Source organism: Phyllobates terribilis, unplaced genomic scaffold (genome assembly GCF_046119375.1).
Source record: "Phyllobates terribilis strain yellow unplaced genomic scaffold, ASM4611937v1 Scaffold_31__1_contigs__length_13893835, whole genome shotgun sequence".
In the NCBI taxonomy this organism is placed as follows: domain Eukaryota; kingdom Metazoa; phylum Chordata; class Amphibia; order Anura; family Dendrobatidae; genus Phyllobates; species Phyllobates terribilis.
Genome location: NW_027362791.1, coordinates 12756823 through 12828911, shown reverse-complemented (window position 1 = coordinate 12828911; position 72089 = coordinate 12756823).

The following is a 72089-nucleotide window of genomic DNA, read 5'->3' as shown; positions in this document are numbered from 1 at the left end:
CTAAATGAGAGAATAATATGTGTGAAGGTACCCCAGGAGATTTCCAAATGTGTGTGGGTAGAATATATATCCCACGGGGGTAAAATTGAAAAAAGTTGAAAAAAATTTTTTTTGGACTTAGTTATTTTTCCGGCGTTTATCAGACTTTCAGATAGGGGAAATGTCATTGAGCGTTCCGATTTCAGTTCCTGAGAGATTCGCCCAATGAGTCCTTGTAATTTAGTCGTTTTCAGCCAATTTTCTGGATTTTTGAAAATTTCACTTTTTTGTGAAAATATCCACTAAATGAGGGAATAATATGTGTGAGTGTACCCAAGGAGAGTTCCAAATGTGTGTGGGTAGAATATATATCCCACGGGGGTAAAATTGAAAAAAGTTGAAACAATTTTTTTTTTGGACTTAGTCATTTTTCCGGCGTTTATCAGACTTTCAGATAGGGGAAATGTCAGTGAGCATTCCGATTTCAGTTCCAGAGCGCTTCGCCCAATGATTCCTTGATATTTAGTCGTTTTCAGCCAATTTTCTGGATTTTTGAAAATTTCACTTTTTTGTGAAAATATCCACTAAATGAGAGAGTAATATGTGTGAGGGTACCACAGGAGAGTTCCAAATGTGTGTGGGTAGAATATATATCCCACGGGGGTAAAATTGAAAAAAGTTGAAACAATTTTTTTTTGGACTTAGTCATTTTTCCTTCGTTTATCAGACTTTCAGATAGGGGAAATGTCAGTGAGCATTCCGATTTCAGTTCCAGAGCGATTTGCCCAATGAGTCCTTGATATTTACTCGTTTTCAGCCAATATTTTGGATTTTTGAAAATTTCACTTTTTTGTGAAAATATCCACTAAATGAGGGAATAATATGTGTGAGGGTACCCCAGGAGAGTTCCAAATGTGTGTGGGTAGAATATATATCCCACGGGGGTAAAATTGAAAAAATTTGAAAAAAAAATTTTTTTTGGACTTATTCATTTTTCCGGCGTTTATCAGACTTTCAGAGAGGGGAAATGTCAGTAAGCATTCCGATTTCAGTTCCAGAGCGATTCCCCCAATGAGTCCTTGTAATTTATTCGTTTTCAGCCAATTTTCTGGATTTTTGAAAAATTCCCTTTTTTGTGAAAATATCCACTAAATGAGAGAATAATATGTGTGAAGGTACCCCTGGAGATTTCCAAATGTGAGTGGGTAGAATATATATCCCACGGGGGTAAAATTGAAAAAAGTTGAAACAACTTTTTTTTTTGGACTTAGTCATTTTTCCGGCTTTTATCAGACTTTCAGATAGGGGAAATGTCATTGAGCGTTCCGATTTCAGTTCCTGAGAGATTCGCCCAATGAGTCCTTGTAATTTAGTCGTTTTCAGCCAATTTTCTGGATTTTTGAAAATTTCACTTTTTTGTGAAAATATCCACTAAATGAGGGAATAATATGTGTGAGGGTACCCAGGAGAGTTCCAAATGTGTGTGGGTAGAATATATATCCCACGGGGGTAAAATTGAAAAAAGTTGAAACAATTTTTTTTTTGGACTTAGTCATTTTTCCGGCGTTTATCAGACTTTCAGATAGGGGAAATGTCAGTGAGCATTCCGATTTCAGTTCCAGAGCGATTCGCCCAATGATTCCTTGATATTTAGTCGTTTTCAGCCAATTTTCTGGATTTTTGAAAATTTCACTTTTTTGTGAAAATATCCACTAAATGAGAGAGTAATATGTGTGAGGGTACCACAGGAGAGTTCCAAATGTGTGTGGGTAGAATATATATCCCACGGGGGTAAAATTGAAAAAAGTTGAAACAATTTTTTTTTGGACTTAGTCATTTTTCCTTCGTTTATCAGACTTTCAGATAGGGGAAATGTCAGTGAGCATTCCGATTTCAGTTCCAGAGCGATTTGCCCAATGAGTCCTTGATATTTAGTCGTTTTCAGCCAATATTTTGGATTTTTGAAAATTTCACTTTTTTGTGAAAATATCCACTAAATGAGGGAATAATATGTGTGAGGGTACCCCAGGAGAATTCCAAATGTGTGTGGGTAGAATATATATCCCACGGGGGTAAAATTGAAAAAAGTTGAAACAATTTTTTTTTTGGACTTGGTCATTTTTCCGGCGTTTATCAGACTTTCAGATAGGGGAAATGTCAGTGAGCATTCCGATTTCAGTTCCAGAGTGATTTGCCCAATGAGTCCTTGATATTTACTCGTTTTCAGCCAATTTTTGGATTTTTGAAAATTTCACTTTTTTGTGAAAATATCCACTAAATGAGGGAATAATATGTGTGAGGGTACCCCAGGAGAATTCCAAATGTGTGTGGGTAGAATATATATCCCACGGGGGTAAAATTGAAAAAATTTGAAAAAAAAATTTTTTTTGGACTTATTCATTTTTCCGGCGTTTATCAGACTTTCAGATAGGGCAAATGTCAGTAAGCGTTCCGATTTCAGTTCCAGAGCGATTCGACCAATGAGTCCTTGATATTTAGTAATTTTCAGCCAATCTTCTGGATTTTTGAAAATTTCACTTTTTTGTGAAAATATCCACTAAATGAGAGAACAATATATGTGAAGGTACCCCAGGAGAGTTCCAAATGTGTGTAGGTAGAATATATATCCCACGGGGGTAAAATTGAAAAAAGTTGAAAAAAATTTTTTTTGGACTTAGTTATTTTTCCGGTGTTTATCAAACTTTCAGATAGGGCAAATGTCAGTAAGCGTTCCGATTTCAGTTCCAGAGCGATTCACCCAATGAGTCCTTGATATTTACTCATTTTCAGCCAATATTTTGGATTTTTGAAAATTTCACTTTTTTGTGAAAATATCCACTAAATGAGAGAGTAACATGTGTGAGGGTACCACAGGAGAGTTCCAAATGTGTGTGGGTAGAATATATATCCCACGAGGGTAAAATTGAAAAAAGTTGAAACAATTTTTTTTTGGACTTAGTCATTTTTCCTTCGTTTATCAGACTTTCAGATAGGGGAAATGTCATTGAGCGTTCCGATTTCAGTTCCTGAGAGATTCGCCCAATGATTCCTTGATATTTAGTCGTTTTCAGCCAATTTTCTGGATTTTTGAAAATTTCACTTTTTTGTGAAAATATCCACTAAATGAGAGAGTAATATGTGTGAGGGTACCACAGGAGAGTTCCAAATGTGTGTGGGTAGAATATATATCCCACGGGGGTAAAATTGAAAAAAGTTGAAACAATTTTTTTTTGGACTTAGTCATTTTTCCTTCGTTTATCAGACTTTCAGATAGGGGAAATGTCAGTGAGCATTCCGATTTCAGTTCCAGAGCGATTTGCCCAATGAGTCCTTGATATTTACTCGTTTTCAGCCAATATTTTGGATTTTTGAAAATTTCACTTTTTTGTGAAAATATCCACTAAATGAGGGAATAATATGTGTGAGGGTACCCCAGGAGAGTTCCAAATGTGTGTGGGTAGAATATATATCCCACGGGGGTAAAATTGAAAAAAGTTGAAACAATTTTTTTTTTGGATTTAGTCATTTTTCTGGCGTTTATCAGACTTTCAGATAGGGGAAATGTCAATGAGCATTCCGATTTCAGTTCAGAGCGATTTGCCCAATGAGTCCTTGATATTTAGTCGTTTTCAGCCAATATTTTGGATTTTTGAAAATTTCACTTTTTTGTGAAAATATCCACTAAATGAGAGAATAATATATGTGAAGGTACCCCAGGAGAGTTCCAAATGTGTGTGGGTAGAATATATATCCCACGGGGGTAAAATTGAAAAAAGTTGAAACAATTTTTTTTTTGGACTTGGTCATTTTTCCGGCGTTTATCAGACTTTCAGATAGGGGAAATGTCAGTGAGCATTCCGATTTCAGTTCCAGAGTGATTTGCCCAATGAGTCCTTGATATTTACTCGTTTTCAGCCAATTTTTGGATTTTTGAAAGTTTCACTTTTTTGTGAAAATATCCACTAAATGAGGGAATAATATGTGTGAGGGTACCCCAGGAGAGTTCCAAATGTGTGTGGGTAGAATATATATCCCACGGGGGTAAAATTGTAAAAAGTTGAAACAAATTTTTTTTTGGATTTAGTCATTTTTCTGGCGTTTATCAGACTTTCAGATAGGGGAAATGTCAGTGAGCATTCCGATTTCAGTTCCAGAGCGATTTGCCCAATGAGTCCTTGATATTTACTCGTTTTCAGCCAATATTTTGGTTTTTTGAAAATTTCACTTTTTTGTGAAAATATCCACTAAATGAGGGAATAATATGTGTGAGGGTACCACAGGAGAGTTCCAAATGTGTGTGGGTAGAATATATATCCCACGAGGGTAAAATTGAAAAAAGTTGAAACAATTTTTTTTTGGACTTAGTCATTTTTCCTTCGTTTATCAGACTTTCAGATAGGGGAAATGTCAGTGAGCATTCCGATTTCAGTTCCAGAGCAATTTGCCCAATGAGTCCTTGATATTTACTCGTTTTCAGCCAATATTTTGGATTTTTGAAAATTTCACTTTTTTGTGAAAATATCCACTAAATGAGGGAATAATATGTGTGAGGGTACCCCAGGAGAGTTCCAAATGTGTGTGGGTAGAATATATATCCCACGGGGGTAAAATTGAAAAAAGTTGAAACAATTTTTTTTTTGGATTTAGTCATTTTTCCGGTGTTTATCAGACTTTCAGATAGGGGAAATGTCAGTGAGCATTCCGATTTCAGTTCCAGAGCGATTCGACCAATGAGTCCTTGATATTTAGTCATTTTCAGCCAATCTTCTGGATTTTTGAAAATTTCACTTTTTTGTGAAAATATCCACTAAATGAGAGAATAATATATGTGAAGGTACCCCAGGAGAGTTCCAAATGTGTGTAGGTAGAATATATATCCCACGGGGGTAAAATTGAAAAAAGTTGAAAAAAATATTTTTTGGACTTAGTTATTTTTCCGGTGTTTATCAAACTTTCAGATAGGGCAAATGTCAGTAAGCGTTCCGATTTCAGTTCCAGAGCGATTTGCCCAATGAGTCCTTGATATTTACTCGTTTTCAGCCAATATTTTGGATTTTTGAAAATTTCACTTTTTTGTGAAAATATCCACTAAATGAGAGAGTAATATGTGTGAGGGTACCACAGGAGAGTTCCAAATGTCTGTGGGTAGAATATATATCCCACGAGGGTAAAATTGAAAAAAGTTGAAACTATTTTTTTTTGGACTTAGTCATTTTTCCTTCGTTTATCAGACTTTCAGATAGGGGAAATGTCAGTGAGCATTCCGATTTCAGTTCCAGAGCGATTTGCCCAATGAGTCCTTGATATTTACTCGTTTTCAGCCAATATTTTGGATTTTTGAAAATTTCACTTTTTTGTGAAAATATCCACTAAATGAGGGAATAATATGTGTGAGGGTACCCCAGGAGAGTTCCAAATGTGTGTAGGTAGAATATATATCCCACGGGGGTAAAATTGAAAAAAGTTGAAACAATTTTTTTTTTGGATTTAGTCATTTTTCTGGCGTTTATCAGACTTTCAGATAGGGGAAATGTCAGTGAGCATTCCGATTTCAGTTCAGAGCGATTTGCCCAATGAGACCTTGATATTTAGTCGTTTTCAGCCAATATTTTGGATTTTTGAAAATTTCACTTTTTTGTGAAAATATCAACTAAATGAGAGAATAATATATGTGAAGGTACCCCAGGAGAGTTCCAAATGTGTGTGGGTAGAATATATATCCCACGGGGGTAAAATTGAAAAAAGTTGAAACAATTTTTTTTTTGGACTTGGTCATTTTTCCGGCGTTTATCAGACTTTCAGATAGGGGAAATGTCAGTGAGCGTTCCGATTTCAGTTCCAGCGCGATTCGCCCAATGAGTACTTGATATTTATTCGTTTTCAGACAATTTTCTGGATTTTTGAAAATTTCCCTTTTTTGTGAAAATATCCACTAAATGAGAGAATAATATGTGTGAAGGTACCCCTGGAGTGTTCCAAATGTGAGTGGGTAGAATATATATCCCACGGGGGTAAAATTGAAAAAAGTTGAAAATTTTTTTTTTGGACTTAGTCATTTGTCTGGCTTTTATCAGACTTTCAGATAGGGGAAATGTCAGTGAGCATTCCGATTTCAGTTCCTGAGCGATTCGCCCAATGAGTCCTTGATATTTAGTCGTTTTCAGCCAATTTTCTGGATTTTTGAAAATTTCACTTTTTTGTGAAAATATCCACTAAATGAGGGAATAATATGTGTGAGGGTACCCCAGGAGAGTTCCAAATGTGTGTAGGTAGAATATATATCCCACGGTGGTAAAATTGAAAAAAGTTGAAAAAAATTTTTTTTTGGACTTAGTCATTTTTCCGGCGTTTATCAGACATTCAGAAAGGGGAAATGTCAGTGAGCATTCCGATTTCAGTTCCAGAGCGATTCGACCAATGAGTCCTTGATATTTAGTCGTTTTCAGCCAATTTTCTGGATTTTTGAAAATTTCACTTTTTTGTGAAAATATCCACTAAATGAGGGAATAATATGTGTGAGGGTACCCCAGGAGAGTTCCAAATGTGTGTGGGTAGAATATGTATCCCACGGGGGTAAAATTGAAAAAAGTTAAAAAATATTTTTTTTTGGACTTAGTCATTTTTCCGGCGTTTATCAGACTTTCAGATAGGGGAAATGTCAGTGAGCGTTCCGATTTCTGTTCCAGAGCGATTCGACCAATGAGTCCTTGATATTTAGTCATTTTCAGCCAATCTTCTGGATTTTTGAAAATTTCACTTTTTTGTGAAAATATCCACTAAATGAGGGAATAATATGTGTGAGTGTACCCCAGGAGAGTTCCAAATGTGTGTGGGTAGAATATATATCAAACGGGGTTAAAATTGAAAAAAGTTGAACAAAAAATTTTTTTTGGACTTAGTCATTTTTCCGGCGTTTATCAGACTTTCAGATAGGGGAAATGTCAGTAAGTGTACCGATTTCAGTTCCAGAGCGATTCGCCCAATGAGTCCTTGATATTTAGTCGTTTTCAGCCAATTTTCTGGATTTTTGAAAATTTCACTTTTTTGTGAAAATATCCACTAATTGAGAGAATAATATGTGTGAAGGTACGCCAGGAGATTTCCAAATGTGTGTGGGTAGAATATATATCCCACGGGGGTAAAATTGAAAAAAGTTGAAAAAAATTTTTTTTGGACTTAGTCATTTTTCCGGCGTTTATCAGACTTTCAGATAGGGGAAATGTCAGTGAGCATTCCGATTTCAGTTCCAGAGCGATTCGACCAATGAGTCCTTGATATTTAGTCATTTTCAGCCAATCTTCTGGATTTTTGAAAATTTCACTTTTTTGTGAAAATATCCACTAAATGAGAGAATAATATATGTGAAGGTACCCCAGGAGAGTTCCAAATGTGTGTAGGTAGAATATATATCCCACGGGGGTAAAATTGAAAAAAGTTGAAAATTTTTTTTATTGGACTTAGTTATTTTTCCGGTGTTTATCAAACTTTCAGATAGGGCAAATGTCAGTAAGCGTTCCGATTTCAGTTCCAGAGCGATTCGCCCAATGAGTCCTTGATATTTACTCGTTTTCAGCCAATATTTTGGATTTTTGAAAATTTCACTTTTTTGTGAAAATATCCACTAAATGAGAGAGTAATATGTGTGAGGGTACCACAGGAGAGTTCCAAATGTCTGTGGGTAGAATATATATCCCACGAGGGTAAAATTGAAAAAAGTTGAAACAATTTTTTTTTGGACTTAGTCATTTTTCCTTCGTTTATCAGACTTTCAGATAGGGGAAATGTCAGTGAGCATTCCGATTTCAGTTCAGAGCGATTTGCCCAATGAGACCTTGATATTTAGTCGTTTTCAGCCAATATTTTGGATTTTTGAAATTTTCACTTTTTTGTGAAAATATCCACTAAATGAGAGAATAATATATGTGAAGGTACCCCAGGAGAGTTCCAAATGTGTGTGGGTAGAATATATATCCCACGGGGGTAAAATTGAAAAAAGTTGAAACAATTTTTTTTTTGGACTTGGTCATTTTTCCGGCGTTTATCAGACTTTCAGATAGGGGAAATGTCAGTGAGCGTTCCGATTTCAGTTCCAGCGCGATTCGCCCAATGAGTACTTGATATTTATTCGTTTTCAGCCAATTTTCTGGATTTTTGAAAATTTCCCTTTTTTGTGAAAATATCCACTAAATGAGAGAATAATATGTGTGAAGGTACCCCTGGAGTGTTCCAAATGTGAGTGGGTAGAATATATATCCCACGGGGGTAAAATTGAAAAAAGTTGAAAAATTTTTTTTTTGGACTTAGTCATTTTTCTGGCTTTTCTCAGACTTTCAGATAGGGGAAATGTCAGTGAGCATTCCGATTTCAGTTCCTGAGCGATTCGCCCAATGAGTCCTTGATATTTAGTCGTTTTCAGCCAATTTTCTGGATTTTTGAAAATTTCACTTTTTTTTGAAAATTTCCACTAAATGAGGGAATAATATGTGTGAGGGTACCCCAGGAGAGTTCCAAATGTGTGTAGGTAGAATATATATCCCACGGGGGTAAAATTGAAAAAAGTTAAAAAATATTTTTTTTTGGACTTAGTCATTTTTCCGGCGTTTATCAGACTTTCAGATAGGGGAAATGTCAGTGAGCATTCCGATTTCAGTTCCTGAGCGATTCGCCCAATGAGTCCTTGATATTTAGTCGTTTTCAGCCAATTTTCTGGATTTTTGAAAATTTCACTTTTTTTTGAAAATTTCCACTAAATGAGGGAATAATATGTGTGAGGGTACCCCAGGAGAGTTCCAAATGTGTGTAGGTAGAATATATATCCCACGGGGGTAAAATTGAAAAAAGTTAAAAAATATTTTTTTTTGGACTTAGTCATTTTTCCGGCGTTTATCAGACTTTCAGATAGGGGAAATGTCAGTGAGCGCTCCGATTTCAGTTCCAGAGCGATTCGACCAATGAGTCCTTGATATTTAGTCGTTTTCAGCCAATTTTCTGGATTTTTGAAAATTTCACTTTTTTGTGAAAATATCCACTAAATGAGGGAATAATATGTGTGAGGGTACCCCAGGAGAGTTCCAAATGTGTGTGGGTAGAATATATATCAAACGGGGTTAAAATTGAAAAAAGTTGAACAAAAAATTTTTTTGGGACTTAGTCATTTTTCCGGCGTTTATCAGACTTTCAGATAGGGGAAATGTCAGTAAGTGTACCGATTTCAGTTCCAGAGCGATTCGCCCAATGAGTCCTTGATATTTAGTCGTTTTCAGCCAATTTTCTGGATTTTTGAAAATTTCACTTTTTTGTGAAAATATCCACTAATTGAGAGAATAATATGTGTGAAGGTACGCCAGGAGATTTCCAAATGTGTGTGGGTAGAATATATATCCCACGGGGGTAAAATTGAAAAAAGTTGAAAAAATTTTTTTTTCGACTTAGTCATTTTTCCGGCGTTTATCAGACTTTCAGATAGGGGAAATGTCAGTGAGCATTCCGATTTCAGTTCCAGAGCGATTCGACCAATGAGTCCTTGATATTTAGTCATTTTCAGCCAATCTTCTGGATTTTTGAAAATTTCACTTTTTTGTGAAAATATCCACTAAATGAGAGAATAATATATGTGAAGGTACCCCAGGAGAGTTCCAAATGTGTGTAGGTAGAATATATATCCCACGGGGGTAAAATTGAAAAAAGTTGAAAAAATTTTTTATTGGACTTAGTTATTTTTCCGGTGTTTATCAAACTTTCAGATAGGGCAAATGTCAGTAAGCGTTCCGATTTCAGTTCCAGAGCGATTCGCCCAATGAGTCCTTGATATTTACTCGTTTTCAGCCAATATTTTGGATTTTTGAAAATTTCACTTTTTTGTGAAAATATCCACTAAATGAGAGAGTAATATGTGTGAGGGTACCACAGGAGAGTTCCAAATGTCTGTGGGTAGAATATATATCCCACGAGGGTAAAATTGAAAAAAGTTGAAACAATTTTTTTTTGGACTTAGTCATTTTTCCTTCGTTTATCAGACTTTCAGATAGGGGAAATGTCAGTGAGCATTCCGATTTCAGTTCAGAGCGATTTGCCCAATGAGACCTTGATATTTAGTCGTTTTCAGCCAATATTTTGGATTTTTGAAATTTTCACTTTTTTGTGAAAATATCCACTAAATGAGAGAATAATATATGTGAAGGTACCCCAGGAGAGTTCCAAATGTGTGTGGGTAGAATATATATCCCACGGGGGTAAAATTGAAAAAAGTTGAAACAATTTTTTTTTTGGACTTGGTCATTTTTCCGGCGTTTATCAGACTTTCAGATAGGGGAAATGTCAGTGAGCGTTCCGATTTCAGTTCCAGCGCGATTCGCCCAATGAGTACTTGATATTTATTCGTTTTCAGCCAATTTTCTGGATTTTTGAAAATTTCCCTTTTTTGTGAAAATATCCACTAAATGAGAGAATAATATGTGTGAAGGTACCCCTGGAGTGTTCCAAATGTGAGTGGGTAGAATATATATCCCACGGGGGTAAAATTGAAAAAAGTTGAAAAATTTTTTTTTTGGACTTAGTCATTTTTCTGGCTTTTATCAGACTTTCAGATAGGGGAAATGTCAGTGAGCATTCCGATTTCAGTTCCTGAGCGATTCGCCCAATGAGTCCTTGATATTTAGTCGTTTTCAGCCAATTTTCTGGATTTTTGAAAATTTCACTTTTTTTTGAAAATTTCCACTAAATGAGGGAATAATATGTGTGAGGGTACCCCAGGAGAGTTCCAAATGTGTGTAGGTAGAATATATATCACACGGGGGTAAAATTGAAAAAAGTTAAAAAATATTTTTTTTTGGACTTAGTCATTTTTCCGGCGTTTATCAGACTTTCAGATAGGGGAAATGTCAGTGAGGGCTCCGATTTCAGTTCCAGAGCGATTCGACCAATGAGTCCTTGATATTTAGTCGTTTTCAGCCAATTTTCTGGATTTTTGAAAATTTCACTTTTTTGTGAAAATATCCACTAAATGAGGGAATAATATGTGTGAGGGTACCCCAGGAGAGTTCCAAATGTGTGTGGGTAGAATATATATCAAACGGGGTTAAAATTGAAAAAAGTTGAACAAAAAATTTTTTTGGGACTTAGTCATTTTTCCGGCGTTTATCAGACTTTCAGATAGGGGAAATGTCAGTGAGCATTCCGATTTCAGTTCCAAAGCGATTTGCCCAATGAGTCCTTGATATTTAGTCGTTTTCAGCCAATTTTCTGGATTTTTGAAAATTTCACTTTTTTGTGAAAATATCCACTAAATGAGAGAATAATATGTGTGAAGGTACCCCTGGAGAGTTCCAAATGTGAGTGGGTAGAATATATATCCCACGGGGGTAAAATTGAAAAAAGTTGAAAAAAATTTTTTTTTGGACTTAGTCATTTTTCCTTCGTTTATCAGACTTTCAGATAGGGGAAATGTCAGTGAGCATTCCGATTTCAGTTCCAGAGCGATTTGCCCAATGAGTCCTTGATATTTACTCGTTTTTCAGCCAATATTTTGGATTTTTGAAAATTTCACTTTTTTGTGAAAATATCCACTAAATGAGGGAATAATATGTGTGAGGGTACCCCAGGAGAGTTCCAAATGTGTGTGGGTAGAATATATATCCCACGGGGTAAAATTGAAAAAAGTTGAAACAATTTTTTTTTTGGATTTAGTCATTTTTCCGGTGTTTATCAGACTTTCAGATAGGGGAAATGTCAGTGAGCATTCCAATTTCAGTTCCAGAGCGATTCGACCAATGAGTCCTTGATATTCAGTCATTTTCAGCCAATCTTCTGGATTTTTGAAAATTTCACTTTTTTGTGAAAATATCCACTAAATGAGAGAATAATATATGTGAAGGTACCCCAGGAGGGTTCCAAATGTGTGTAGGTAGAATATATATCCCACGGGGGTAAAATTGAAAAAAGTTGAAAAAAATTTTTTTTGGACTTAGTTATTTTTCCGGTGTTTATCAAACTTTCAGATAGGGCAAATGTCAGTAAGCGTTCCGATTTCAGTTCCAGAGCGATTCGCCCAATGAGTCCTTTATATTTACTCGTTTTCAGCCAATATTTTGGATTTTTGAAAATTTCACTTTTTTGTGAAAATATCCACTAAATGAGAGAGTAATATGTGTGAGGGTACCACAGGAGTGTTCCAAATGTCTGTGGGTAGAATATATATCCCACGAGGGCAAAATTGAAAAAAGTTGAAACAATTTTTTTTTGGACTTAGTCATTTTTCCTTCGTTTATCAGACTTTCAGATAGGGGAAATGTCAGTGAGCATTCCGATTTCAGTTCCAGAGCGTTTTGCCCAATGAGTCCTTGATATTTAGTCGTTTTCAGCCAATTTTCTGGATTTTTGAAAATTTCACTTTTTTGTGAAAATATCCACTAAATGAGGGAATAATATGTGTGAGGGTACCCCAGGAGTGTTCCAAATATGTGTAGGTAGAATATATATCCCACGGTGGTAAAATTGAAAAAAGTTGAAAAAATTTTTTTTTTGGACTTAGTCATTTTTCCGGCGTTTATCAGACTTTCAGATAGGGGAAATGTCAGTGAGCATTCCGATTTCAGTTCCAGAGCGATTCGACCAATGAGTCCTTGATATTTAGTCGTTTTCAGCCAATTTTCTGGATTTTTGAAAATTTCACTTTTTTGTGAAAATATCCACTAAATGAGGGAATAATATGTGTGAGGGTACCCCAGGAGAGTTCCAAATGTGTGTGGGTAGAATATGTATCCCACGGGGGTAAAATTGAAAAAAGTTAAAAAATATATTTTTTTGGACTTAGTCATTTTTCCGGCGTTTATCAGACTTTCAGATAGGGGAAATGTCAGTGAGCGCTCCGATTTCAGTTCCAGAGCGATTCGACCAATGAGTCCTTGATATTTAGTCGTTTTCAGCCAATCTTCTGGATTTTTGAAAATTTCACTTTTTTGTGAAAATATCCACTAAATGAGGGAATAATATGTGTGAGGGTACCCCAGGAGAGTTCCAAATGTGTGTGGGTAGAATATATATCAAACGGGGTTAAAATTGAAAAAAGTTGAACAAAAAATTTTTTTTGGACTTAGTCATTTTTCCGGCGTTTATCAGACTTTCAGATAGGGGAAATGTCAGTAAGTGTACCGATTTCAGTTCCAGAGCGATTCGCCCAATGAGTCCTTGATATTTAGTCGTTTTCAGCCAATTTTCTGGATTTTTGAAAATTTCACTTTTTTGTGAAAATATCCACTAAATGAGAGAATAATATGTGTGAAGGTACGCCAGGAGATTTCCAAATGTGTGTGGGTAGAATATATATCCCACGGGGGTAAAATTGAAAAAAGTTGAAAAAAATTTTTTTGGGACTTAGTCATTTTTCCGGCGTTTATCAGACTTTCAGATAGGGGAAATGCCAGTGAGCATTCCGATTTCAGTTCCAGAGCGATTCGACCAATGAGTCCTTGATATTTAGTCATTTTCAGCCAATCTTCTGGATTTTTGAAAATTTCACTTTTTTGTGAAAACATCCACTAAATGAGGGAATAATATGTGTGAGGGTACCCCAGGAGGGTTCCAAATGTGTGTGGGTAGAATATATATCCCACGGGGGTAAAATTGAAAAAATTTGAAAAAAAAATTTTTTTTGGACTTAGTCATTTTTCCCGCGTTTATCAGACTTTCAGATAGGGGAAATGTCAGTAAGCTTTCCGATTTCAGTTCCAGAGCGATTCGCCCAATGAGTCCTTGATATTTAGTCGTTTTCAGCCAATTTTCTGGATTTTTTTAAAATTTCACTTTTTTGTGAAAATATCCACTAAATGAGAGAATAATATGTGTGAAGGTACCCCAGGAGAGTTCCAAATGTGTGTGGGTAGAATATATATCCCACGGGGGTAAAATTGAAAAAAGTTGAAAGATTTTTTTTTTTGGACTTAGTCATTTTTCCGGCTTTTATCAGACTTTCATATAGGGGAAATGTCAGTGAGCATTCCGATTTCAGTTCCAGAGCGATTTGCCCAATGAGTCCTTTATATTTAGTTGTTTTCAGCCAATTTTCTGGATTTTTGAAAATTTCCCTTTTTTGTGAAAATATCCACTAAATGAGGGAATAATATGTGTGAGGGTACCCCAGGAGAGTTCCAAATGTGTGTGGGTAGAATATATATCCCACGGGGGTAAAATTGAAAAAATTAAAAAAAAAATTTTTTTTTGGACTTAGTCATTTTTCCCGCGTTTATCAGACTTTCATATAGGGGAAATGTCAGTGAGCATTACGATTTCAGTTCCTGAGCGATTCGCCCAATGAGTCCTTGATATTTAGTTGTTTTCAGCCAATTTTCTGGATTTTTGAAAATTTCACTTTTTTGTGAAAATATCCACTAAATGAGGGAATAATATGTGTGAGGGTACCCCAGGAGAGTTCCAAATGTGTGTGGGTAGAATATATATCCCACGGGGGTAAAATTGAAAAAAGTTGAACAAAAAATTTTTTGGGGACTTAGGCATTTTTCCGGCATTTATCAGACTTTCAGATAGGGGAAATGTCAGTGAGCGTTCCGATTTCAGTTCCTGAGCGATTCGCCCAATGAGTCCTTGATATTTAGTCGTTTTCAGCCAATATTTTGGATTTTTGAAAATTTCACTTTTTTGTGAAAATATCCACTAAATGAGGGAATAATATGTGTGAGGGTACCCCAGGAGAGTTCCAAATGTGTGTGGGTAGAATATATATCCCACGGGGGTAAAATTGAAAAAAGTTGAAACAATTTTTTTTTTGGACTTGGTCATTTTTCCGGCGTTTATCAGACTTTCAGATAGGGGAAATGTCAGTGAGCGTTCCGATTTCAGTTCCTGAGCGATTCGCCCAATGAGTCCTTGATATTTAGTCGTTTTCAGCCAATTTTCTGGATTTTTGAAAATTTCACTTTTTTGTGAAAACATCCACTAAATGAGGGAATAATATGTGTGAGGGTACCCCAGGAGGGTTCCAAATGTGTGTGGGTAGAATATATATCCCACGGGGGTAAAATTGAAAAAATTTGAAAAAAAAATTTTTTTTGGACTTAGTCATTTTTCCCGCGTTTATCAGACTTTCAGATAGGGGAAATGTCAGTAAGCTTTCCGATTTCAGTTCCAGAGCGATTCGCCCAATGAGTCCTTGATATTTAGTCGTTTTCAGCCAATTTTCTGGATTTTTTTAAAATTTCACTTTTTTGTGAAAATATCCACTAAATGAGAGAATAATATGTGTGAAGGTACCCCAGGAGAGTTCCAAATGTGTGTGGGTAGAATATATATCCCACGGGGGTAAAATTGAAAAAAGTTGAAAGATTTTTTTTTTTGGACTTAGTCATTTTTCCGGCTTTTATCAGACTTTCATATAGGGGAAATGTCAGTGAGCATTCCGATTTCAGTTCCAGAGCGATTTGCCCAATGAGTCCTTTATATTTAGTTGTTTTCAGCCAATTTTCTGGATTTTTGAAAATTTCCCTTTTTTGTGAAAATATCCACTAAATGAGGGAATAATATGTGTGAGGGTACCCCAGGAGAGTTCCAAATGTGTGTGGGTAGAATATATATCCCACGGGGGTAAAATTGAAAAAATTAAAAAAAAAATTTTTTTTTGGACTTAGTCATTTTTCCCGCGTTTATTAGACTTTCATATAGGGGAAATGTCAGTGAGCATTACGATTTCAGTTCCTGAGCGATTCGCCCAATGAGTCCTTGATATTTAGTTGTTTTCAGCCAATTTTCTGGATTTTTGAAAATTTCACTTTTTTGTGAAAATATCCACTAAATGAGGGAATAATATGTGTGAGGGTACCCCAGGAGAGTTCCAAATGTGTGTGGGTAGAATATATATCCCACGGGGGTAAAATTGAAAAAAGTTGAAACAATTTTTTTTTTGGACTTAGTCATTTTTCCGGCGTTTATCAGACTGTCAGATAGGGGAAATGTCAGTGAGCGTTCCGATTTCAGTTCCAGAGCGATTCGACCAATGAGTCCTTGATATTTAGTCATTTTCAGCCAATCTTCTGGATTTTTGAAAATTTCACTTTTTTGTGAAAATATCCACTAAATGAGGGAATAATATGTGTGAGGGTACCCCAGGAGAGTTCCAAATGTGTGTGGGTAGAATATATATCCCACGGGGGTAAAATTGATAAAAGTTGAAAAAAATTTTTTTTGGACTTAGTCATTTTTCCGGCGTTTATCAGACTTTCAGATAGGAGAAATGTCAGTGAGCATTCCGATTTCAGTTCCAAAGCGATTTGCCCAATGAGTCCTTGATATTTAGTCGTTTTCAGCCAATTTTCTGGATTTTTGAAAATTTCACTTTTTTGTGAAAATATCCACTAAATGAGAGAATAATATGTGTGAAGGTACCCCTGGAGAGTTCCAAATGTGAGTGGGTAGAATATATATCCCACGGGGGTAAAATTGAAAAAAGTTGAAAAAAATTTTTTTTTGGACTTAGTCATTTTTCCTTCGTTTATCAGACTTTCAGATAGGGGAAATGTCAGTGAGCATTCCGATTTCAGTTCCAGAGCGATTTGCCCAATGAGTCCTTGATATTTACTTGTTTTCAGCCAATATTTTGGATTTTTGAAAATTTCACTTTTTTGTGAAAATATCCACTAAATGAGGGAATAATATGTGTGAGGGTACCCCAGGAGAGTTCCAAATGTGTGTGGGTAGAATATATATCCCACGTGGGTAAAATTGAAAAAAGTTGAAACAATTTTTTTTTTGGATTTAGTCATTTTTCCTTCGTTTATCAGACTTTCAGATAGGGGAAATGTCAGTGAGCATTCCGATTTCAGTTCCAGAGCAATTTGCCCAATGAGTCCTTGATATTTACTCGTTTTCAGCCAATATTTTGGATTTTTGAAAATTTCACTTTTTTGTGAAAATATCCACTAAATGAGGGAATAATATGTGTGAGGGTACCCCAGGAGATTTCCAAATGTGTGTGGGTAGAATATATATCCCACGGGGGTAAAATTGAAAAAAGTTGAAACAATTTTTTTTTTGGATTTAGTCATTTTTCCGGTGTTTATCAGGCTTTCAGATAGGGGAAATGTCAGTGAGCATTCCGATTTCAGTTCCAGAGCGATTCGACCAATGAGTCCTTGATATTCAGTCATTTTCAGCCAATCTTCTGGATTTTTGAAAATTTCACTTTTTTGTGAAAATATCCACTAAATGAGAGAATAATATATGTGAAGGTACCCCAGGAGAGTTCCAAATGTGTGTAGGTAGAATATATATCCCACGGGGGTAAAATTGAAAAAAGTTGAAAAAAATTTTTTTTGGACTTAGTTGTTTTTCCGGTGTTTATCAAACTTTCAGATAGGGCAAATGTCAGTAAGCGTTCCGATTTCAGTTCCAGAGCGATTCGCCCAATGAGTCCTTGATATTTACTCGTTTTCAGCCAATATTTTAGATTTTTTAAAATTTCACTTTTTTGTGAAAATATCCACTAAATGAGAGAGTAATATGTGTGAGGGTACCACAGGAGAGTTCCAAATGTCTGTGGGTAGAATATATATCCCACGAGGGTAAAATTGAAAAAAGTTGAAAAAAATTTTTTTTTGGACTTAGTCATTTTTCCGGCGTTTATCAGACTTTCAGATAGGGGAAATGTCAGTGAGCATTCCGATTTCAGTTCCAGAGCGATTCGCCCAATGAGTCCTTGATATTTAGTCGTTTTCAGCCAATTTTCTGGATTTTTGAAAATTTCACTTTTTTGTGAAAATATCCACTAAATGAGGGAATAATATGTGTGAGGGTACCCCAGGAGAGTTCCAAATGTGTGTGGGTAGAATATGTATCCCACGGGGGTAAAATTGAAAAAAGTTAAAAAATATATTTTTTTGGACTTAGTCATTTTTCCGGCGTTTATCAGACTTTCAGATAGGGGAAATGTCAGTGAGCGCTCCGATTTCAGTTCCAGAGCGATTCGACCAATGAGTCCTTGATATTTAGTCGTTTTCAGCCAATCTTCTGGATTTTTGAAAATTTCACTTTTTTGTGAAAATATCCACTAAATGAGGGAATAATATGTGTGAGGGTACCCCAGGAGAGTTCCAAATGTGTGTGGGTAGAATATATATCCCACGAGGGTAAAATTGAAAAAAGTTGAACAAAAAATTTTTTTTGGACTTAGTCATTTTTCCGGCGTTTATCAGACTTTCAGATAGGGGAAATGTCAGTAAGTGTACCGATTTCAGTTCCAGAGCGATTCGCCCAATGAGTCCTTGATATTTAGTCGTTTTCAGCCAATTTTCTGGATTTTTGAAAATTTCACTTTTTTGTGAAAATATCCACTAAATGAGAGAATAATATGTGTGAAGGTACGCCAGGAGATTTCCAAATGTGTGTGGGTAGAATATATATCCCACGGGGGTAAAATTGAAAAAAGTTGAAAGATTTTTTTTTTTGGACTTAGTCATTTTTCCGGCTTTTATCAGACTTTCATATAGGGGAAATGTCAGTGAGCATTCCGATTTCAGTTCCAGAGCGATTTGCCCAATGAGTCCTTTATATTTAGTTGTTTTCAGCCAATTTTCTGGATTTTTGAAAATTTCCCATTTTTGTGAAAATATCCACTAAATGAGGGAATAATATGTGTGAGGGTACCCCAGGAGAGTTCCAAATGTGTGTGGGTAGAATATATATCCCACGGGGGTAAAATTGAAAAAAGTTGAAACAATTTTTTTTTTGGACTTGGTCATTTTTCCGGCGTTTATCAGACTTTCAGATAGGGGAAATGTTAGTGAGCGTTCCGATTTCAGTTCCTGAGCGATTCGCCCAATGAGTCCTTGATATTTAGTCGTTTTCAGCCAATTTTCTGGATTTTTGAAAATTTCACTTTTTTGTGAAAATATCCACTAAATGAGGGAATAATATGTGTGAGGGTACCCCAGGAGGGTTCCAAATGTCTGTGGGTAGAATATATATCCCACGGGGGTAAAATTGAAAAAAGTTGCAAACATTTTTTTTTTGGACTTAGTCATTATTCCTAAGTTTATCAGGCTTTCAGATAGGGGACATATCAGTGAGCATTCCGATTTCAGTTCCAGAGCGATTTGCCCAATGAGTCCTTGATATTTAGTCGTTTTCAGCCAATATTTTGGATTTTTGAAAATTTCACTTTTTTGTGAAAATATCCACTAAATGAGGGAATAATATGTGTGAGGGTACCCCAGGAGGGTTCCAAATGTGTGTGGGTAGAATATATATCCCACGGGGGTAAAATTGAAAAAATTTGAAAAAAAAATATTTTTTGGACTTAGTCATTTTTCCCGCGTTTATCAGACTTTCAGATAGGGGAAATGTCAGTAAGCTTTCCGATTTCAGTTCCAGAGCGATTCGCCCAATGAGTCCTTGATATTTAGTCGTTTTCAGCCAATTTTCTGGATTTTTGAAAATTTCAATTTTTTGTGAAAATATCCACTAAATGAGAGAATAATATGTGTGAAGGTACCCCAGGAGAGTTCCAAATGTGTGTGGGTAGAATATATTTCCCACGGGGGTAAAATTGAAAAAAGTTGAAAGATTTTTTTTTTTGGACTTAGTCATTTTTCTGGCTTTTATCAGACTTTCAGATAGGGGAAATGTCAGTGAGCATTCCGATTTCAGTTCCTGAGCGATTCGCCCAATGAGTCCTTGATATTTAGTCGTTTTCAGCCAATTTTCTGGATTTTTGAAAATTTCACTTTTTTGTGGAAATATCCCCTAACTGAGGGAATAATATGTGTGAGGGTACCCCAGGAGAGTTCCAAATATGTGTAGGTAGAATATATATCCCACGGTGGTAAAATTGAAAAAAGTTGAAAAAAATTTTTTTTTGGACTTAGTCATTTTTCCGGCGTTTATCAGACTTTCAGATAGGGGAAATGTCAGTGAGCATTACGATTTCAGTTCCAGAGCGATTCGACCAATGAGTCCTTGATATTTAGTCGTTTTCAGCCAATTTTCTGGATTTTTGAAAATTTCACTTTTTTGTGAAAATATCCACTAAACGAGGGAATAATATGTGTGAGGGTACCCCAGGAGAGTTCTAAATGTGTGTGGGTAGAACATGTATCCCACGGGGGTAAAATTGAAAAAAGTTAAAAAATATATTTTTTTGGACTTAGTCATTTTTCCGGCGTTTATCAGACTTTCAGATAGGGGAAATGTCAGTGAGCGCTCCGATTTCAGTTCCAGAGCGATTCGACCAATGAGTCCTTGATATTTAGTCGTTTTCAGCCAATCTTCTGGATTTTTGAAAATTTCACTTTTTTGTGAAAATATCCACTAAATGAGGGAATAATATGTGTGAGGGTACCCCAGGAGAGTTCCAAATGTGTGTGGGTAGAATATATATCCCACGAGGGTAAAATTGAAAAAAGTTGAACAAAAAATTTTTTTTGGACTTAGTCATTTTTCCGGCGTTTATCAGACTTTCAGATAGGGGAAATGTCAGTAAGTGTACCGATTTCAGTTCCAGAGCGATTCGCCCAATGAGTCCTTGATATTTAGTCGTTTTCAGCCAATTTTCTGGATTTTTGAAAATTTCACTTTTTTGTGAAAATATCCACTAAATGAGAGAATAATATGTGTGAAGGTACGCCAGGAGATTTCCAAATGTGTGTGGGTAGAATATATATCCCACGGGGGTAAAATTGAAAAAAGTTGAAAAAAATTTTTTTGGGACTTAGTCATTTATCCGGCGTTTATCAGACTTTCAGATAGGGGAAATGCCAGTGAGCATTCCGATTTCAGTTCCAGAGCGATTCGACCAATGAGTCCTTGATATTTAGTCATTTTCAGCCAATCTTCTGGATTTTTGAAAATTTCACTTTTTTGTGAAAATATCCACTAAATGAGGGAATAATATGTGTGAGGGTACCCCAGGAGGGTTCCAAATGTGTGTGGGTAGAATATATATCCCACGGGGGTAAAATTGAAAAAATTTGAAAAAAAAATTTTTTTTGGACTTAGTCATTTTTCCCGCGTTTATCAGACTTTCAGATAGGGGAAATGTCAGTAAGCTTTCCGATTTCAGTTCCAGAGCGATTCGCCCAATGAGTCCTTGATATTTAGTCGTTTTCAGCCAATTTTCTGGATTTTTTTAAAATTTCACTTTTTTGTGAAAATATCCACTAAATGAGAGAATAATATGTGTGAAGGTACCCCAGGAGAGTTCCAAATGTGTGTGGGTAGAATATATATCCCACGGGGGTAAAATTGAAAAAAGTTGAAAGATTTTTTTTTTTGGACTTAGTCATTTTTCCGGCTTTTATCAGACTTTCATATAGGGGAAATGTCAGTGAGCATTCCGATTTCAGTTCCAGAGCGATTTGCCCAATGAGTCCTTTATATTTAGTTGTTTTCAGCCAATTTTCTGGATTTTTGAAAATTTCCCTTTTTTGTGAAAATATCCACTACATGAGGGAATAATATGTGTGAGGGTACCCCAGGAGAGTTCCAAATGTGTGTGGGTAGAATATATATCCCACGGGGGTAAAATTGAAAAAAGTTGAAGAAAAATTTTTTTGGGGACTTAGGCATTTTTCCGGCATTTCTCAGACTTTCAGATAGGGGAAATGTCAGTGAGCGTTCCGATTTCAGTTCCTGAGCGATTCGCCCAATGAGTCCTTGATATTTAGTCGTTTTCAGCCAATATTTTGGATTTTTGAAAATTTCCCTTTTTTGTGAAAATATCCACTAAATGAGGGAATAATATGTGTGAGGGTACCCCAGGAGAGTTCCAAATGTGTGTGGGTAGAATATATATCCCACGGGGGTAAAATTGAAAAAAGTTGAAACAATTTTTTTTTTGGACTTGGTCATTTTTCCGGCGTTTATCAGACTTTCAGATAGGGGAAATGTCAGTGAGCGTTCCGATTTCAGTTCCTGAGCGATTCGCCCAATGAGTCCCTGATATTTAGTCGTTTTCAGCCAATTTTCTGGATTTTTGAAAATTTCACTTTTTTGTGAAAATATCCACTAAATGAGGGAATAATATGTGTGAGGGTACCCCAGGAGGGTTCCAAATGTCTGTGGGTAGAATATATATCCCACGGGGGTAAAATTGAAAAAAGTTGAAAACATTTTTTTTTTGGACTTAGTCATTATTCCTAAGTTTATCAGGCTTTCAGATAGGGGACATGTCAGTGAGCATTCCGATTTCAGTTCCAGAGCGATTTGCCCAATGAGTCCTTGATATTTAGTCGTTTTCAGCCAATATTTTGGATTTTTGAAAATTTCACTTTTTTGTGAAAATATCCACTAAATGAGGGAATAATATGTGTGAGGGTACCCCAGGAGGGTTCCAAATGTGTGTGGGTAGAATATATATCCCACGGGGGTAAAATTGAAAAAATTTGAAAAAAAAATATTTTTTGGACTTAGTCATTTTTCCCGCGTTTATCAGACTTTCAGATAGGGGAAATGTCAGTAAGCTTTCCGATTTCAGTTCCAGAGCGATTCGCCCAATGAGTCCTTGATATTTAGTCGTTTTCAGCCAATTTTCTGGATTTTTGAAAATTTCACTTTTTTGTGAAAATATCCACTAAATGAGAGAATAATATGTGTGAAGGTACCCCAGGAGAGTTCCAAATGTGTGTGGGTAGAATATATATCCCACGGGGGTAAAATTGAAAAAAGTTGAAAGATTTTTTTTTTTGGACTTAGTCATTTTTCTGGCTTTTATCAGACTTTCAGATAGGGGAAATGTCAGTGAGCATTCCGATTTCAGTTCCTGAGCGATTCGCCCAATGAGTCCTTGATATTTAGTCGTTTTCAGCCAATTTTCTGGATTTTTGAAAATTTCACTTTTTTGTGAAAATATCCACTAAATGAGGGAATAATATGTGTGAGGGTACCCCAGGAGAGTTCCAAATATGTGTAGGTAGAATATATATCCCACGGTGGTAAAATTGAAAAAAGTTGAAAAAAATTTTTTTTTGGACTTAGTCATTTTTCCGGCGTTTATCAGACTTTCAGATAGGGGAAATGTCAGTGAGCATTCCGATTTCAGTTCCAGAGCGATTCGACCAATGAGTCCTTGATATTTAGTCGTTTTCAGCCAATTTTCTGGATTTTTGAAAATTTCACTTTTTTGTGAAAATATCCACTAAATGAGGGAATAATATGTGTGAGGGTACCCCAGGAGAGTTCCAAATGTGTGTGGGTAGAATATGTATCCCACGGGGGTAAAATTGAAAAAAGTTAAAAAATATATTTTTTTGGACTTAGTCATTTTTCCGGCGTTTATCAGACTTTCAGATAGGGGAAATGTCAGTGAGCGCTCCGATTTCAGTTCCAGAGCGATTCGACCAATGAGTCCTTGATATTTAGTCGTTTTCAGCCAATCTTCTGGATTTTTGAAAATTTCACTTTTTTGTGAAAATATCCACTAAATGAGGGAATAATATGTGTGAGGGTACCCCAGGAGAGTTCCAAATGTGTGTGGGTAGAATATATATCCCACGAGGGTAAAATTGAAATAAGTTGAACAAAAAATTTTTTTTGGACTTAGTCATTTTTCCGGCGTTTATCAGACTTTCAGATAGGGGAAATGTCAGTAAGTGTACCGATTTCAGTTCCAGAGCGATTCGCCCAATGAGTCCTTGATATTTAGTCGTTTTCAGCCAATTTTCTGGATTTTTGAAAATTTCACTTTTTTGTGAAAATATCCACTAAATGAGAGAATAATATGTGTGAAGGTACGCCAGGAGATTTCCAAATGTGTGTGGGTAGAATATATATCCCACGGGGGTAAAATTGAAAAAAGTTAAAAAATATATTTTTTTGGACTTAGTCATTTTTCCGGCGTTTATCAGACTTTCAGATAGGGGAAATGCAGTGAGCATTCCGATTTCAGTTCCAGAGCGATTCGACCAATGAGTCCTTGATATTTAGTCATTTTCAGCCAATCTTCTGGATTTTTGAAAATTTCACTTTTTTGTGAAAATATCCACTAAATGAGGGAATAATATGTGTGAGGGTACCCCAGGAGGGTTCCAAATGTGTGTGGGTAGAATATATATCCCACGGGGGTAAAATTGAAAAAATTTGAAAAAAAAATGTTTTTTGGACTTAGTCATTTTTCCCGCGTTTATCAGACTTTCAGATAGGGGAAATGTCAGTAAGCTTTCCAATTTCAGTTCCAGAGCAATTCGCCCAATGAGTCCTTGATATTTAGTCGTTTTCAGCCAATTTTCTGGATTTTTTTAAAATTTCACTTTTTTGTGAAAATATCCACTAAATGAGAGAATAATATGTGTGATGGTACCCCAGGAGAGTTCCAAATGTTTGTGGGTAGAATATATATCCCACGGGGGTAAAATTGAAAAAAGTTGAAAGATTTTTTTTTTTGGACTTAGTCATTTTTCCGGCTTTTATCAGACTTTCATATAGGGGAAATGTCAGTGAGCATTCCGATTTCAGTTCCAGAGCGATTTGCCCAATGAGGCCTTTATATTTAGTTGTTTTCAGCCAATTTTCTGGATTTTTGAAAATTTCCCTTTTTTGTGAAAATATCCACTAAATGAGGGAATAATATGTGTGAGGGTACCCCAGGAGAGTTCCAAATGTGTGTGGGTAGAATATATATCCCACGGGGGTAAAATTGAAAAAAGTTGAAACAATTTTTTTTTTGGACTTGGTCATTTTTCCGGCGTTTATCAGACTTTCAGATAGGGGAAATGTCAGTGAGCGTTCCGATTTCAGTTCCTGAGCGATTCGCCTAATGAGTCCTTGATATTTAGTCGTTTTCAGCCAATTTTCTGGATTTTTGAAAATTTCACTTTTTTGTGAAAATATGCACTAAATGAGGGAATAATATGTGTGAGGGTACCCCAGGAAGGTTCCAAATGTCTGTGGGTAGAATATATATCCCACGGGGGTAAAATTGAAAAAAGTTGAAAAAAATTTTTTTGGGACTTAGTCATTTATCCGGCGTTTATCAGACTTTCAGATAGGGGAAATGCCAGTGAGCATTCCGATTTCAGTTCCAGAGCGATTCGACCAATGAGTCCTTGATATTTAGTCATTTTCAGCCAATCTTCTGGATTTTTGAAAATTTCACTTTTTTGTGAAAATATCCACTAAATGAGGGAATAATATGTGTGAGGGTACCCCAGGAGGGTTCCAAATGTGTGTGGGTAGAATATATATCCCACGGGGGTAAAATTGAAAAAATTTGAAAAAAAAATTTTTTTTGGACTTAGTCATTTTTCCCGCGTTTATCAGACTTTCAGATAGGGGAAATGTCAGTAAGCTTTCCGATTTCAGTTCCAGAGCGATTCGCCCAATGAGTCCTTGATATTTAGTCGTTTTCAGCCAATTTTCTGGATTTTTTTAAAATTTCACTTTTTTGTGAAAATATCCACTAAATGAGAGAATAATATGTGTGAAGGTACCCCAGGAGAGTTCCAAATGTGTGTGGGTAGAATATATATCCCACGGGGGTAAAATTGAAAAAAGTTGAAACAATTTTTTTTTTGGACTTGGTCATTTTTCCGGCGTTTATCAGACTTTCAGATAGGGGAAATGTCAGTGAGCGTTCCGATTTCAGTTCCTGAGCGATTCGCCCAATGAGTCCCTGATATTTAGTCGTTTTCAGCCAATTTTCTGGATTTTTGAAAATTTCACTTTTTTGTGAAAATATCCACTAAATGAGGGAATAATATGTGTGAGGGTACCCCAGGAGGGTTCCAAATGTCTGTGGGTAGAATATATATCCCACGGGGGTAAAATTGAAAAAAGTTGAAAACATTTTTTTTTTGGACTTAGTCATTATTCCTAAGTTTATCAGGCTTTCAGATAGGGGACATGTCAGTGAGCATTCCGATTTCAGTTCCAGAGCGATTTGCCCAATGAGTCCTTGATATTTAGTCGTTTTCAGCCAATATTTTGGATTTTTGAAAATTTCACTTTTTTGTGAAAATATCCACTAAATGAGGGAATAATATGTGTGAGGGTACCCCAGGAGGGTTCCAAATGTGTGTGGGTAGAATATGTATCCCACGGGGGTAAAATTGAAAAAAGTTGAAAGATTTTTTTTTTTGGACTTAGTCATTTTTCTGGCTTTTATCAGACTTTCAGATAGGGGAAATGTCAGTGAGCATTCCGATTTCAGTTCCTGAGCGATTCGCCCAATGAGTCCTTGATATTTAGTCGTTTTCAGCCAATTTTCTGGATTTTTGAAAATTTCACTTTTTTGTGAAAATATCCACTAAATGAGGGAATAATATGTGTGAGGGTACCCCAGGAGAGTTCCAAATATGTGTAGGTAGAATATATATCCCACGGTGGTAAAATTGAAAAAAGTTGAAAAAAATTTTTTTTTGGACTTAGTCATTTTTCCGGCGTTTATCAGACTTTCAGATAGGGGAAATGTCAGTGAGCATTCCGATTTCAGTTCCAGAGCGATTCGACCAATGAGTCCTTGATATTTAGTCGTTTTCAGCCAATTTTCTGGATTTTTGAAAATTTCACTTTTTTGTGAAAATATCCACTAAATGAGGGAATAATATGTGTGAGGGTACCCCAGGAGAGTTCCAAATGTGTGTGGGTAGAATATGTATCCCACGGGGGTAAAATTGAAAAAAGTTAAAAAATATATTTTTTTGGACTTAGTCATTTTTCCGGCGTTTATCAGACTTTCAGATAGGGGAAATGTCAGTGAGCGCTCCGATTTCAGTTCCAGAGCGATTCGACCAATGAGTCCTTGATATTTAGTCGTTTTCAGCCAATCTTCTGGATTTTTGAAAATTTCACTTTTTTGTGAAAATATCCACTAAATGAGGGAATAATATGTGTGAGGGTACCCCAGGAGAGTTCCAAATGTGTGTGGGTAGAATATATATCCCACGAGGGTAAAATTGAAATAAGTTGAACAAAAAATTTTTTTTGGACTTAGTCATTTTTCCGGCGTTTATCAGACTTTCAGATAGGGGAAATGTCAGTAAGTGTACCGATTTCAGTTCCAGAGCGATTCGCCCAATGAGTCCTTGATATTTAGTCGTTTTCAGCCAATTTTCTGGATTTTTGAAAATTTCACTTTTTTGTAAAAATATCCACTAAATGAGAGAATAATATGTGTGAAGGTACGCCAGGAGATTTCCAAATGTGTGTGGGTAGAATATATATCCCACGGGGGTAAAATTGAAAAAAGTTGAAAAAAATTTTTTGGGGACTTAGTCATTTATCCGGCGTTTATCAGACTTTCAGATAGGGGAAATGCAGTGAGCATTCCGATTTCAGTTCCAGAGCGATTCGACCAATGAGTCCTTGATATTTAGTCATTTTCAGCCAATCTTCTGGATTTTTGAAAATTTCACTTTTTTGTGAAAATATCCACTAAATGAGGGAATAATATGTGTGAGGGTACCCCAGGAGGGTTCCAAATGTGTGTGGGTAGAATATATATCCCACGGGGGTAAAATTGAAAAAATTTGAAAAAAAAATGTTTTTTGGACTTAGTCATTTTTCCCGCGTTTATCAGACTTTCAGATAGGGGAAATGTCAGTAAGCTTTCCAATTTCAGTTCCAGAGCGATTCGCCCAATGAGTCCTTGATATTTAGTCGTTTTCAGCCAATTTCTGGATTTTTTTAAAATTTCACTTTTTTGTGAAAATATCCACTAAATGAGAGAATAATATGTGTGATGGTACCCCAGGAGAGTTCCAAATGTTTGTGGGTAGAATATATATCCCACGGGGGTAAAATTGAAAAAAGTTGAAAGATTTTTTTTTTTGGACTTAGTCATTTTTCCGGCTTTTATCAGACTTTCATATAGGGGAAATGTCAGTGAGCATTCCGATTTCAGTTCCAGAGCGATTTGCCCAATGAGGCCTTTATATTTAGTTGTTTTCAGCCAATTTTCTGGATTTTTGAAAATTTCCCTTTTTTGTGAAAATATCCACTACATGAGGGAATAATATGTGTGAGGGTACCCCAGGAGAGTTCCAAATGTGTGTGGGTAGAATATATATCCCACGGGGGTAAAATTGAAAAAAGTTGAAGAAAAATTTTTTTGGGGACTTAGGCATTTTTCCGGCATTTCTCAGACTTTCAGATAGGGGAAATGTCAGTGAGCGTTCCGATTTCAGTTCCTGAGCGATTCGCCCAATGAGTCCTTGATATTTAGTCGTTTTCAGCCAATATTTTGGATTTTTGAAAATTTCCCTTTTTTGTGAAAATATCCACTAAATGAGGGAATAATATGTGTGAGGGTACCCCAGGAGAGTTCCAAATGTGTGTGGGTAGAATATATATCCCACGGGGGTAAAATTGAAAAAAGTTGAAACAATTTTTTTTTTGGACTTGGTCATTTTTCCGGCGTTTATCAGACTTTCAGATAGGGGAAATGTCAGTGAGCGTTCCGATTTCAGTTCCTGAGCGATTCGCCCAATGAGTCCCTGATATTTAGTCGTTTTCAGCCAATTTTCTGGATTTTTGAAAATTTCACTTTTTTGTGAAAATATCCACTAAATGAGGGAATAATATGTGTGAGGGTACCCCAGGAGGGTTCCAAATGTCTGTGGGTAGAATATATATCCCACGGGGGTAAAATTGAAAAAAGTTGAAAACATTTTTTTTTTGGACTTAGTCATTATTCCTAAGTTTATCAGGCTTTCAGATAGGGGACATGTCAGTGAGCATTCCGATTTCAGTTCCAGAGCGATTTGCCCAATGAGTCCTTGATATTTAGTCGTTTTCAGCCAATATTTTGGATTTTTGAAAATTTCACTTTTTTGTGAAAATATCCACTAAATGAGGGAATAATATGTGTGAGGGTACCCCAGGAGGGTTCCAAATGTGTGTGGGTAGAATATATATCCCACGGGGGTAAAATTGAAAAAATTTGAAAAAAAAATATTTTTTGGACTTAGTCATTTTTCCCGCGTTTATCAGACTTTCAGATAGGGGAAATGTCAGTAAGCTTTCCGATTTCAGTTCCAGAGCGATTCGCCCAATGAGTCCTTGATATTTAGTCGTTTTCAGCCAATTTTCTGGATTTTTGAAAATTTCACTTTTTTGTGAAAATATCCACTAAATGAGAGAATAATATGTGTGAAGGTACCCCAGGAGAGTTCCAAATGTGTGTGGGTAGAATATATATCCCACGGGGGTAAAATTGAAAAAAGTTGAAAGATTTTTTTTTTTGGACTTAGTCAGTTTTCTGGCTTTTATCAGACTTTCAGATAGGGGAAATGTCAGTGAGCATTCCGATTTCAGTTCCTGAGCGATTCGCCCAATGAGTCCTTGATATTTAGTCGTTTTGAGCCAATTTTCTGGATTTTTGAAAATTTCACTTTTTTGTGAAAATATCCACTAAATGAGGGAATAATATGTGTGAGGGTACCCCAGGAGAGTTCCAAATATGTGTAGGTAGAATATATATCCCACGGTGGTAAAATTGAAAAAAGTTGAAAAAAATTTTTTTTTGGACTTAGTCATTTTTCCGGCGTTTATCAGACTTTCAGATAGGGGAAATGTCAGTGAGCATTCCGATTTCAGTTCCAGAGCGATTCGACCAATGAGTCCTTGATATTTAGTCGTTTTCAGCCAATTTTCTGGATTTTTGAAAATTTCACTTTTTTGTGAAAATATCCACTAAATGAGGGAATAATATGTGTGAGGGTACCCCAGGAGAGTTCCAAATGTGTGTGGGTAGAATATATATCCCACGAGGGTAAAATTGAAATAAGTTGAACAAAAAATTTTTTTTGGACTTAGTCATTTTTCCGGCGTTTATCAGACTTTCAGATAGGGGAAATGTCAGTAAGTGTACCGATTTCAGTTCCAGAGCGATTCGCCCAATGAGTCCTTGATATTTAGTCGTTTTCAGCCAATTTTCTGGATTTTTGAAAATTTCACTTTTTTGTAAAAATATCCACTAAATGAGAGAATAATATGTGTGAAGGTACGCCAGGAGATTTCCAAATGTGTGTGGGTAGAATATATATCCCACGGGGGTAAAATTGAAAAAAGTTGAAAAAAATTTTTTGGGGACTTAGTCATTTATCCGGCGTTTATCAGACTTTCAGATAGGGGAAATGCAGTGAGCATTCCGATTTCAGTTCCAGAGCGATTCGACCAATGAGTCCTTGATATTTAGTCATTTTCAGCCAATCTTCTGGATTTTTGAAAATTTCACTTTTTTGTGAAAATATCCACTAAATGAGGGAATAATATGTGTGAGGGTACCCCAGGAGGGTTCCAAATGTCTGTGGGTAGAATATATATCCCACGGGGGTAAAATTGAAAAAAGTTGAAAACATTTTTTTTTTGGACTTAGTCATTATTCCTAAGTTTATCAGGCTTTCAGATAGGGGACATGTCAGTGAGCATTCCGATTTCAGTTCCAGAGCGATTTGCCCAATGAGTCCTTGATATTTAGTCGTTTTCAGCCAATATTTTGGATTTTTGAAAATTTCACTTTTTTGTGAAAATATCCACTAAATGAGGGAATAATATGTGTGAGGGTACCCCAGGAGGGTTCCAAATGTGTGTGGGTAGAATATATATCCCACGGGGGTAAAATTGAAAAAATTTGAAAAAAAAATATTTTTTGGACTTAGTCATTTTTCCCGCGTTTATCAGACTTTCAGATAGGGGAAATGTCAGTAAGCTTTCCGATTTCAGTTCCAGAGCGATTCGCCCAATGAGTCCTTGATATTTAGTCGTTTTCAGCCAATTTTCTGGATTTTTGAAAATTTCACTTTTTTGTGAAAATATCCACTAAATGAGAGAATAATATGTGTGAAGGTACCCCAGGAGAGTTCCAAATGTGTGTGGGTAGAATATATATCCCACGGGGGTAAAATTGAAAAAAGTTGAAAGATTTTTTTTTTTGGACTTAGTCATTTTTCTGGCTTTTATCAGACTTTCAGATAGGGGAAATGTCAGTGAGCATTCCGATTTCAGTTCCTGAGCGATTCGCCCAATGAGTCCTTGATATTTAGTCGTTTTGAGCCAATTTTCTGGATTTTTGAAAATTTCACTTTTTTGTGAAAATATCCACTAAATGAGGGAATAATATGTGTGAGGGTACCCCAGGAGAGTTCCAAATATGTGTAGGTAGAATATATATCCCACGGTGGTAAAATTGAAAAAAGTTGAAAAAAATTTTTTTTTGGACTTAGTCATTTTTCCGGCGTTTATCAGACTTTCAGATAGGGGAAATGTCAGTGAGCATTCCGATTTCAGTTCCAGAGCGATTCGACCAATGAGTCCTTGATATTTAGTCGTTTTCAGCCAATTTTCTGGATTTTTGAAAATTTCACTTTTTTGTGAAAATATCCACTAAATGAGGGAATAATATGTGTGAGGGTACCCCAGGAGAGTTCCAAATGTGTGTGGGTAGAATATATATCCCACGAGGGTAAAATTGAAATAAGTTGAACAAAAAATTTTTTTTGGACTTAGTCATTTTTCCGGCGTTTATCAGACTTTCAGATAGGGGAAATGTCAGTAAGTGTACCGATTTCAGTTCCAGAGCGATTCGCCCAATGAGTCCTTGATATTTAGTCGTTTTCAGCCAATTTTCTGGATTTTTGAAAATTTCACTTTTTTGTAAAAATATCCACTAAATGAGAGAATAATATGTGTGAAGGTACGCCAGGAGATTTCCAAATGTGTGTGGGTAGAATATATATCCCACGGGGGTAAAATTGAAAAAAGTTGAAAAAAATTTTTTGGGGACTTAGTCATTTATCCGGCGTTTATCAGACTTTCAGATAGGGGAAATGCAGTGAGCATTCCGATTTCAGTTCCAGAGCGATTCGACCAATGAGTCCTTGATATTTAGTCATTTTCAGCCAATCTTCTGGATTTTTGAAAATTTCACTTTTTTGTGAAAATATCCACTAAATGAGGGAATAATATGTGTGAGGGTACCCCAGGAGGGTTCCAAATGTGTGTGGGTAGAATATATATCCCACGGGGGTAAAATTGAAAAAATTTGAAAAAAAAATGTTTTTTGGACTTAGTCATTTTTCCCGCGTTTATCAGACTTTCAGATAGGGGAAATGTCAGTAAGCTTTCCAATTTCAGTTCCAGAGCGATTCGCCCAATGAGTCCTTGATATTTAGTCGTTTTCAGCCAATTTTCTGGATTTTTTTAAAATTTCACTTTTTTGTGAAAATATCCACTAAATGAGAGAATAATATGTGTGATGGTACCCCAGGAGAGTTCCAAATGTTTGTGGGTAGAATATATATCCCACGGGGGTAAAATTGAAAAAAGTTGAAAGATTTTTTTTTTTGGACTTAGTCATTTTTCCGGCTTTTATCAGACTTTCATATAGGGGAAATGTCAGTGAGCATTCCGATTTCAGTTCCAGAGCGATTTGCCCAATGAGGCCTTTATATTTAGTTGTTTTCAGCCAATTTTCTGGATTTTTGAAAATTTCCCTTTTTTGTGAAAATATCCACTAAATGAGGGAATAATATGTGTGAGGGTACCCCAGGAGAGTTCCAAATGTGTGTGGGTAGAATATATATCCCACGGGGGTAAAATTGAAAAAAGTTGAAACAATTTTTTTTTTGGACTTGGTCATTTTTCCGGCGTTTATCAGACTTTCAGATAGGGGAAATGTCAGTGAGCGTTCCGATTTCAGTTCCTGAGCGATTCGCCTAATGAGTCCTTGATATTTAGTCGTTTTCAGCCAATTTTCTGGATTTTTGAAAATTTCACTTTTTTGTGAAAATATGCACTAAATGAGGGAATAATATGTGTGAGGGTACCCCAGGAAGGTTCCAAATGTCTGTGGGTAGAATATATATCCCACGGGGGTAAAATTGAAAAAAGTTGAAAAAAATTTTTTTGGGACTTAGTCATTTATCCGGCGTTTATCAGACTTTCAGATAGGGGAAATGCCAGTGAGCATTCCGATTTCAGTTCCAGAGCGATTCGACCAATGAGTCCTTGATATTTAGTCATTTTCAGCCAATCTTCTGGATTTTTGAAAATTTCACTTTTTTGTGAAAATATCCACTAAATGAGGGAATAATATGTGTGAGGGTACCCCAGGAGGGTTCCAAATGTGTGTGGGTAGAATATATATCCCACGGGGGTAAAATTGAAAAAATTTGAAAAAAAATTTTTTTTTGGACTTAGTCATTTTTCCCGCGTTTATCAGACTTTCAGATAGGGGAAATGTTAGTAAGCTTTCCCATTTCAGTTCCAGAGCGATTCGCCCAATGAGTCCTTGATATTTAGTCGTTTTCAGCCAATTTTCTGGATTTTTTTAAAATTTCACTTTTTTGTGAAAATATCCACTAAATGAGAGAATAATATGTGTGAAGGTACCCCAGGAGAGTTCCAAATGTGTGTGGGTAGAATATATATCCCACGGGGGTAAAATTGAAAAAAGTTGAAAGATTTTTTTTTTTGGACTTAGTCATTTTTCCGGCTTTTATCAGACTTTCATATAGGGGAAATGTCAGTGAGCATTCCGATTTCAGTTCCAGAGCGATTTGCCCAATGAGTCCTTTATATTTAGTAGTTTTCAGCCAATTTTCTGGATTTTTGAAAATTTCCCTTTTTTGTGAAAATATCCACTAAATGAGGGAATAATATGTGTGAGGGTACCCCAGGAGAGTTCCAAATGTGTGTGGGTAGAATATATATCCCACGGGGGTAAAATTGAAAAAAGTTGAACAAAAATTTTTTTGGGGACTTAAGCATTTTTCCGGCATTTATCAGACTTTCAGATAGGGGAAATGCAGTGAGCATTCCGATTTCAGTTCCAGAGCGATTCGACCAATGAGTCCTTGATATTTAGTCATTTTCAGCCAATCTTCTGGATTTTTGAAAATTTCACTTTTTTGTGAAAATATCCACTAAATGAGGGAATAATATGTGTGAGGGTACCCCAGGAGGGTTCCAAATGTGTGTGGGTAGAATATATATCCCACGGGGGTAAAATTGAAAAAATTTGAAAAAAAAATGTTTTTTGGACTTAGTCATTTTTCCCGCGTTTATCAGACTTTCAGATAGGGGAAATGTCAGTAAGCTTTCCAATTTCAGTTCCAGAGCGATTCGCCCAATGAGTCCTTGATATTTAGTCGTTTTCAGCCAATTTTCTGGATTTTTTTAAAATTTCACTTTTTTGTGAAAATATCCACTAAATGAGAGAATAATATGTGTGATGGTACCCCAGGAGAGTTCCAAATGTGTGTGGGTAGAATATATATCCCACGGGGGTAAAATTGAAAAAAGTTGAAAGATTTTTTTTTTTGGACTTAGTCATTTTTCCGGCTTTTATCAGACTTTCATATAGGGGAAATGTCAGTGAGCATTCCGATTTCAGTTCCAGAGCGATTTGCCCAATGAGTCCTTTATATTTAGTTGTTTTCAGCCAATTTTCTGGATTTTTGAAAATTTCCCTTTTTTGTGAAAATATCCACTAAATGAGGGAATAATATGTGTGAGGGTACCCCAGGAGAGTTCCAAATGTGTGTGGGTAGAATATATATCCCACGGGGGTAAAATTGAAAAAATTTAAAAAAAAAATTTTTTTGGGACTTAGTCATTTTTCCCGCGTTTATCAGACTTTCATATAGGGGAAATGTCAGTGAGCATTACGATTTCAGTTCCTGAGCGATTCGCCCAATGAGTCCTTGATATTTAGTTGTTTTCAGACAATTTTCTGGATTTTTGAAAATTTCACTTTTTTGTGAAAATATCCACTAAATGAGGGAATAATATATGTGAGGGTACCCCAGGAGAGTTCCAAATGTGTGTGGGTAGAATATATATCCCACGGGGGTAAAATTGAAAAAAGTTGAACAAAAAATTTTTTGGGGACTTAGGCATTTTTCCGGCATTTATCAGACTTTCAGATAGGGGAAATGTCAGTGAGCGTTCCGATTTCAGTTCCTGAGCGATTCGCCCAATGAGTCCTTGATATTTAGTCGTTTTCAGCCAATATTTTGGATTTTTGAAAATTTCACTTTTTTGTGAAAATATCCACTAAATGAGGGAATAATATGTGTGAGGGTACCCCAGGAGAGTTCCAAATGTGTGTGGGTAGAATATATATCCCACGGGGGTAAAATTGAAAAAAGTTGAAACAATTTTTTTTTTGGACTTGGTCATTTTTCCGGCGTTTATCAGACTTTCAGATAGGGGAAATGTCAGTGAGCGTTCCGATTTCAGTTCCTGAGCGATTCGCCTAATGAGTCCTTGATATTTAGTCGTTTTCAGCCAATTTTCTGGATTTTTGAAAATTTCACTTTTTTGTGAAAATATGCACTAAATGAGGGAATAATATGTGTGAGGGTACCCCAGGAAGGTTCCAAATGTCTGTGGGTAGAATATATATCCCACGGGGGTAAAATTGAAAAAAGTTGAAAAAAATTTTTTTGGGACTTAGTCATTTATCCGGCGTTTATCAGACTTTCAGATAGGGGAAATGCCAGTGAGCATTCCGATTTCAGTTCCAGAGCGATTCGACCAATGAGTCCTTGATATTTAGTCATTTTCAGCCAATCTTCTGGATTTTTGAAAATTTCACTTTTTTGTGAAAATATCCACTAAATGAGGGAATAATATGTGTGAGGGTACCCCAGGAGGGTTCCAAATGTGTGTGGGTAGAATATATATCCCACGGGGGTAAAATTGAAAAAATTTGAAAAAAAAATTTTTTTTGGACTTAGTCATTTTTCCCGCGTTTATCAGACTTTCAGATAGGGGAAATGTCAGTAAGCTTTCCCATTTCAGTTCCAGAGCGATTCGCCCAATGAGTCCTTGATATTTAGTCGTTTTCAGCCAATTTTCTGGATTTTTTTAAAATTTCACTTTTTTGTGAAAATATCCACTAAATGAGAGAATAATATGTGTGAAGGTACCCCAGGAGAGTTCCAAATGTGTGTGGGTAGAATATATATCCCACGGGGGTAAAATTGAAAAAAGTTGAAAGATTTTTTTTTTTGGACTTAGTCATTTTTCCGGCTTTTATCAGACTTTCATATAGGGGAAATGTCAGTGAGCATTCCGATTTCAGTTCCAGAGCGATTTGCCCAATGAGTCCTTTATATTTAGTAGTTTTCAGCCAATTTTCTGGATTTTTGAAAATTTCCCTTTTTTGTGAAAATATCCACTAAATGAGGGAATAATATGTGTGAGGGTACCCCAGGAGAGTTCCAAATGTGTGTGGGTAGAATATATATCCCACGGGGGTAAAATTGAAAAAAGTTGAACAAAAATTTTTTTGGGGACTTAGGCATTTTTCCGGCATTTATCAGACTTTCAGATAGGGGAAATGTCAGTGAGCGTTCCGATTTCAGTTCCTGAGCGATTCGCCCAATGAGTCCTTGATATTTAGTCGTTTTCAGCCAATATTTTGGATTTTTGAAAATTTCACTTTTTTGTGAAAATATCCACTAAATGAGGGAATAATATGTGTGAGGGTACCCCAGGAGAGTTCCAAATGTGTGTGGGTAGAATATATATCCCATGGGGGTAAAATTGAAAAAAGTTGAAACAATTTTTTTTTTGGACTTGGTCATTTTTCCGGCGTTTATCAGACTTTCAGATAGGGGAAATGTCAGTGAGCGTTCCGATTTCAGTTCCTGAGCGATTCGCCCAATGAGTCCTTGATATTTAGTCGTTTTCAGCCAATTTTCTGGATTTTTGAAAATTTCACTTTTTTGTGAAAATATCCACTAAATGAGGGAATAATATGTGTGAGGGTACCCCAGGAGGGTTCCAAATGTCTGTGGGTAGAATATATATCCCACGGGGGTAAAATTGAAAAAAGTTGAAAACATTTTTTTTTTGGACTTAGTCATTATTCCTAAGTTTATCAGGCTTTCAGATAGGGGACATGTCAGTGAGCATTCCGATTTCAGTTCCAGAGCGATTTGCCCAATGAGTCCTTGATATTTAGTCGTTTTCAGCCAATATTTTGGATTTTTGAAAATTTCACTTTTTTGTGAAAATATCCACTAAATGAGGGAATAATATGTGTGAGGGTACCCCAGGAGGGTTCCAAATGTGTGTGGGTAGAATATATATCCCACGGGGGTAAAATTGAAAAAATTTGAAAAAAAAATATTTTTTGGACTTAGTCATTTTTCCCGCGTTTATCAGACTTTCAGATAGGGGAAATGTCAGTAAGCTTTCCGATTTCAGTTCCAGAGCGATTCGCCCAATGAGTCCTTGATATTTAGTCGTTTTCAGCCAATTTTCTGGATTTTTGAAAATTTCACTTTTTTGTGAAAATATCCACTAAATGAGAGAATAATATGTGTGAAGGTACCCCAGGAGAGTTCCAAATGTGTGTGGGTAGAATATATATCCCACGGGGGTAAAATTGAAAAAAGTTGAAAGATTTTTTTTTTTGGACTTAGTCATTTTTCTGGCTTTTATCAGACTTTCAGATAGGGGAAATGTCAGTGAGCATTCCGATTTCAGTTCCTGAGCGATTCGCCCAATGAGTCCTTGATATTTAGTCGTTTTCAGCCAATTTTCTGGATTTTTGAAAATTTCACTTTTTTGTGAAAATATCCACTAAATGAGGGAATAATATGTGTGAGGGTACCCCAGGAGAGTTCCAAATATGTGTAGGTAGAATATATATCCCACGGTGGTAAAATTGAAAAAAGTTGAAAAAAATTTTTTTTTGGACTTAGTCATTTTTCCGGCGTTTATCAGACTTTCAGATAGGGGAAATGTCAGTGAGCATTCCGATTTCAGTTCCAGAGCGATTCGACCAATGAGTCCTTGATATTTAGTCGTTTTCAGCCAATTTTCTGGATTTTTGAAAATTTCACTTTTTTGTGAAAATATCCACTAAATGAGGGAATAATATGTGTGAGGGTACCCCAGGAGAGTTCCAAATGTGTGTGGGTAGAATATGTATCCCACGGGGGTAAAATTGAAAAATGTTAAAAAATATATTTTTTTGGACTTTGTCATTTTTCCGGCGTTTATCAGACTTTCAGATAGGGGAAATGTCAGTGAGCGTTCCGATTTCAGTTCCTGAGCGATTCGCCTAATGAGTCCTTGATATTTAGTCGTTTTCAGCCAATTTTCTGGATTTTTGAAAATTTCACTTTTTTGTGAAAATATCCACTAAATGAGGGAATAATATGTGTGAGAGTACCCCAGGAAGGTTCCAAATGTCTGTGGGTAGAATATATATCCCACGGGGGTAAAATTGAAAAAAGTTGAAAACATTTTTTTTTTGGACTTAGTCATTATTCCTAAGTTTATCAGGCTTTCAGATAGGGGACATGTCAGTGAGCATTCAGATTTCAGTTCCAGAGCGATTTGCCCAATGAGTCCTTGATATTTAGTCGTTTTCAGCCAATATTTTGGATTTTTGAAAATTTCACTTTTTTGTGAAAATATCCACTAAATGAGGGAATAATATGTGTGAGGGTACCCCAGGAGGGTTCCAAATGTGTGTGGGTAGAATATATATCCCACGGGGGTAAAATTGAAAAAATTTGAAAAAAAAATATTTTTTGGACTTAGTCATTTTTCCCGCGTTTATCAGACTTTCAGATAGGGGAAATGTCAGTAAGCTTTCCGATTTCAGTTCCAGAGCGATTCGCCCAATGAGTCCTTGATATTTAGTCGTTTTCAGCCAATTTTCTGGATTTTTGAAAATTTCACTTTTTTGTGAAAATATCCACTAAATGAGAGAATAATATGTGTGAAGGTACCCCAGGAGAGTTCCAAATGTGTGTGGGTAGAATATATATCCCACGGGGGTAAAATTGAAAAAAATTTAAAAAAAATTTTTTTTTGGACTTAGTCATTTTTCCCGCGTTTATCAGACTTTCATATAGGGGAAATGTCAGTGAGCATTACGATTTCAGTTCCTGAGCGATTCGCCCAATGAGTCCTTGATATTTAGTTGTTTTCAGACAATTTTCTGGATTTTTGAAAATTTCACTTTTTTGTGAAAATATCCACTAAATGAGGGAATAATATGTGTGAGGGTACCCCAGGAGAGTTCCAAATGTGTGTGGGTAGAATATATATCCCACGGGGGTAAAATTGAAAAAAGTTGAACAAAAAATTTTTTGGGGACTTAGGCATTTTTCCGGCATTTATCAGACTTTCAGATAGGGGAAATGTCAGTGAGCGTTCCGATTTCAGTTCCTGAGCGATTCGCCCAATGAGTCCTTGATATTTAGTCGTTTTCAGCCAATATTTTGGATTTTTGAAAATTTCACTTTTTTGTGAAAATATCCACTAAATGAGGGAATAATATGTGTGAGGGTACCCCAGGAGAGTTCCAAATGTGTGTGGGTAGAATATATATCCCACGGGGGTAAAATTGAAAAAAGTTGAAACAATTTTTTTTTTGGACTTGGTCATTTTTCCGGCGTTTATCAGACTTTCAGATAGGGGAAATGTCATTGAGCGTTCTGATTTCAGTTCCTGAGCGATTCGCCTAATGAGTCCTTGATATTTAGTCGTTTTCAGCCAATTTTCTGGATTTTTGAAAATTTCACTTTTTTGTGAAAATATCCACTAAATGAGGGAATAATATGTGTGAGGGTACCCCAGGAGGGTTCCAAATGTCTGTGGGTAGAATATATATCCCACGGGGGTAAAATTGAAAAAAGTTGAAAACATTTTTTTTTTGGACTTAGTCATTATTCCTAAGTTTATCAGGCTTTCAGATACGGGACATGTCAGTGAGCATTCCGATTTCAGTTCCAGAGCGATTTGCCCAATGAGTCCTTGATATTTAGTCGTTTTCAGCCAATATTTTGGATTTTTGAAAATTTCACTTTTTTGTGAAAATATCCACTAAATGAGGGAATAATATGTGTGAGGGTACCCCAGGAGGGTTCCAAATGTGTGTGGGTAGAATATATATCCCACGGGGGTAAAATTGAAAAAATTTGAAAAAAAAATATTTTTTGGACTTAGTCATTTTTAAGGCGTTTATCAGACTTTCAGATAGGGGAAATGTCAGTAAGCTTTCCGATTTCAGTTCCAGAGCGATTCGCCCAATGAGTCCTTGATATTTAGTCGTTTTCAGCCAATTTTCTGGATTTTTGAAAATTTCACTTTTTTGTGAAAATATCCACTAAATGAGAGAATAATATGTGTGAAGGTACCCCAGGAGAGTTCCAAATGTGTGTGGGTAGAATATATATCCCACGGGGGTAAAATTGAAAAAAGTTGAAAGATTTTTTTTTTTGGACTTAGTCATTTTTCCGGCGTTTATCAGACTTTCAGATAGAGGAAATGTCAGTGAGCGTTCCGATTTCAGTTCCAGAGCGATTCGACCAATGAGTCCTTGATATTTAGTCATTTTCAGCCAATCTTCTGGATTTTTGAAAATTTCACTTTTTTGTGAAAATATCCACTAAATGAGGGAATAATATGTGTGAGGGTACCCCAGGAGAGTTCCAAATGTGTGTGGGTAGAATATATATCCCACGGGGGTAAAATTGAAAAAAGTTGAAAGATTTTTTTTTTTTGGACTTAGTCATTTTTCTGGCTTTTATCAGACTTTCATATAGGGGAAATGTCAGTGAGCATTCCGATTTCAGTTCCTGAGCGATTCACCCAATGAGTCCTTGATAATTAGTTGTTTTCAGCCAATTTTCTGGATTTTTGAAAATTTCACTTTTTTTGTGAAAATATCCACTAACTGAGGGAATAATATGTGTGAGGGTACCCCAGGAGAGTTCCAAATGTGTGTGGGTAGAATATATATCCCACGGGGGTAAAATTGAAAAAAGTTGAAACAATTTTTTTTTTGGACTTAGTCATTTTTCCGGCGTTTATCAGACTTTCAGATAGGGGAAATGTCAGTGAGCATTCCGATTTCAGTTCCAGAGCGATTTGCCCAATGAGTCCGTGATATTTACTCGTTTTCAGCCAATATTTTGGATTTTTGAAAATTTCACTTTTTTGTGAAAATATACACTAAATGAGAGAATAATATGTGTGAAGGTACCCCAGGAGAGTTCCAAATGTGTGTGGGTAGAATATATATCCCACGGGGGTAAAATTGAAAAAAGTTGAAAGATTTTTTTTTTTGGACTTAGTCATTTTTCTGGCTTTTATCAGACTTTCAGATAGGGGAAATGTCAGTGAGCATTCCGATTTCAGTTCCTGAGCGATTCGCCCAATGAGTCCTTGATATTTAGTCGTTTTCAGCCAATTTTCTGGATTTTTGAAAATTTCACTTTTTTGTGGAAATATCCACTAAATGAGGGAATAATATGTGTGAGGGTACCCCAGGAGAGTTCCAAATATGTGTAGGTAGAATATATATCCCACGGTGGTAAAATTGAAAAAAGTTGAAAAAAATTTTTTTTTGGACTTAGTCATTTTTCCGGCGTTTATCAGACTTTCAGATAGGGGAAATGTCAGTGAGCATTACGATTTCAGTTCCAGAGCGATTCGACCAATGAGTCCTTGATATTTAGTCGTTTTCAGCCAATTTTCTGGATTTTTGAAAATTTCACTTTTTTGTGAAAATATCCACTAAATGAGGGAATAATATGTGTGAGGGTACCCCAGGAGAGTTCCAAATGTGTGTGGGTAGAATATGTATCCCACGGGGGTAAAATTGAAAAAAGTTAAAAAATATATTTTTTTGGACTTAGTCATTTTTCCGGCGTTTATCAGACTTTCAGATAGGGGAAATGTCAGTAAGTGTACCGATTTCAGTTCCAGAGCGATTCGCCCAATGAGTCCTTGATATTTAGTCGTTTTCAGCCAATTTTCTGGATTTTTGAAAATTTCACTTTTTTGTGAAAATATCCACTAAATGAGAGAATAATATGTGTGAAGGTACGCCAGGAGATTTCCAAATGTGTGTGGGTAGAATATATATCCCACGGGGGTAAAATTGAAAAAAGTTGAAAAAAATTTTTTTGGGACTTAGTCATTTATCCGGCGTTTATCAGACTTTCAGATAGGGGAAATGCCAGTGAGCATTCCGATTTCAGTTCCAGAGCGATTCGACCAATGAGTCCTTGATATTTAGTCATTTTCAGCCAATCTTCTGGATTTTTGAAAATTTCACTTTTTTGTGAAAATATCCACTAAATGAGGGAATAATATGTGTGAGGGTACCCCAGGAGGGTTCCAAATGTGTGTGGGTAGAATATATATCCCACGGGGGTAAAATTGAAAAAATTTGAAAAAAAAATATTTTTTGGACTTAGTCATTTTTCCCGCGTTTATCAGACTTTCAGATAGGGGAAATGTCAGTAAGCTTTCCGATTTCAGTTCCAGAGCGATTCGCCCAATGAGTCCTTGATATTTAGTCGTTTTCAGCCAATTTTCTGGATTTTTGAAAATTTCACTTTTTTGTGAAAATATCCACTAAATGAGAGAATAATATGTGTGAAGGTACCCCAGGAGAGTTCCAAATGTGTGTGGGTAGAATATATATCCCACGGGGGTAAAATTGAAAAAAGTTGAAAGATTTTTTTTTTTGGACTTAGTCATTTTTCTGGCTTTTATCAGACTTTCAGATAGGGGAAATGTCAGTGAGCATTCCGATTTCAGTTCCTGAGCGATTCGCCCAATGAGTCCTTGATATTTAGTCGTTTTCAGCCAATTTTCTGGATTTTTGAAAATTTCACTTTTTTGTGGAAATATCCACTAAATGAGGGAATAATATGTGTGAGGGTACCCCAGGAGGGTTCCAAATGTCTGTGGGTAGAATATATATCCCACGGGGGTAAAATTGAAAAAAGTTGAAAACATTTTTTTTTTGGACTTAGTCATTATTCCTAAGTTTATCAGACTTTCAGATAGGGGACATGCCAGTGAGCATTCCGATTTCAGTTCCAGAGCCATTTGCCCAATGAGTCCTTGATATTTAGTCGTTTTCAGCCAATATTTTGGATTTTTGAAAATTTCACTTTTTTGTGAAAATATCCACTAAATGAGGGAATAATATGTGTGAGGGTACCCCAGGAGGGTTCCAAATGTGTGTGGGTAGAATATATATCCCACGGGGGTAAAATTGAAAAAATTTGAAAAAAAAATATTTTTTGGACTTAGTCATTTTTCCCGCGTTTATCAGACTTTCAGATAGGGGAAATGTCAGTAAGCTTTCCGATTTCAGTTCCAGAGCGATTCGCCCAATGAGTCCTTGATATTTAGTCGTTTTCAGCCAATTTTCTGGATTTTTGAAAATTTCACTTTTTTGTGAAAATATCCACTAAATGAGAGAATAATATGTGTGAAGGTACCCCAGGAGAGTTCCAAATGTGTGTGGGTAGAATATATATCCCACGGGGGTAAAATTGAAAAAAGTTGAAAGATTTTTTTTTTTTGGACTTAGTCATTTTTCTGGCTTTTATCAGACTTTCAGATAGGGGAAATGTCAGTGAGCATTCCGATTTCAGTTCCTGAGCGATTCGCCCAATGAGTCCTTGATATTTAGTCGTTTTCAGCCAATTTTCTGGATTTTTGAAAATTTCACTTTTTTGTGAAAATATCCACTAAATGAGGGAATAATATGTGTGAGGGTACCCCAGGAGAGTTCCAAATGTGTGTGGGTAGAATATGTATCCCACGGGGGTAAAATTGAAAAAAGTTAAAAAATATATTTTTTTGGACTTAGTCATTTTTCCGGCGTTTATCAGACTTTCAGATAGGGGAAATGTCAGTGAGCGCTCCGATTTCAGTTCCAGAGCGATTCGACCAATGAGTCCTTGATATTTAGTCGTTTTCAGCCAATCTTCTGGATTTTTGAAAATTTCACTTTTTTGTGAAAATATCCACTAAATGAGGGAATAATATGTGTGAGGTTACCCCAGGAGAGTTCCAAATGTGTGTGGGTAGAATATATATCCCACGAGGGTAAAATTGAAATAAGTTGAACAAAAAATTTTTTTTGGACTTAGTCATTTTTCCGGCGTTTATCAGACTTTCAGATAGGGGAAATGTCAGTGAGCATTACGATTTCAGTTCCAGAGCGATTCGACCAATGAGTCCTTGATATTTAGTCGTTTTCAGCCAATTTTCTGGATTTTTGAAAATTTCACTTTTTTGTGAAAATATCCACTAAATGAGGGAATAATATGTGTGAGGGTACCCCAGGAGAGTTCCAAATGTGTGTGGGTAGAATATGTATCCCACGGGGGTAAAATTGAAAAAAGTTAAAAAATATATTTTTTTGGACTTAGTCATTTTTCCGGCGTTTATCAGACTTTCAGATAGGGGAAATGTCAGTAAGTGTACCGATTTCAGTTCCAGAGCGATTCGCCCAATGAGTCCTTGATATTTAGTCGTTTTCAGCCAATTTTCTGGATTTTTGAAAATTTCACTTTTTTGTGAAAATATCCACTAAATGAGAGAATAATATGTGTGAAGGTACGCCAGGAGATTTCCAAATGTGTGTGGGTAGAATATATATCCCACGGGGGTAAAATTGAAAAAAGTTGAAAAAATTTTTTTTGGGACTTAGTCATTTATCCGGCGTTTATCAGACTTTCAGATAGGGGAAATGCCAGTGAGCATTCCGATTTCAGTTCCAGAGCGATTCGACCAATGAGTCCTTGATATTTAGTCATTTTCAGCCAATCTTCTGGATTTTTGAAAATTTCACTTTTTTGTGAAAATATCCACTAAATGAGGGAATAATATGTGTGAGGGTACCCCAGGAGGGTTCCAAATGTGTGTGGGTAGAATATATATCCCACGGGGGTAAAATTGAAAAAATTTGAAAAAAAAATATTTTTTGGACTTAGTCATTTTTCCCGCGTTTATCAGACTTTCAGATAGGGGAAATGTCAGTAAGCTTTCCGATTTCAGTTCCAGAGCGATTCGCCCAATGAGTCCTTGATATTTAGTCGTTTTCAGCCAATTTTCTGGATTTTTGAAAATTTCACTTTTTTGTGAAAATATCCACTAAATGAGAGAATAATATGTGTGAAGGTACCCCAGGAGAGTTCCAAATGTGTGTGGGTAGAATATATATCCCACGGGGGTAAAATTGAAAAAAGTTGAAAGATTTTTTTTTTTGGACTTAGTCATTTTTCTGGCTTTTATCAGACTTTCAGATAGGGGAAATGTCAGTGAGCATTCCGATTTCAGTTCCTGAGCGATTCGCCCAATGAGTCCTTGATATTTAGTCGTTTTCAGCCAATTTTCTGGATTTTTGAAAATTTCACTTTTTTGTGGAAATATCCACTAAATGAGGGAATAATATGTGTGAGGGTACCCCAGGAGAGTTCCAAATATGTGTAGGTAGAATATATATCCCACGGTGGTAAAATTGAAAAAAGTTGAAAAAAATTTTTTTTTGGACTTAGTCATTTTTCCAGCGTTTATCAGACTTTCAGATAGGGGAAATGTCAGTGAGCATTACGATTTCAGTTCCAGAGCGATTCGACCAATGAGTCCTTGATATTTAGTCGTTTTCAGCCAATTTTCTGGATTTTTGAAAATTTCACTTTTTTGTGAAAATATCCACTAAATGAGGGAATAATATGTGTGAGGGTACCCCAGGAGGGTTCCAAATGTCTGTGGGTAGAATATATATCCCACGGGGGTAAAATTGAAAAAAGTTGAAAACATTTTTTTTTTGGACTTAGTCATTATTCCTAAGTTTATCAGACTTTCAGATAGGGGACATGCCAGTGAGCATTCCGATTTCAGTTCCAGAGCCATTTGCCCAATGAGTCCTTGATATTTAGTCGTTTTCAGCCAATATTTTGGATTTTTGAAAATTTCACTTTTTTGTGAAAATATCCACTAAATGAGGGAATAATATGTGTGAGGGTACCCCAGGAGGGTTCCAAATGTGTGTGGGTAGAATATATATCCCACGGGGGTAAAATTGAAAAAATTTGAAAAAAAAAAATTTTTTGGACTTAGTCATTTTTCCCGCGTTTATCAGACTTTCAGATAGGGGAAATGTCAGTAAGCTTTCCGATTTCAGTTCCAGAGCGATTCGCCCAATGAGTCCTTGATATTTAGTCGTTTTCAGCCAATTTTCTGGATTTTTGAAAATTTCACTTTTTTGTGAAAATATCCACTAAATGAGAGAATAATATGTGTGAAGGTACCCCAGGAGAGTTCCAAATGTGTGTGGGTAGAATATATATCCCACGGGGGTAAAATTGAAAAAAGTTGAAAGATTTTTTTTTTTGGACTTAGTCATTTTTCTGGCTTTTATCAGACTTTCAGATAGGGGAAATGTCAGTGAGCATTCCGATTTCAGTTCCTGAGCGATTCGCCCAATGAGTCCTTGATATTTAGTCGTTTTCAGCCAATTTTCTGGATTTTTGAAAATTTCACTTTTTTGTGAAAATATCCACTAAATGAGGGAATAATATGTGTGAGGGTACCCCAGGAGAGTTCCAAATGTGTGTGGGTAGAATATGTATCCCACGGGGGTAAAATTGAAAAAAGTTAAAAAATATATTTTTTTGGACTTAGTCATTTTTCCGGCGTTTATCAGACTTTCAGATAGGGGAAATGTCAGTGAGCGCTCCGATTTCAGTTCCAGAGCGATTCGACCAATGAGTCCTTGATATTTAGTCGTTTTCAGCCAATCTTCTGGATTTTTGAAAATTTCACTTTTTTGTGAAAATATCCACTAAATGAGGGAATAATATGTGTGAGGGTACCCCAGGAGAGTTCCAAATGTGTGTGGGTAGAATATATATCCCACGAGGGTAAAATTGAAATAAGTTGAACAAAAAATTTTTTTTGGACTTAGTAATTTTTCCGGCGTTTATCAGACTTTCAGATAGGGGAAATGTCAGTAAGTGTACCGATTTCAGTTCCAGAGCGATTCGACCAATGAGTCCTTGATATTTAGTCATTTTCAGCCAATCTTCTGGATTTTTGAAAATTTCACTTTTTTGTGAAAATATCCACTAAATGAGGGAATAATATGTGTGAGGGTACCCCAGGAGGGTTCCAAATGTGTGTGGGTAGAATATATATCCCACGGGGGTAAAATTGAAAAAATTTGAAAAAAAAATGTTTTTTGGACTTAGTCATTTTTCCCGCGTTTATCAGACTTTCAGATAGGGGAAATGTCAGTAAGCTTTCCAATTTCAGTTCCAGAGCGATTCGCCCAATGAGTCCTTGATATTTAGTCGTTTTCAGCCAATTTTCTGGATTTTTTTAAAATTTCACTTTTTTGTGAAAATATCCACTAAATGAGAGAATAATATGTGTGATGGTACCCCAGGAGAGTTCCAAATGTGTGTGGGTAGAATATATTTCCCACGGGGGTAAAATTGAAAAAAGTTGAAAGATTTTTTTTTTTGGACTTAGTCATTTTTCCGGCTTTTATCAGACTTTCATATAGGGGAAATGTCAGTGAGCATTCCGATTTCAGTTCCAGAGCGATTCGACCAATGAGTCCTTGATATTTAGTCATTTTCAGCCAATCTTCTGGATTTTTGAAAATTTCACTTTTTTGTGAAAATATCCACTAAATGAGGGAATAATATGTGTGAGGGTACCCCAGGAGGGTTCCAAATGTGTGTGGGTAGAATATATATCCCACGGGGGTAAAATTGAAAAAATTTGAAAAAAAAATATTTTTTGGACTTAGTCATTTTTCCCGCGTTTATCAGACTTTCAGATAGGGGAAATGTCAGTAAGCTTTCCGATTTCAGTTCCAGAGCGATTCGCCCAATGAGTCCTTGATATTTAGTCGTTTTCAGCCAATTTTCTGGATTTTTGAAAATTTCACTTTTTTGTGAAAATATCCACTAAATGAGAGAATAATATGTGTGAAGGTACCCCAGGAGAGTTCCAAATGTGTGTGGGTAGAATATATATCCCACGGGGGTAAAATTGAAAAAAGTTGAAAGATTTTTTTTTTTGGACTTAGTCATTTTTCTGGCTTTTATCAGACTTTCAGATAGGGGAAATGTCAGTGAGCATTCCGATTTCAGTTCCTGAGCGATTCGCCCAATGAGTCCTTGATATTTAGTCGTTTTCAGCCAATTTTCTGGATTTTTGAAAATTTCACTTTTTTGTGGAAATATCCACTAAATGAGGGAATAATATGTGTGAGGGTACCCCAGGAGAGTTCCAAATATGTGTAGGTAGAATATATATCCCACGGTGGTAAAATTGAAAAAAGTTGAAAAAAATTTTTTTTTGGACTTAGTCATTTTTCCAGCGTTTATCAGACTTTCAGATAGGGGAAATGTCAGTGAGCATTACGATTTCAGTTCCAGAGCGATTCGACCAATGAGTCCTTGATATTTAGTCGTTTTCAGCCAATTTTCTGGATTTTTGAAAATTTCACTTTTTTGTGAAAATATCCACTAAATGAGGGAATAATATGTGTGAGGGTACCCCAGGAGGGTTCCAAATGTCTGTGGGTAGAATATATATCCCACGGGGGTAAAATTGAAAAAAGTTGAAAACATTTTTTTTTTGGACTTAGTCATTATTCCTAAGTTTATCAGACTTTCAGATAGGGGACATGCCAGTGAGCATTCCGATTTCAGTTCCAGAGCCATTTGCCCAATGAGTCCTTGATATTTAGTCGTTTTCAGCCAATATTTTGGATTTTTGAAAATTTCACTTTTTTGTGAAAATATCCACTAAATGAGGGAATAATATGTGTGAGGGTACCCCAGGAGGGTTCCAAATGTGTGTGGGTAGAATATATATCCCACGGGGGTAAAATTGAAAAAATTTGAAAAAAAAAAATTTTTTGGACTTAGTCATTTTTCCCGCGTTTATCAGACTTTCAGATAGGGGAAATGTCAGTAAGCTTTCCGATTTCAGTTCCAGAGCGATTCGCCCAATGAGTCCTTGATATTTAGTCGTTTTCAGCCAATTTTCTGGATTTTTGAAAATTTCACTTTTTTGTGAAAATATCCACTAAATGAGAGAATAATATGTGTGAAGGTACCCCAGGAGAGTTCCAAATGTGTGTGGGTAGAATATATATCCCACGGGGGTAAAATTGAAAAAAGTTGAAAGATTTTTTTTTTTGGACTTAGTCATTTTTCTGGCTTTTATCAGACTTTCAGATAGGGGAAATGTCAGTGAGCATTCCGATTTCAGTTCCTGAGCGATTCGCCCAATGAGTCCTTGATATTTAGTCGTTTTCAGCCAATTTTCTGGATTTTTGAAAATTTCACTTTTTTGTGAAAATATCCACTAAATGAGGGAATAATATGTGTGAGGGTACCCCAGGAGAGTTCCAAATGTGTGTGGGTAGAATATGTATCCCACGGGGGTAAAATTGAAAAAAGTTAAAAAATATATTTTTTTGGACTTAGTCATTTTTCCGGCGTTTATCAGACTTTCAGATAGGGGAAATGTCAGTGAGCGCTCCGATTTCAGTTCCAGAGCGATTCGACCAATGAGTCCTTGATATTTAGTCGTTTTCAGCCAATCTTCTGGATTTTTGAAAATTTCACTTTTTTGTGAAAATATCCACTAAATGAGGGAATAATATGTGTGAGGGTACCCCAGGAGAGTTCCAAATGTGTGTGGGTAGAATATATATCCCACGAGGGTAAAATTGAAATAAGTTGAACAAAAAATTTTTTTTGGACTTAGTAATTTTTCCGGCGTTTATCAGACTTTCAGATAGGGGAAATGTCAGTAAGTGTACCGATTTCAGTTCCAGAGCGATTCGCCCAATGAGTCCTTGATATTTAGTCGTTTTCAGCCAATTTTCTGGATTTTTGAAAATTTCACTTTTTTGTGAAAATATCCACTAAATGAGAGAATAATATGTGTGAAGGTACGCCAGGAGATTTCCAAATGTGTGTGGGTAGAATATATATCCCACGGGGGTAAAATTGAAAAAAGTTGAAAAAAATTTTTTTGGGACTTAGTCATTTATCCGGCGTTTATCAGACTTTCAGATAGGGGAAATGCCAGTGAGCATTCCGATTTCAGTTCCAGAGCGATTCGACCAATGAGTCCTTGATATTTAGTCATTTTCAGCCAATCTTCTGGATTTTTGAAAATTTCACTTTTTTGTGAAAATATCCACTAAATGAGGGAATAATATGTGTGAGGGTACCCCAGGAGGGTTCCAAATGTGTGTGGGTAGAATATATATCCCACGGGGGTAAAATTGAAAAAATTTGAAAAAAAAATGTTTTTTGGACTTAGTCATTTTTCCCGCGTTTATCAGACTTTCAGATAGGGGAAATGTCAGTAAGCTTTCCAATTTCAGTTCCAGAGCGATTCGCCCAATGAGTCCTTGATATTTAGTCGTTTTCAGCCAATTTTCTGGATTTTTTTAAAATTTCACTTTTTTGTGAAAATATCCACTAAATGAGAGAATAATATGTGTGATGGTACCCCAGGAGAGTTCCAAATGTGTGTGGGTAGAATATATTTCCCACGGGGGTAAAATTGAAAAAAGTTGAAAGATTTTTTTTTTTGGACTTAGTCATTTTTCCGGCTTTTATCAGACTTTCATATAGGGGAAATGTCAGTGAGCATTCCGATTTCAGTTCCAGAGCGATTTGCCCAATGAGTCCTTTATATTTAGTTGTTTTCAGCCAATTTTCTGGATTTTTGAAAATTTCCCTTTTTTGTGAAAATATCCACTAAATGAGGGAATAATATGTGTGAGGGTACCCCAGGAGAGTTCCAAATGTGTGTGGGTAGAATATATATCCCACGGGGGTAAAATTGAAAAAATTAAAAAAAAAATTTTTTTTGGACTTAGTCATTTTTCCCGCGTTTATCAGACTTTCATATAGGGGAAATGTCAGTGAGCATTACGATTTCAGTTCCTGAGCGATTCGCCCAATGAGTCCTTGATATTTAGTTGTTTTCAGACAATTTTCTGGATTTTTGAAAATTTCACTTTTTTGTGAAAATATCCACTAAATGAGGGAATAATATATGTGAGGGTACCCCAGGAGAGTTCCAAATGTGTGTGGGTAGAATATATATCCCACGGGGGTAAAATTGAAAAAAGTTGAACAAAAAATTTTTTGGGGACTTAGGCATTTTTCCGGCATTTATCAGACTTTCAGATAGGGGAAATGTCAGTGAGCGTTCCGATTTCAGTTCCTGAGCGATTCGCCCAATGAGTCCTTGATATTTAGTCGTTTTCAGCCAATATTTTGGATTTTTGAAAATTTCACTTTTTTGTGAAAATATCCACTAAATGAGGGAATAATATGTGTGAGGGTACCCCAGGAGAGTTCCAAATGTGTGTGGGTAGAATATATATCCCACGGGGGTAAAATTGAAAAAAGTTGAAACAATTTTTTTTTGGACTTGGTCATTTTTCCGGCGTTTATCAGACTTTCAGATAGGGGAAATGTCAGTGAGCGTTCCGATTTCAGTTCCTGAGCGATTCGCCCAATGAGTCCTTGATATTTAGTCGTTTTCAGCCAATTTTCTGGATTTTTGAAAATTTCACTTTTTTGTGAAAATATCCACTAAATGAGGGAATAATATGTGTGAGGGTACCCCAGGAAGGTTCCAAATGTCTGTGGGTAGAATATATATCCCACGGGGGTAAAATTGAAAAAAGTTGAAAACATTTTTTTTTTGGACTTAGTCATTATTCCTAAGTTTATCAGGCTTTCAGATAGGGGACATGTCAGTGAGCATTCAGATTTCAGTTCCAGAGCGATTTGCCCAATGAGTCCTTGATATTTAGTCGTTTTCAGCCAATATTTTGGATTTTTGAAAATTTCACTTTTTTGTGAAAATATCCACTAAATGAGGGAATAATATGTGTGAGGGTACCCCAGGAGGGTTCCAAATGTGTGTGGGTAGAATATATATCCCACGGGGGTAAAATTGAAAAAATTTGAAAAAAAAATATTTTTTGGACTTAGTCATTTTTCCCGCGTTTATCAGACTTTCAGATAGGGGAAATGTCAGTAAGCTTTCCGATTTCAGTTCCAGAGCGATTCGCCCAATGAGTCCTTGATATTTAGTCGTTTTCAGCCAATTTTCTGGATTTTTGAAAATTTCACTTTTTTGTGAAAATATCCACTAAATGAGAGAATAATATGTGTGAAGGTACCCCAGGAGAGTTCCAAATGTGTGTGGGTAGAATATATATCCCACGGGGGTAAAATTGAAAAAAGTTGAAAGATTTTTTTATTTGGACTTAGTCATTTTTCTGGCTTTTATCAGACTTTCAGATAGGGGAAATGTCAGTGAGCATTCCGATTTCAGTTCCTGAGCGATTCGCCCAATGAGTCCTTGATATTTAGTCGTTTTCAGCCAATTTTCTGGATTTTTGAAAATTTCACTTTTTTGTGAAAATATCCACTAAATGAGGGAATAATATGTGTGAGGGTACCCCAGGAGAGTTCCAAATATGTGTAGGTAGAATATATATCCCACGGTGGTAAAATTGAAAAAAGTTGAAAAAAATTTTTTTTTGGACTTAGTCATTTTTCCGGCGTTTATCAGACTTTCAGATAGGGGAAATGTCAGTGAGCATTCCGATTTCAGTTCCAGAGCGATTCGACCAATGAGTCCTTGATATTTAGTCGTTTTCAGCCAATTTTCTGGATTTTTGAAAATTTCACTTTTTTGTGAAAATATCCACTAAATGAGGGAATAATATGTGTGAGGGTACCCCAGGAGAGTTCCAAATGTGTGTGGGTAGAATATGTATCCCACGGGGGTAAAATTGAAAAAAGTTAAAAAATATATTTTTTTGGACTTAGTCATTTTTCCGGCGTTTATCAGACTTTCAGATAGGGGAAATGTCAGTGAGCGCTCCGATTTCAGTTCCAGAGCGATTCGACCAATGAGTCCTTGATATTTAGTCGTTTTCAGCCAATCTTCTGGATTTTTGAAAATTTCACTTTTTTGTGAAAATATCCACTAAATGAGGGAATAATATGTGTGAGGGTACCCCAGGAGAGTTCCAAATGTGTGTGGGTAGAATATATATCCCACGAGGGTAAAATTGAAATAAGTTGAACAAAAAATTTTTTTTGGACTTAGTCATTTTTCCGGCGTTTATCAGACTTTCAGATAGGGGAAATGTCAGTAAGTGTACCGATTTCAGTTCCAGAGCGATTCGCCCAATGAGTCCTTGATATTTAGTCGTTTTCAGCCAATTTTCTGGATTTTTGAAAATTTCACTTTTTTGTGAAAATATCCACTAAATGAGAGAATAATATGTGTGAAGGTACGCCAGGAGATTTCCAAATGTGTGTGGTTAGAATATATATCCCACGGGGGTAAAATTGAAAAAAGTTGAAAAAAATTTTTTTGGGACTTAGTCATTTATCCGGCGTTTATCAGACTTTCAGATAGGGGAAATGCCAGTGAGCATTCCTATTTCAGTTCCAGAGCGATTCGACCAATGAGTCCTTGATATTTAGTCATTTTCAGCCAATCTTCTGGATTTTTGAAAATTTCACTTTTTTGTGAAAATATCCACTAAATGAGGGAATAATATGTGTGAGGGTACCCCAGGAGGGTTCCAAATGTGTGTGGGTAGAATATATATCCCACGGGGGTAAAATTGAAAAAATTTGAAAAAAAAATGTTTTTTGGACTTAGTCATTTTTCCCGCGTTTATCAGACTTTCAGATAGGGGAAATGTCAGTAAGCTTTCCAATTTCAGTTCCAGAGCGATTCGCCCAATGAGTCCTTGATATTTAGTCGTTTTCAGCCAATTTTCTGGATTTTTTTAAAATTTCACTTTTTTGTGAAAATATCCACTAAATGAGAGAATAATATGTGTGATGGTACCCCAGGAGAGTTCCAAATGTGTGTGGGTAGAATATATATCCCACGGGGGTAAAATTGAAAAAAGTTGAAAGATTTTTTTTTTTGGACTTAGTCATTTTTCCGGCTTTTATCAGACTTTCATATAGGGGAAATGTCAGTGAGCATTCCGATTTCAGTTCCAGAGCGATTTGCCCAATGAGTCCTTTATATTTAGTTGTTTTCAGCCAATTTTCTGGATTTTTGAAAATTTCCCTTTTTTGTGAAAATATCCACTAAATGAGGGAATAATATGCGTGAGGGTACCCCAGGAGAGTTCCAAATGTGTGTGGGTAGAATATATATCCCACGGGGGTAAAATTGAAAAAATTTAAAAAAAAAATTTTTTTTGGACTTAGTCATTTTTCCCGCGTTTATCAGACTTTCATATAGGGGAAATGTCAGTGAGCATTACGATTTCAGTTCCTGAGCGATTCGCCCAATGAGTCCTTGATATTTAGTTGTTTTCAGACAATTTTCTGGATTTTTGAAAATTTCACTTTTTTGTGAAAATATCCACTAAATGAGGGAATAATATATGTGAGGGTACCCCAGGAGAGTTCCAAATGTGTGTGGGTAGAATATATATCCCACGGGGGTAAAATTGAAAAAAGTTGAACAAAAAATTTTTTGGGGACTTAGGCATTTTTCCGGCATTTATCAGACTTTCAGATAGGGGAAATGTCAGTGAGCGTTCCGATTTCAGTTCCTGAGCGATTCGCCCAATGAGTCCTTGATATTTAGTCGTTTTCAGCCAATATTTTGGATTTTTGAAAATTTCACTTTTTTGTGAAAATATCCACTAAATGAGGGAATAATATGTGTGAGGGTACCCCAGGAGAGTTCCAAATGTGTGTGGGTAGAATATATATCCCACGGGGGTAAAATTGAAAAAAGTTGAAACAATTTTTTTTTTGGACTTGGTCATTTTTCCGGCGTTTATCAGACTTTCAGATAGGGGAAATGTCAGTGAGCGTTCCGATTTCAGTTCCTGAGCGATTCGCCTAATGAGTCCTTGATATTTAGTCGTTTTCAGCCAATTTTCTGGATTTTTGAAAATTTCACTTTTTTGTGAAAATATCCACTAAATGAGGGAATAATATGTGTGAGGGTACCCCAGGAAGGTTCCAAATGTCTGTGGGTAGAATATATATCCCACGGGGGTAAAATTGAAAAAAGTTGAAAACATTTTTTTTTGGACTTAGTCATTATTCCTAAGTTTATCAGGCTTTCAGATAGGGGACATGTCAGTGAGCATTCAGATTTCAGTTCCAGAGCGATTTGCCCAATGAGTCCTTGATATTTAGTCGTTTTCAGCCAATATTTTGGATTTTTGAAAATTTCACTTTTTTGTGAAAATATCCACTAAATGAGGGAATAATATGTGTGAGGGTACCCCAGGAGGGTTCCAAATGTGTGTGGGTAGAATATATATCCCACGGGGGTAAAATTGAAAAAATTTGAAAAAAAAATATTTTTTGGACTTAGTCATTTTTCCCGCGTTTATCAGACTTTCAGATAGGGGAAATGTCAGTAAGCTTTCCGATTTCAGTTCCAGAGCGATTCGCCCAATGAGTCCTTGATATTTAGTCGTTTTCAGCCAATTTTCGGGATTTTTGAAAATTTCACTTTTTTGTGAAAATATCCACTAAATGAGAGAATAATATGTGTGAAGGTACCCCAGGAGAGTTCCAAATGTGTGTGGGTAGAATATATATCCCACGGGGGTAAAATTGAAAAAAGTTAAAAAATATTTTTTTTGGACTTAGTCATTTTTCCGGCGTTTATCAGACTTTCAGATAGGGGAAATGTCAGTGAGCGTTCCGATTTCAGTTCCAGAGCGATTCGACCAATGAGTCCTTGATATTTAGTCGTTTTCAGCCAATCTTCTGGATTTTTGAAAATTTCACTTTTTTGTGAAAATATCCACTAAATGAGAGAATAATATGTGTGAAGGTACCCCAGGAGAGTTCCAAATGTGTGTGGGTAGAATATATATCCCACGGGGGTAAAATTGAAAAAAGTTGAAAGATTTTTTTTTTTTGGACTTAGTCATTTTTCTGGCTTTTATCAGACTTTCATATAGGGGAAATGTCAGTGAGCATTCCGATTTCAGTTCCTGAGCGATTCACCCAATGAGTCCTTGATAATTTGTTGTTTTCAGCCAATTTTCTGGATTTTTGAAAATTTCACTTTTTTGTGAAAATATCCACTAACTGAGGGAATAATATGTGTGAGGGTACCCCAGGAGAGTTCCAAATGTGTGTGGGTAGAATATATCTCCCACGCGGGTAAAATTGAAAAAAGTTTAACATTTTTTTTTTTTTGGACTTAGTCATTTTTAAGGCGTTTATCAGACTTTCAGATAGGGGAAATGTCAGTGAGCATTCCGATTTCAGTTCCAGAGCGATTTGCCCAATGAGTCCTTGATATTTAGTCGTTTTCAGCCAATATTTTGGATTTTTGAAAATTTCACTTTTTTGTGAAAATATCCACTAAATGAGGGAATAATATGTGTGAGGGTACCCCAGGAGAGTTCCAAATGTGTGTGGGTAGAATATATATCCCACGGGGGTAAAATTGAAAAAAGTTGAAACAATTTTTTTTTTTGACTTAGTCATTTTTCCGGCGTTTATCAGACTTTCAGATAGGGGAAATGTCAGTGAGCATTCCGATTTCAGTTCCAGAGCGATTTGCCCAATGAGTCCTTGATATTTACTCGTTTTCAGCCAATATTTTGGATTTTTGAAAATTTCACTTTTTTGTGAAAATATACACTAAATGAGAGAATAATATGTGTGAAGGTACCCCAGGAGAGTTCCAAATGTGTGTGGGTAGAATATATATCCCACGGGGGTAAAAATGAAAAAAATTTAAAAAAAATTTTTTTTTGGACTTAGTCATTTTTCCCGCGTTTATCAGACTTTCATATAGGGGAAATGTCAGTGAGCATTACGATTTCAGTTCCTGAGCGATTCGCCCAATGAGTCCTTGATATTTAGTTGTTTTCAGACAATTTTCTGGATTTTTGAAAATTTCACTTTTTTGTGAAAATATCCACTAAATGAGGGAATAATATGTGTGAGGGTACCCCAGGAGAGTTCCAAATGTGTGTGGGTAGAATATATATCCCACGGGGGTAAAATTGAAAAAAGTTGAACAAAAAATTTTTTGGGGACTTAGGCATTTTTCCGGCATTTATCAGACTTTCAGATAGGGGAAATGTCAGTGAGCGTTCCGATTTCAGTTCCTGAGCGATTCGCCCAATGAGTCCTTGATATTTAGTCGTTTTCAGCCAATATATTGGATTTTTGAAAATTTCACTTTTTTGTGAAAATATCCACTAAATGAGGGAATAATATGTGTGAGGGTACCCCAGGAGAGTTCCAAATGTGTGTGGGTAGAATATATATCCCACGGGGGTAAAATTGAAAAAAGTTGAAACAATTTTTTTTTTGGACTTGGTCATTTTTCCGGCGTTTATCAGACTTTCAGATAGGGGAAATGTCAGTGAGCGTTCTGATTTCAGTTCCTGAGCGATTCGCCTAATGAGTCCTTGATATTTAGTCGTTTTCAGCCAATTTTCTGGATTTTTGAAAATTTCACTTTTTTGTGAAAATATCCACTAAATGAGGGAATAATATGTGTGAGGGTACCCCAGGAGGGTTCCAAATGTCTGTGGGTAGAATATATATCCCACGGGGGTAAAATTGAAAAAAGTTGAAAACATTTTTTTTTTGGACTTAGTCATTATTCCTAAGTTTATCAGGCTTTCAGATAGGGGACATGTCAGTGAGCATTCCGATTTCAGTTCCAGAGCGATTTGCCCAATGAGTCCTTGATATTTAGTCGTTTTCAGCCAATATTTTGGATTTTTGAAAATTTCACTTTTTTGTGAAAATATCCACTAAATGAGGGAATAATATGTGTGAGGGTACCCCAGGAGGGTTCCAAATGTGTGTGGGTAGAATATATATCCCACGGGGGTAAAATTGAAAAAATTTGAAAAAAAAATATTTTTTGGACTTAGTCATTTTTCCCGCGTTTATCAGACTTTCAGATAGGGGAAATGTCAGTAAGCTTTCCGATTTCAGTTCCAGAGCGATTCGCCCAATGAGTCCTTGATATTTAGTTGTTTTCAGACAATTTTCTGGATTTTTGAAAATTTCACTTTTTTGTGAAAATATCCACTAAATGAGGGAATAATATGTGTGAGGGTACCCCAGGAGAGTTCCAAATGTGTGTGGGTAGAATATATATCCCACGGGGGTAAAATTGAAAAAAGTTGAACAAAAAATTTTTTGGGGACTTAGGCATTTTTCCGGCATTTATCAGACTTTCAGATAGGGGAAATGTCAGTGAGCGTTCCGATTTCAGTTCCTGAGCGATTCGCCCAATGAGTCCTTGATATTTAGTCGTTTTCAGCCAATATATTGGATTTTTGAAAATTTCACTTTTTTGTGAAAATATCCACTAAATGAGGGAATAATATGTGTGAGGGTACCCCAGGAGAGTTCCAAATGTGTGTGGGTAGAATATATATCCCACGGGGGTAAAATTGAAAAAAGTTGAAACAATTTTTTTTTTGGACTTGGTCATTTTTCCGGCGTTTATCAGACTTTCAGATAGGGGAAATGTCAGTGAGCGTTCTGATTTCAGTTCCTGAGCGATTCGCCTAATGAGTCCTTGATATTTAGTCGTTTTCAGCCAATTTTCTGGATTTTTGAAAATTTCACTTTTTTGTGAAAATATCCACTAAATGAGGGAATAATATGTGTGAGGGTACCCCAGGAGGGTTCCAAATGTCTGTGGGTAGAATATATATCCCACGGGGGTAAAATTGAAAAAAGTTGAAAACATTTTTTTTTTGGACTTAGTCATTATTCCTAAGTTTATCAGGCTTTCAGATAGGGGACATGTCAGTGAGCATTCCGATTTCAGTTCCAGAGCGATTTGCCCAATGAGTCCTTGATATTTAGTCGTTTTCAGCCAATATTTTGGATTTTTGAAAATTTCACTTTTTTGTGAAAATATCCACTAAATGAGGGAATAATATGTGTGAGGGTACCCCAGGAGGGTTCCAAATGTGTGTGGGTAGAATATATATCCCACGGGGGTAAAATTGAAAAAATTTGAAAAAAAAATATTTTTTGGACTTAGTCATTTTTCCCGCGTTTATCAGACTTTCAGATAGGGGAAATGTCAGTAAGCTTTCCGATTTCAGTTCCAGAGCGATTCGCCCAATGAGTCCTTGATATTTAGTCGTTTTCAGCCAATTTTCTGGATTTTTGAAAATTTCACTTTTTTGTGAAAATATCCACTAAATGAGAGAATAATATGTGTGAAGGTACCCCAGGAGAGTTCCAAATGTGTGTGGGTAGAATATATATCCCACGGGGGTAAAATTGAAAAAAGTTGAAAGATTTTTTTTTTTGGACTTAGTCATTTTTCCGGCGTTTATCAGACTTTCAGATAGGGGAAATGTCAGTGAGCGTTCCGATTTCAGTTCCAGAGCGATTCGACCAATGAGTCCTTGATATTTAGTCATTTTCAGCCAATCTTCTGGATTTTTGAAAATTTCACTTTTTTGTGAAAATATCCACTAAATGAGGGAATAATATGTGTGAGGGTACCCCAGGAGAGTTCCAAATGTGTGTGGGTAGAATATATATCCCACGGGGGTAAAATTGAAAAAAGTTGAAAAAAATTTTTTTTGGGACTTAGTCATTTTTCTGGCTTTTATCAGACTTTCAGATAGGGGAAATGTCAGTGAGCGTTCCGATTTCAGTTCCTGAGCGATTCGCCCAATGAGTCCTTGATATTTAGTCGTTTTCAGCCAATTTTCTGGATTTTTGAAAATTTCACTTTTTTGTGAAAATATCCACTAAATGAGGGAATAATATGTGTGAGGGTACCCCAGGAGAGTTCCAAATGTGTGTAGGTAGAATATATATCCCACGGTGGTAAAATTGAAAAAAGTTGAAAAAAATTTTTTTTTGGACTCAGTCATTTTTCCGGCGTTTATCAGACTTTCAGATAGGGGAAATGTCAGTGAGCATTCCGATTTCAGTTCCAGAGCGATTCGACCAATGAGTCCTTGATATTTAGTCCTTTTCAGCCAATATTTTGGATTTTTGAACATTTCACTTTTTTGTGAAAATATCCACTAAATGAGGGAATAATATGTGTGAGGGTACCCCAGGAGGGTTCCAAATGTGTGTGGGTAGAATATATATCCCACGGGGGTAAAATTGAAAAAAGTTGAAAACATTTTTTTTTTGGACTTAGTCATTATTCCTAAGTTTATCAGGCTTTCAGATAGGGGACATGTCAGTGAGCTTTCCGATTTCAGTTCCAGAGCGATTTGCCCAATGAGTCCTTGATATTTAGTCGTTTTCAGCCAATATTTTGGATTTTTGAAAATTTCACTTTTTTGTGAAAATATCCACTAAATGAGGGAATAATATGTGTGAGGGTACCCCAGGAGGGTTCCAAATGTGTGTGGGTAGAATATATATCCCACGGGGGTAAAATTGAAAAAATTTGAAAAAAAAATATTTTTTGGACTTAATCATTTTTCCCGCGTTTATCAGACTTTCAGATAGGGGAAATGTCAGTAAGCTTTCCGATTTCAGTTCCAGAGCGATTCGCCCAATGAGTCCTTGATATTTAGTCGTTTTCAGCCAATTTTCTGGATTTTTGAAAATTTCACTTTTTTGTGAAAATATCCACTAAATGAGAGAATAATATGTGTGAAGGTACCCCAGGAGAGTTCCAAATGTGTGTAGGTAGAATATATATCCCACGGTGGTAAAATTGAAAAAAGTTGAAAAAAATTTTTTTTTGGACTCAGTCATTTTTCCGGCGTTTATCAGACTTTCAGATAGGGGAAATGTCAGTAAGCTTTCCGATTTCAGTTACAGAGCGATTCGACCAATGAGTCCTTGATATTTAGTCCTTTTCAGCCAATATTTTGGATTTTTGAACATTTCACTTTTTTGTGAAAATATCCACTAAATGAGGGAATAATATGTGTGAGGGTACCCCAGGAGAGTTCCAAATGTGTGTGGGTAGAATATATATCCCACGGGGGTAAAATTGAAAAAAGTTGAAACAATTTTTTTTTTGGACTTGGTCATTTTTCCGGCGTTTATCAGACTTTCAGATAGGGGAAATGTCAGTGAGCGTTCTGATTTCAGTTCCTGAGCGATTCGCCTAATGAGTCCTTGATATTTAGTCGTTTTCAGCCAATTTTCTGGATTTTTGAAAATTTCACTTTTTTGTGAAAATATCCACTAAATGAGGGAATAATATGTGTGAGGGTACCCCAGGAGGGTTCCAAATGTCTGTGGGTAGAATATATATCCCACGGGGGTAAAATTGAAAAAAGTTGAAAACATTTTTTTTTTGGACTTAGTCATTATTCCTAAGTTTATCAGGCTTTCAGATAGGGGACATGTCAGTGAGCATTCCGATTTCAGTTCCAGAGCGATTTGCCCAATGAGTCCTTGATATTTAGTCGTTTTCAGCCAATATTTTGGATTTTTGAAAATTTCACTTTTTTGTGAAAATATCCACTAAATGAGGGAATAATATGTGTGAGGGTACCCCAGGAGGGTTCCAAATGTGTGTGGGTAGAATATATATCCCACGGGGGTAAAATTGAAAAAATTTGAAAAAAAAATATTTTTTGGACTTAGTCATTTTTCCCGCGTTTATCAGACTTTCAGATAGGGGAAATGTCAGTAAGCTTTCCGATTTCAGTTCCAGAGCGATTCGCCCAATGAGTCCTTGATATTTAGTCGTTTTCAGCCAATTTTCTGGATTTTTGAAAATTTCACTTTTTTGTGAAAATATCCACTAAATGAGAGAATAATATGTGTGAAGGTACCCCAGGAGAGTTCCAAATGTGTGTGGGTAGAATATATATCCCACGGGGGTAAAATTGAAAAAAGTTGAAAGATTTTTTTTTTTGGACTTAGTCATTTTTCCGGCGTTTATCAGACTTTCAGATAGGGGAAATGTCAGTGAGCGTTCCGATTTCAGTTCCAGAGCGATTCGACCAATGAGTCCTTGATATTTAGTCATTTTCAGCCAATCTTCTGGATTTTTGAAAATTTCACTTTTTTGTGAAAATATCCACTAAATGAGGGAATAATATGTGTGAGGGTACCCCAGGAGAGTTCCAAATGTGTGTGGGTAGAATATATATCCCACGGGGGTAAAATTGAAAAAAGTTGAAAAAAATTTTTTTTGGGACTTAGTCATTTTTCTGGCTTTTATCAGACTTTCAGATAGGGGAAATGTCAGTGAGCGTTCCGATTTCAGTTCCTGAGCGATTCGCCCAATGAGTCCTTGATATTTAGTCGTTTTCAGCCAATTTTCTGGATTTTTGAAAATTTCACTTTTTTGTGAAAATATCCACTAAATGAGGGAATAATATGTGTGAGGGTACCCCAGGAGAGTTCCAAATGTGTGTAGGTAGAATATATATCCCACGGTGGTAAAATTGAAACAAGTTGAAAAAAATTTTTTTTTGGACTCAGTCATTTTTCCGGCGTTTATCAGACTTTCAGATAGGGGAAATGTCAGTGAGCATTCCGATTTCAGTTCCAGAGCGATTCGACCAATGAGTCCTTGATATTTAGTCCTTTTCAGCCAATATTTTGGATTTTTGAACATTTCACTTTTTTGTGAAAATATCCACTAAATGAGGGAATAATATGTGTGAGGGTACCCCAGGAGGGTTCCAAATGTGTGTGGGTAGAATATATATCCCACGGGGGTAAAATTGAAAAAATTTGAAAAAAAAATATTTTTTGGACTTAATCATTTTTCCCGCGTTTATCAGACTTTCAGATAGGGGAAATGTCAGTAAGCTTTCCGATTTCAGTTCCAGAGCGATTCGCCCAATGAGTCCTTGATATTTAGTCGTTTTCAGCCAATTTTCTGGATTTTTGAAAATTTCACTTTTTTGTGAAAATATCCACTAAATGAGAGAATAATATGTGTGAAGGTACCCCAGGAGAGTTCGAAATGTGTGTGGGTAGAATATATATCCCACGGGGGTAAAATTGAAAAAAGTTGAAAGATTTTTTTTTTTGGACTTAGTCATTTTTCCGGCGTTTATCAGACTTTCAGATAGGGGAAATGTCAGTGAGCGTTCCGATTTCAGTTCCAGAGCGATTCGACCAATGAGTCCTTGATATTTAGTCGTTTTCAGCCAATCTTCTGGATTTTTGAAAATTTCACTTTTTTGTGAAAATATCCACTAAATGAGAGAATAATATGTGTGAACGTACCCCAGGAGAGTTCCAAATGTGTGTGGGTAGAATATATATCCCACGGGGGTAAAATTGAAAAAAGTTGAAAGATTTTTTTTTTTTGGACTTAGTCATTTTTCCGGCTTTTATCAGACTTTCATATAGGGGAAATGTCAGTGAGCATTCCGATTTCAGTTCCTGAGCGATTCACCCAATGAGTCCTTGATGTTTAGTTGTTTTCAGCCAATTTTCTGGATTTTTGAAAATTTCACTTTTTTGTGAAAATATCCACTAAATGAGGGAATAATATGTGTGAGGGTACCCCAGGAGAGTTCCAAATGTGTGTGGGTAGAATATATCTCCCACGGGGGTAAAATTGAAAAAAGTTTAACATTTTTTTTTTTTTGGACTTAGTCATTTTTCCGGCGTTTATCAGACTTTCAGATAGGGGAAATGTCAGTGAGCATTCCGATTTCAGTTCCAGAGCGATTTGCCCAATGAGTCCTTGATATTTACTCGTTTTCAGCCAATATTTTGGATTTTTGAAAATTTCACTTTTTTGTGAAAATATACACTAAATGAGAGAATAATATGTGTGAAGGTACCCCAGGAGAGTTCCAAATGTGTGTGGGTAGAATATATATCCCACGGGGGTAAAATTGAAAAAAGTTAAAAAATATTTTTTTTTGGACTTAGTCATTTTTCCGGCGTTTATCAGACTTTCAGATAGGGGAAATGTCAGTGAGCGTTCCGATTTCAGTTCCAGAGCGATTCGCCCAATGAGTACTTGATATTTAGTCGTTTTCAGACAATTTTCTGGATTTTTGAAAATTTCACTTTTTTGTGAAAATATCCACTAAATGAGGGAATAATATGTGTGAGGGTACCCCAGGAGAGTTCCAAATGTGTGTAGGTAGAATATATATCCCACGGTGGGAAAATTGAAAAAAGTTGAAAAAAATTTTTTTTTGGACTTAGTCATTTTTCCGGCGTTTATCAGACTTTCAGATAGGGGAAATGTCAGTGAGCATTCCGATTTCAGTTCCAAAGCGATTTGCCCAATGAGTCCTTGATATTTAGTCGTTTTCAGCCATTAATTTGGATTTTTGAAAATTTCACTTTTTTGTGAAAATATCCACTAAATGAGGGAATAATATGTGTGAGGGTACCCCAGGAGGGTTCCAAATGTGTGTGGGTAGAATATATATCCCACGGGGGTAAAATTGAAAAAATTTGAAAAAAAAATTTTTTTTGGACTTAGTCATTTTTCCCGCGTTTATCAGACTTTCATATAGGGGAAATGTCAGTGAGCATTCCGATTTCAGTTCCTGAGCGATTCGCCCAATGAGTCCTTGATATTTAGTTGTTTTCAGCCAATTTTCTGGATTTTTGAAAATTTCACTTTTTTGTGAAAATATCCACTAAATGAGGGAATAATATGTGTGAGGGTACCCCAGGAGAGTTCCAAATGTGTGTGGGTAGAATATATATCCCACGGGGGTAAAATTGAAAAAAGTTGAACAAAAAATTTTTTGGGGACTTAGTCATTTTTCCGGCGTTTATCAGACTTTCAGATAGGGGAAATGTCAGTGAGCATTCCGATTTCAGTTCCAGAGCGATTCGACCAATGACTCCTTGATATTTAGTCGTTTTCAGCCAATATTTTGGATTTTTGAAAATTTCACTTTTTTGTGAAAATATCCACTAAATGAGGGAATAATATGTGTGAGGGTACCCCAGGAGGGTTCCAAATGTTTGTGGGTAGAATATATATCCCACGGGGGTAAAATTGAAAAAAGTTGAAAACATTTTTTTTTTGGACTTAGTCATTATTCCTAAGTTTATCAGGCTTTCAGATAGGGGACATGTCAGTGAGCATTCCGATTTCAGTTCCAGAGCGATTTGCCCAATGAGTCCTTGATATTTAGTCGTTTTCAGCCAATATTTTGGATTTTTGAAAATTTCACTTTTTTGTGAAAATATCCTCTAAATGAGGGAATAATATGTGTGAGGGTACCCCAGGAGAGTTCCAAATGTGTGTGGGTAGAATATATATCCCACGGGGGTAAAATTGAAAAAAGTTAAAAAATATTTTTTTTTGGACTTAATCATTTTTCCGGCGTTTATCAGACTTTCAGATAGGGGAAATATCAGTGAGCGTTCCGATTTCAGTTCCAGAGCGATTCGACCAATGAATCCTTGATATTTAGTCGTTTTCAGCCAATCTTCTGGATTTTTGAAAATTTCACTTTTTTGTGAAAATATCCACTAAATGAGAGAATAATATGTGTGAAGGTACCCCAGGAGAGTTCCAAATGTGTGTGGGTAGAATATATATCCCACGGGGGTAAAATTGAAAAAAGTTGAAAGATTTTTATTTTTTGGACTTAGTCATTTTTCCGGCTTTTATCAGACTTTCATATAGGGGAAATGTCAGTGAGCATTCCGATTTCAGTTCCTGAGCGATTCACCCAATAAGTCCTTGATATTTATTTGTTTTCAGCCAATTTTCTGGATTTTTGAAAATTTCACTTTTTTGTGAAAATATCCACTAAATGAGGGAATAATATGTGTGAGGGTACCCCAGGAGAGTTCCAAATGTGTGTGGGTAGAATATATCTCCCACGGGGGTAAAATTGAAAAAAGTTGAAAAAATTTTTTTTTTGGACTTAGTAATTTTTCCGGCGTTTATCAGACTTTCAGATAGGGGAAATGTCAGTGAGCGTTCCGATTTCAGTTCCAGAGCGATTCGCCCAATGAGTACTTGATATTTAGTCGTTTTCAGACAATTTTCTGGATTTTTGAAAATTTCACTTTTTTGTGAAAATATCCACTAAATGAGGGAATAATATGTGTGAGGTTACCCCAGGAGGGTTCCAAATGTGTGTGGGTAGAATATATATCCCACGGGGGTAAAATTGAAAAAATTTGAAAAAAAATTTTTTTTGGACTTAGTCATTTTTCCCGCGTTTATCAGACTTTCATATAGAGGAAATGTCAGTGAGCATTCCGATTTCAGTTCCTGAGCGATTCGCCCAATGAGTCCTTGATATTTAGTTGTTTTCAGCCAATTTTCTGGATTTTTGAAAATTTCACTTTTTTGTGAAAATATCCACTAAATGAGGGAATAATATGTGTGAGGGTACCCCAGGAGAGTTCCAAATGTGTGTGGGTAGAATATATATCCCACGGGGGTAAAATTGAAAAAAGTTGAACAAAAAATTTTTTGGGGACTTAGTCATTTTTCCGGCGTTTATCAGACTTTCATATAGGGGAAATGTCAGTGACCATTCCGATATCAGTTCCTGAGCGATTCGCCCAATGAGTCCTTGATATTTAGTCGTTTTCAGCCAATATTTTGGATTTTTGAAAATTTCACTTTTTTGTGAAAATATCCACTAAATGAGGGAATAATATGTGTGAGGGTACCCCAGGAGAGTTCCAAATGTGTGTGGGTAGAATATATATCCCACGGGGGAAAAATTGAAAAAAGTTGAAAAATTTTTTTTTTTTGGATTTAGTCATTTTTCCGGCGTTTATCAGACTTTCAGATAGGGGAAATGTCAGTGAGCGTTCCGATTTCAGTTCCAGAGCTATTAGACCAATGAGTCCTTGATATTTAGTCGTTTTCAGCCAATCTTCTGGATTTTTGAAAATTTCACTTTTTTGTGAAAATATCCACTAAATGAGGGAATAATATGTGTGAGGGTACCCCAGGAGAGTTCCAAATGTGTGTGGGTAGAATATATATCCCACGGGGGTAAAATTGAAAAAAGTTGAAACAATTTTTTTTTTGGACTTAGTCATTTTTCCGGCGTTTATCAGACTTTCAGATAGGGGAAATGTCAGTGAGCGTTCCGATTTCAGTTCCAGAGCGATTCGACCAATGAGTCCTTGATATTTAGTCATTTTCAGCCAATCTTCTGGATTTTTGAAAATTTCACTTTTTTGTGAAAATATCCACTAAATGAGGGAATAATATGTGTGAGGCTACCCCAGGAGAGTTCCAAATGTGTGTGGGTAGAATATATATCCCACGGGGTTAAAATTGAAAAAAGTTGAACAAAAAATTTTTTTTGGACTTAGTCATTTTTCCGGCGTTTATCAGACTTTCAGATAGGGGAAATGTCAGTGAGCATTCCGATTTCAGTTCCAGAGCGATTTGCCCAATGAGTCCTTGATATTTAGTCGTTTTCAGCCAATATTTTGGATTTTTGAAAATTTCACTTTTTTGTGAAAATATCCACTAAATGAGGGAATAATATGTGTGAGGGTACCCAAGGAGAGTTCCAAATGTGTGTGGGTAGAATATATATCCCACGAGGGAAAAATTGAAAAAAGTTGAAAAATTTTTTTTTTGGACTTAGTCATTTTTCCGGCATTTATCAGACTTTCAGATAGGGGAAATGTCAGTGAGCATTCCGATTTCAGTTCCAGAGCAATTTGCCCATTGAGTCCTTGATATTTAGTCGTTTTCAGCCAATATTTTGGATTTTTGAAAATTTCACTTTTTTGTGAAAATATCCACTAAATGACGGAATAATATGTGTGAGGGTACCCCAGGAGAGTTCCAAATGTGTTTGGGTAGAATATATATCCCACGGGGGAAAAATTGAAAAAAGTTGAAAAATATTTTTTTTTGGACTTAGTCATTTTTCCGGCGTTTATCTGACTTTCAGATAGGGGAAATGTCAGTGAGCTTTCCGATTTCAGTTCCAGAGCGATTAGCCCAATGAATCCTTGTAATTTAGTCTTTTTCAGCTAATTTTCTGGATTTTTGAAAATGTCACTTTTTTGTGAAAATATCCACTAAATGAGGGAATAATGTGTGTGAGGGTACCCCAGGAGAGTTCCAAATGTGTGTGGGTAGAATATATATCTCACGGGGGTAAAATTGAAAAAAGTTAAAACAAATTTTTTTTTGGACTTAGTCATTTTTCCGGAGTTTATCAGACTTTCAGATAGGGCAAATGTCAGTGAGCGTTCCGATTTCAGTTCCAGAGCGATTCGCCCAATGAGTCCTTGATATTTAGTCATTTTCAGCCAATTTTCTGGATTTTTGAAAATTTCACTTTTTTGTGAAAATATCCACTAAATGAGAGAATAATATGTGTGAAGGTACCCCAGGAGAGTTCCAAATATGTGTGGGAAGAATATATATCCCACGGGGGTAAAATTGAAAAAAGTTGTAGAAAATTATTTTTTGGACTTAGTCATATTTCCGGCGTTTATCAGACTTTCAGATAGGGGAAATGTCAGTGAGCTTTCCGATTTCAGTTCCAGAGCGATTAGCCCAATGAATCCTTGTAATTTAGTCTTTTTCAGCTAATTTTCTGGATTTTTGAAAATGTCACTTTTTTTGTGAAAATATCCACTAAATGAGGGAATAATATGTGTGAGGGTACCCCAGGAGAGTTCCAAATGTGTGTGGGTAGAATATATATCCCACGGGGGTAAAATTGAAAAAAGTTAAAACAAATTTTTTTTTGGACTTAGTAATTTTACCGGCGTTTATCAGACTTTCAGATAGGGCAAATGTCAGTGATCGTTCCGATTTCAGTTCCAGAGCGATTCGCCCAATGAGTCCTTGATATTTAGTTGTTTTCAGCCAATCTTCTGGATTTTTGAAAATTTAACGTTTTTGTGAAAATATCCACTAAATGAAGGAATAATATGTGTGAGGGTACTCCAGGAGAGTTCCAATTGTGTGTGGGTAGAATATATATCCCACGGGGGTAAAATTGAAAAAATTTGAAAAAAAATTTTTTTTTGGACTTAGTCTTTTTTCCGGCGTTTATCAGACTTTCAGATAGGGGAAATGTCAGTAAGTGTTCCGGTTTCAGTTCCAGAGCGATTCGCCCAATGAGTCCTTGATATTTAGTCATTTTCAGCCAATCTTCTGGATTTTTGAAAATTTTACTTTTTTGTGAAAATATCCACTAAATGAGAGAATAATATGTGTGAAGGTACCCCAGGAGAGTTCCAAATGTGTGTGGGTAGAATATATATCCCACGGGGTTCAAATTGAAAAAAGTTTAACATTTTTTTTTTGGACTTAGTCATTTTTCCAGCTTTTATCAGACTTTCAGATAGGGGAAATGTCAGTGAGCGTTCTGATTTCAGTTCCAGAGCGATTTGCCCAATGAGTCCTTGATATTTAGTCGTTTTCAGCCAATTTTCTGGATTTTTGAAAATTTCCCTTTTTTGTGAAAATATCCACTAAATGAGAGAATAATATGTGTGAAGGTACTCCAGGAGAGTTCCAAATGTGTGTGGGTAGAATATATATCCCACGGGGGTAAAATTGAAAAAAGTTTAAAAAAATTTTTTTTGGACTTAGTCATTTTTCCGGCGTTTATCTGAATTTCAGATAGGGGAAATGTCAGTGAGCGTTCCGATTTCAGTTCCAGAGCGATTCGACCAATGAGTCCTTGATATTTAGTCATTTTCAGCCAATCTTCTGGATTTTTGAAAATTTCACTTTTTTGTGAAAATATCCACTAAATGAGGGCTTAATATGTGTGAGGGTACCCCAGGAGAGTTCCAAATGTGTGTGGGTAGAATATATATCCCACGGGGGTAAAATTGAAAAAAGTTGAAACAATTTTTTTTTGGACTTAGTCATTTTTCCGGCGTTTATCAGACTTTCAGATAGGGGAAATGTCAGTAAGCGTTCCGATTTCAGTTCCAGAGCGATTCGCCCAATGAGTCCTTGATATTTACTCGTTTTCAGCCAATATTTTGGATTTTTGAAAATTTCACTTTTTTGTGAAAATATCCACTAAATGAGAGAATAATATGTGTGAAGGTACCCCAGGAGAGTTCCAAATGTGTGTGGGTAGATCATATATCCCACGGGGGTAAAATTGAAAAAAGTTGAAAAAAAAATTTTTTTGGGACTTAGTCATTTTTCTGGCGTTTATCAGACTTTAAGATAGGGGAAATGTCAGTAAGTGTACCGATTTCAGTTCCAGAACGATTCGCCCAATGAGTCCTTGATATTTAGTCGTTTTCAGCCAATTTTCTGGATTTTTGAAAATTTCACTTTTTTGTGAAAATATCCACTAAATGAGAGAATAATATGTGTGAGGGTACCCCAGGAGAGTTCCAAATGTGTGTGTTTAGAATATATATCCCACGGGGGTAAAATTGAAAAAAGTTGAAACAATTTTTTTTTTGGACTTAGTCATTATTCCTAAGTTTATCAGACTTTCATATAGGGGAAATGTCAGTGAGCATTCCGATTTCAGTTCCAGAGTGATTTGCCCAATGAGTCCTTGATATTTAGTCGTTTTCAGCCAATTTTCTGGATTTTTGAAAATTTCACTTTTTTGTGAAAATATCCACTAAATGAGGGAATAATATGTGTGAGGGTACCCCAGGAGAGTTCCAAATATGTGTGGGTAGAATATATATCCCACGGGGGTAAAAGTGAAAAAAGTGGACCAAAAAATTTTTTAGGGACTTAGTCATTTTTCCGGCATTTATCAGACTTTCAGATAGGGGAAATGTCAGTGAGCGTTCTGATTTCAGTTCCAGAGCGATTTGCCCAATGAGTCCTTGATATTTAGTCGTTTTCAGCCAATTTTCTGGATTTTTGAAAATTTCCCTTTTTTGTGAAAATATCCACTAAATGAGAGAATAATATGTGTGAAGGTACTCCAGGAGAGTTCCAAATGTGTGTGGGTAGAATATATATCCCACGGGGGTAAAATTGAAAAAAGTTTAAAAAAATTTTTTTTGGACTTAGTCATTTTTCCGGCGTTTATCTGAATTTCAGATAGGGGAAATGTCAGTGAGCGTTCCGATTTCAGTTCCAGAGCGATTCGACCAATGAGTCCTTGATATTTAGTCATTTTCAGCCAATCTTCTGGATTTTTGAAAATTTCACTTTTTTGTGAAAATATCCACTAAATGAGGGCTTAATATGTGTGAGGGTACCCCAGGAGAGTTCCAAATGTGTGTGGGTAGAATATATATCCCACGGGGGTAAAATTGAAAAAAGTTGAAACAATTTTTTTTTGGACTTAGTCATTTTTCCGGCGTTTATCAGACTTTCAGATAGGGGAAATGTCAGTAAGCGTTCCGATTTCAGTTCCAGAGCGATTCGCCCAATGAGTCCTTGATATTTACTCGTTTTCAGCCAATATTTTGGATTTTTGAAAATTTCACTTTTTTGTGAAAATATCCACTAAATGAGAGAATAATATGTGTGAAGGTACCCCAGGAGAGTTCCAAATGTGTGTGGGTAGATCATATATCCCACGGGGGTAAAATTGAAAAAAGTTGAAAAAAAAATTTTTTTGGGACTTAGTCATTTTTCTGGCGTTTATCAGACTTTAAGATAGGGGAAATGTCAGTAAGTGTACCGATTTCAGTTCCAGAACGATTCGCCCAATGAGTCCTTGATATTTAGTCGTTTTCAGCCAATTTTCTGGATTTTTGAAAATTTCACTTTTTTGTGAAAATATCCACTAAATGAGAGAATAATATGTGTGAGGGTACCCCAGGAGAGTTCCAAATGTGTGTGTTTAGAATATATATCCCACGGGGGTAAAATTGAAAAAAGTTGAAACAATTTTTTTTTTGGACTTAGTCATTATTCCTAAGTTTATCAGACTTTCATATAGGGGAAATGTCAGTGAGCATTCCGATTTCAGTTCCAGAGTGATTTGCCCAATGAGTCCTTGATATTTAGTCGTTTTCAGCCAATTTTCTGGATTTTTGAAAATTTCACTTTTTTGTGAAAATATCCACTAAATGAGGGAATAATATGTGTGAGGGTACCCCAGGAGAGTTCCAAATATGTGTGGGTAGAATATATATCCCACGGGGGTAAAAGTGAAAAAAGTGGACCAAAAAATTTTTTAGGGACTTAGTCATTTTTCCGGCATTTATCAGACTTTCAGATAGGGGAAATGTCAGTGAGCGTTCCGAATTCAGTTCCAGAGCGATTCGACCAATGAGTCCTTGATATTTAGTCATTTTCAGCCAATCTTCTGGATTTTTGGAAATTTCACTTTTTTGTAAAAATATCCACTAAATGAGCGAATAATATGTGTGAGGGTACCCCAGGAGAGTTCCAAATGTGTGTGGGTAGAAAATATATCCCACGGGGGTAAAATTGAAAAAAGTTGAAACAATTTTTTTTTGGACTTAGTCATTTTTCCGGCGTTT